The sequence below is a fragment of the Carettochelys insculpta genome, chromosome 9 (genome assembly GCF_033958435.1).
Source record: "Carettochelys insculpta isolate YL-2023 chromosome 9, ASM3395843v1, whole genome shotgun sequence".
Taxonomy (NCBI): Eukaryota; Metazoa; Chordata; order Testudines; family Carettochelyidae; genus Carettochelys; species Carettochelys insculpta.
Window position 1 is genome coordinate 32,899,703 of NC_134145.1, and position 72,089 is coordinate 32,971,791.

Sequence of the window (72,089 nt, forward strand, 5' to 3'; positions counted from 1 at the left end):
ACAAAAATAAGAATAAACAACCCTGTTTGGTTCAAGCATAGTACACTCAGAAAAGTTTCCAAGAGTGTTAGAAAATTTTGTGGCAACATTTAAAAGAAGCATTCAAATTACTAAAGATGGATTGCTGCCTACTGGGAAAGCTTTAATTGCGCCTTCAGACCCTCTTAAAAGTCTCCCTCCCAAACTGTTTCCATCCCTATTCGCCCCAACCTACCTGCATGACCTCAGTCTCTCCATCATGTGCAATTGACATCCATAATCATGTGCAGCAGTCTGCAACCAAAATAGTGAGAAGTCACTTTTTCAAATTCAGTTACAAAATCAGTTCTTCAAGAGCTGCAGTGCATGTGAATATGAGACAATCCTAATAAATAATGTCTTTTTGTAACCCCTATTTTAAGAACAGTGCATGCACATTGATTTGTACTGGTTAGAAAGTTTAAGTTATTTTCAACCCTGCAAGTGAGGAGGCGGAAAACGCTGCACCTGGGGATAGGAAGGAAGGACCAATGTTTGCATCAATCCTCCATGCCCCTTCCCCCTGCATTCCCCTCCCGCCATTCCCAGGCTGTACCATTCTTGGCCCACAAACCTGCTGCCCATCTCCAGGCTTTACCCACCTAAGTCCCCAAATCCACCCCCCATCCCCAGGCTTAACCTCTCTCAGCCCCAAACCTGCCCCCACATCCCCAGGTTTAACCCCTCTCAGCCCCAAACCCACCCCCTGCAACCCCAGGCTTAACCCCTGTCAGCCTCAAACCCACCCCACCATCCCCAGAATTAACCTGCCTCAGCCCAGGAGGTCCTCCAGCTGCACACACAGCCACTGCTCCTTGGCAGCACCCATATCCTTCTCAGCAGGGCAGACTCAGCTGCCCATTCCCCCAGCTGTCCTGCGGGTTTAGCACTCCCCACACCTGCAGTATGGGCGGTTCCCTGCCCTGGCGCACTGAAATAATGGAACTAAATTTAATTGTTTTAACAGCTGGATCCCTCCCACTTCCCTGCTGGCCATTAAATCAATTACATTTAGTTCCATTATTCCAGTGGCAGCAGGGCAGGGAGCCACAAGAGGAATCAGTAGCGGCAGCACCCGGAACCACAACTGATTTCTTAAAAAGCTGCAGGTTGCTGATCCCTGATCATATGTAACCACAAAAGATTGCAAGAGTGGAGTCAGAAATAAATCCTTGCTGATTTTGACTGGGGGGTAGGGTTGGGGGAGTTGTTTTGGTGAGTGGCAGCCCACAGGAGGGATTATGGATACTTAGGATGACCATATTTGCCTATGCTGAACACAGGACACTTGGGAAAATTGCTCATAGTAAAGTGAGTTCAATGGCAATCAAAACTGTGCAATACAAATATACAACATAACGAGTTGAGTGGGGACTCACTAAAAAGAAATACTGCATTGTTATATCATTAATAAGAGATAAAAAAGTAAAAGTATATAGTTACAATTAAGTGGTTACTGCTTTTCAGAAGTGCGTGCCTTGTCCTCATCTTCTTGTACTCAACAGTGTAATGCTTTTTGTGGACTGTATTTGCCACATAAAGCAACTCGTGAAGGATCCACTTATTTTTAAGCAACTTTTCATAAAACAGCACAATCTAGGTCAAAATTCACTCTCACAAACAAAATAGTCTTCATTTTAAAAACACGCACACATAATTTCCCAGCTGACCTAACTGCATTCATTACTAAAAAAACATGTTCATCAGGTTCTGTGGTGCCTGGCAAACACAAAACAAACTCAACCGCCTTTGCTAGATCAGAGTATTCTACTGTTTTATTGTCCATCTCTAGAACCATTCTGCCACCTTTCAGAAATAGGTGTTTTCTGGGTCTTTGCCCATGAAAGCTTATGCTCCAAAAATCTGTTAGTCTATAAGGTGCCACAGTACTTCTTGTTGTTTTTACAGATAAAGACTAACACAGCTACCCCTCTGATACCAGTCAGCAGTGTGACAGGATTATTACTGGTTTTGTATTTATCCATTCATCCAAAACTATCAAACTTAGGTTCAGAATTCTTGTGTGGCAAACAATAAGACTGCTTTGTGTATTATCCAATGCCAGCATGCTGAAGGCGGTACCCTACCAGCAGCAGGGCAGAAGTCAGGGTGACAATACCATACCCATATCACCCTCACTTCTGTACTGCTGCCTGCATAGTTGGGTGGCCAGAGTGGTGGCTTCCGTCTAAGAGCCCAGCTCTCTTACTAGACAATGAAATGCTGTACTTTTTCATAGACACAAAACTGTAATTTTGCACAGACTGCCTGTGCAAGAACAACCTACAGTTCTAGCTTTTGGACAGAAGCTCTTGGCAATACAGGGAGATGACTGCTTCTTGTATCTGTCAGCGTCAGATAAATTTGTCAATTATCATTCAAGGAAAATCTGTCCAGAAGATGTCCAGCTTGAGTGCAGTCAGGAGGCTTCACCAGTTAAACTGGTATATTATAGTCCTAAGACATGGTCCATTGTCAGTGTTGCTTCTTTTAGATCTGTTGGTAACCATGAGACATTGTTGCCCCACCTTTAGACTCTGCAATGGTGGAGACAATGACATTTCAGTAGCTTCATTCTTTCCTCTTGTTTTGGGCAATTGCTCACCTGCCTCAAGGGTTCTTTTAAGCAAGTTGCATATGGTATTGGCTTGTCACCTTTCATATTCATCATTCAGGTGAGGCGACTGAAGCAGTCTAGCAGTCTGGATGGCAGAGCATTCAACATGCTGTCTTTTTCATCAGATCTGAATGGTGCAATTTCTATTGCTCTGAGTCCCCAGCTGTCATAATCATGAGGCTTAGCCAGCAGCCTGGAAGTAAAAGGGTTAACCTCCTTAGCCAGGTGGGGTTGGCCTATAGGAATGTAGGTAAAAATTAAATTTTGGCTCCTCCCTCTTCTGTTCTCTGTCTTTTTTCTTCTTCTTCTTCTTTCCAGCCATGAGGGAGAGAGACACAAAATATCTCTCTCCAAAAACAGGCCCTCCAATCTTCTGTAAGTAGGGTAAAGTTTAAATAAATCCGTTAGGCTTTATTGTTTTATGGTTTGGGAAGTGGAATCTGATGTCTGTGCACTTGTTAAAAATGTTCTTTTACTCTCCTTGTGAATAAGTTCTAGGCCCATGGTAAAAACTCCCCATGTGTTTTACTTTGTAACTCCTCCATCTAGTCATAAGGCTCGCAACACAAATATTGTTGTAATAATAAAAGTTCTTTCTTTTTCTTTTCATTAACCTGGTATTGGTTAATGTTTGTGTCCTGGTTTTTACTTTTGGGGCTAAAATTTCCCAAGTAGTCTCTCCCTGGTTTCCTTATTATTACTTGAGTGGTGGCAGCAAATTTTATCCCCAAAATCTAAGGTTTTTAGAATTTTTGGGGGAAAGTTTATACCAAAACCTGGTAAATAAGGTTTTGGAGGTACTTTTGCTGGCCCCCACTTCTGCATTTATCTTGCTAAAGTGGGGAAAAAAACATGACATAAAAAGCCATAACACCAGCAATGATAGATAGATTTGAAGGAGCTGGCTGAAGCTCAGTGGTTAAAGTAGATTGAAACAGAAGATGGAGCTCTGACTGCACCAAATAAGGAGAAGGGGGAGCTGTGGAGCCCTGTTAAGATATTTCTACACAGCAACTAGTTACCTCTGTCTGGCCCATGTCAGCCAACTTGGACTCAAGGGACTTGGACTTGCAAGGCTGTTTCCTTGTTGTGTGTAAATTTCAGGGCTTGGGCTGAAGCCCAGGCTCTGGGATCCTGTGACGTGTGAGGGTCCCATAGCTCAGGGTCTAACCTGAGCCCAGATGTCTACACAGCAATGAAACAACCTTGTAGCCTGACCCCCATGAGCCTAAGACAGCTGGCTTGGGACAACAGTGAGCTTGCCTTTGCTGTGTAGACATACCACTTTGTACCCTACCCTGAGTTAGGAGGATCCTCTGTTTACTTTTAGCACAGGAGGAATAATTGTGCTTCTCTCTCTGTCCCCTTTCTAACTCCTGGATTCCATACAGATAAGTCAGAGGTAAAGCTGGTGGTTAGGCAGCTATTGAAAAGATGTGGTGGGAGTGGTCTATGTTATCTCTGTCGAACTATATGGAAGATAAATACATTAATGTAACTAACTTATTATAAACAAAGCAAAAAAAAAAAAAAAGGTGAACTTTCAGGAACTATTCTAAATGACTAGCGGTCCTGGCTAAGTACAGAGAGTTTCATACACAGGAGACAGAAAGCGAAAAAAAATACTGACACATTTGTGAGAAGGAGATGAAAGGGACATCATATATGGCAGCTCTGACAGACAAAAAGAAGGGGGTGACAGCATGATAGGAGACAATGCCAGATGTATATGGAGACATGCAGAGTTATCAAGGGTCTTGGAGGTGGGTACCAGGAGTTTAAATTTGATGCAAAGGAGAAGGGGAATAAGTGGAGAGATTTTAAGAGGATGAGATGGCTGAGATCAATGAAGAAGGGAGATAATTTCAGCATTTGAATTCAGGAGGCACCCAGAGGGGAAAAATGTGAGTGTCAGGGATGATGGAGAGGAATAGGTTACAGAAAGCAAGATGGAAGATAATCAGGGTACAAGGAGAGTTTTATGTGTTGGGACAGAAAGGAATGGTCAGAGCTTTAGAATAGGGTGGAAGAAGAAACAGTAATGTTTGGCTGCAGCCTTGCAGTGGAAGGAATTCAAGATGACCCCCCCCCAGGTTATGAGACTAAGTAGCAAGGCAAAAGGTAACCTTAATGTCAATAATAGAGAAAAAAGGAGCATGGACAGGATTTGAGTGAGAAAATAAGGAACTTAATTTTGGTCATGGTAATTTAAATTGTTTTTAAGCCATCCAGGAAGGGGTATCAGAGACATAGGCTAAGATTTTGAATTGGATATAAGGAAAGAAGTTTGGAATAGAGCAGTAGATTTGCAAATCATCATTTAGAGATGAAGTATTTTTTTGACAAATATTACTTTTGAAAAATAATCTGTTGTGTGATATTACACCCCTCAGAAACAAACATAGGTGGGTTATTTTAATAAGCAACATGATTCTAAAATACAGTAAACTCTTTCATATCATTCATTCTATCATCCAGAACTCTCAAATAACCAGCATTTTAACCAAAAGTAAATTTTAGTTAACGTTTTTCATAAGTTTAGAATAGTGAAAGTAAATGCAAATAAATGCAGCAAATACAGTGTAAGTTTACAGTGTATAATAGTATTGTTCTGGGTAAACTACTCTGCATACATTTTTGTTTTTTTCATAATATCTAATCTTGTTTTTCTTTAGTGTTATGCATTGCTTGGTATACCTCTCAATTATACAAAATATTTGAATATCTGGCAACCTCCCAGTCTATTAAATTGAAGCACTTAAATATTGGGACAAACCTAGTTTACACACACCTGTTCAACACCATTAACTTCTATGGGTTACATAGAAGAAACAATGTTAACAAGAACATTAGAAGCTTCAATCACTGCACAAACTTGTAACAAAGTTAATGTTCTCAAAATGGAATATTAAAGAAACAATCTTTTATTTTGCTTTCTAGGGAATGGGAGACTTATGTATACTAAAGTTTTGGAAAGCTAATTCTTAGCAAGATCAATGTTTTTGATTACAAGTTTGTGGAAAAGATGATGGGTGATATTTATGAATAAAAACCATCTAAGGGACATGTTCTTATTTAGGGCTTGTGTACATGGGGAATGCACAGAAAAATTAGTTTGAAATAGCTAGAATGTGAATTTAAAGCATAGTAGCAATTTTGTATTAATGTCCCATGTGGACACCCTTATTGTGCACCCTGATCTCTTTTATGGTTTAAATTAATCCACTTCTAATATGTGTGGAATAAAAGCCACACACAGAGATAGTGTGGAATAGCTATTCAGTTAACTGCTATTCCACACTGAACTTCTACCTTGTATAAAAGAGTCTTTACAAGAGTACAATCCATTGATTTCAGGAAATGTAAATGAGTGCACAAGTTGACCCAAAGGGAACAGTTAAAACTGAGGAACATTTTCACTTCAGCATGTTGTTCTTAGGTAATCAATAATGTCTAGTTTTTGTAGTAACTCAATCAGTGCAGAAATACATTAGCACCATAACAGCAACGAAGGGTCCTGTGGCACCTTACAGGCTAACAGAAAAGTTTTGAGCATGAGCTTTCGTGAGCACAGACTCACTTCATCAGATGCTGGTCTTGGAAATCTGCAGGGCCAGGTACAAATAAGCCAGAGCAAGGGTGGGGATAACAAGGTTAGCTCAGTCAGTGAGCTAACCTTGTTATCCCCACCCTTGCTCTGGCTTATTTGTACCTGGCCCTGCAGATTTCCAAGACCAGCATCTGATGAAGTGAGTCTGTGCTCACGAAAGCTCATGCTCAAAACTTTTCTGTTAGCCTGTAAGGTGCCACAGGACCCTTCATTGCTGTTACAGATCCAGACTAACACGGCTACCCCTCCGATACATTAGCACCATAATAACAGATATTTTGGAGCCTAAGCTTTCGTGGGCAAAGACCCGCTTGCCACAAAAGCTTATGCTCCAAAATATCTGTTAGGCTATAAGGTTCCACAGGACTTCTTATTTTTGAGGATACAGACTTAACTGAGCTACCCCTCTGATACTTGTTAGCACCATATTGTATGTTGCAACTGCAGTGTGCTCAGTGTTCTGATGGCAGTACCTTCTAGCAAGATGAGGTACCCTCAGCACAGCAGTTACCTATCTTTTTTCAAGGTTTACCAGCATTCTTACAGAGCAAAGAGTGGCAACTTGGGCTAGTGAATGGGCCTCATAAGTGGCCTCCTTCATCTCAGTGGGCTGCATGAATGTTGTATCCAAGCCAGTCTCCCAGGACAGGTAGTTTTACTAGCTGTACTTATGTACCTAGAATTCGCCAGGTGTGCAGATTGAACTGTAGCAGTGCTTTGGATGTAGAGGGAGTGCATTGCTCTCACAACCTTGTGTGCAAATAGCACAAACCTTACTTCACTTGCCCTTTAGTAATACCAATAGGAAAAAACTGCAGATAAAAACCAGTTGAATCTGGCAAGCTGCGTGCAGGGGCAACAGCGAACAAAATATCTTGCAAGCCACACAAAGAACTCCAATGGGACCATCCTTCTGAAACGATGCGCGAGGCCAGGGCTGCGGGCACGTAGGCCCAAGTGACCAAGAAAGAGTCAGAGATCACACCAGAACTCTAGCCTATTGGACGCCGAGGAGTGGGCGGACCTCAGAACTCTAGCACCAGGAGCTGGCCACACCCCTGGAGCGCTGATTCCCCGCCCCTTACTCCACCCGTTGGCCAATGGAAGCACTGTTTTCTAGAATAGTTTGCTATTGGTCCAACCTTCCCCCTCTAACGAACGCTAGGATTGGTCCCTGTGAGGCTGTCTGCAAAAGGCGGCATCAGGCAAAAGCCGCACTTTTTGCGCCCCCAGGACCGGCTGCCGCCATCGCCGCTGCTCTACCTGTGAGTGAGAGAGTCACACCCCCGTAACCCGGTCGGGTTCTCCGGGGGCTTCCCGCTACGGGCTGTCGCTGGATGGCCCTTCGTGGCCCCTCGTCCGCCGCCGAGGTGAGCGCGGTTGGGGGAGGTCCCCCTCAGGCTCTCCCGCCGGTGCTGCTGCCTCTGCCGGCCTTGAAGCTGCGGCTGGCGGAGGGAGCTGGGGCTTGTGTGCGGGACCGCGCGGCAGCGGGGCTTGGCCGGGCGCTCTGCCGGCCCTGGGCTCGGCTTCCGAGCACTGACCTCGGCGGCTCCGGGCTCGCTGCGGGGCTGAAGGTACGGCCCGGCCCGGCCCGAGGATCCGGTCGGTGTCATGGGCACCTAGTCTGCGGCTCAGTGGGGGCGAAACGCCGGAAGGAGCGAGGGCAGTGTTAGGAGTGGGCGCCCGGGCTCAGCCCTCACTGTTGAAATGTATAAGCCGCTCCCCCTCGCCACACAGCACAGGCTCTGTTCCCGCCCTGCTCCCAGAAGTCTCTTCCCTGCTGCCAAACTGACCAGTGCAGGGCCTGTACCCGTCCGCCACATTACCTTGCACTTGGGTCACTAGGTCAAAGCAGAGGCGACCCCACACCGTCAAGCATTGTGGGGTTTCTTGTTGTACACCCCGAGAGGGTAATTTCCTTTGGGCCAGAGGGCTAGCCCGGGTTAGCGCATTGGTCTGCTAAGCCCAGGTTGGTGAGCTCAGTTCTTGAGGGGTCTATGGAGGAATCGGGAGCAAATAGATTTTTAAAACAACAAAAATGAGGGATGGTGCTAAGTCCTGCCATGAGAGCAGGCGATGGATTCCATGACCTCTTAAAGTCTCTTTCAGTTCTAGGGGATGGGTATATCACCATATTGGTTTAAGTATGTGCTTATTATCCAAACTTTTTTCAATACTAGTTCTGGTAAAATAGCCTCACTTTGTTGTTCTAAACATACATGAGCATTAAGAAAAGAGGGGCTAAATAGGCTCTTCCCCTTTATTAAATATTGTCAAAAAAAATCAGAAAAATTGACTTTTTTTTTTTAAGAAGAAAGGACACTAAATTCTCTGCATATCTGTTGGACATCATTTTGCTCACTCATTTGAGAAATAGTTTGCACATCATGTTCAAACTAAATGACAAAGTTTAAGGTAGCTTATGCTCAGTTTTTAATATTTATGTATTCAGTCCACAGTTTAAATGCAATGAAAAGGGTGTATTTGATCAGGAGTCTTGCTGCAAGGGAGCTACCTTGTAAAGTTAACCTGCTTTGACAACTCCCAGATGTGTGGTTTGTTTTTTTGTGTGTGTGTGTGTGTCCAGGAGTACTGACATACTGTTGCTCAAACAATAATTAGTTAGGTCTGACTTCTACTCTTTGTACTGTGAAAAAAGGCTTATTTGCTTATTTCCCTTATGGGGAGGAGGGCATCTGGTGCCAGCATGCTGTGCCTGTCACCAAGCACTGTCTTGCAGCTCAGCCAATGAGAGGCTGTGAGGATGGTGTACAGACTGGGGGGCAGAGCACAGAAACCTGTCTTCCCCCAAGGGGGACACTGTACAGAGACACACACTGACCCCATCAGCCAGACGATTTGAGTGGGATATACATATCTCTCAGAGCTGGAAGGGACCTCAAGAGTTCATCAAGTCCAGTCCCCTGCCCTCTCAGCAGGACCAACCACTGTCCCTGACAATTTTTTTTTTTAATCTATTTGCCCCAGAACCTTAAATGACCGCCTCAAGCATGGAGTTCACAACCCTGGGTTTAGCATGCCAATGCTAAATCATGTCACTGGAACTGTAGCAGGCAGGGAGGCTGGCCAAGGATCCCCCTGGCACATGAGGGGCCATATCCATATATTTGGAGGGATAACTCAGTGGTTTGACCATTGGCCTGCTAAACCCAGGGGTTTGAGCTCAATCCTTGAGGGGGACATTTAGGGACTTGGGGCCCAAAAAAAGAAAAGAGGGATGGTGCTTGGCCCTCCCAAGAGGGCAGGGGCCTGGACTTGACTTCCTAAGGTCCCTTCCAGCTCTGATATGTGTATCTCTCTATATTCTGGATCCAGCCTGTGGGCTGTATTTTTGCCCCTCCCCTCCTGAGCCTAGTAGCATTCTTTGGTGTATTAGTAACTCTATGTCTGTCTTCCCTTATCCAATAGTCTGACTGTCATTTTACTTCACCAAATAGGCCTACCAGTTTCTTAGTTGTGTATTATAATTTGCCACAGCCTTTCAGTCTTCACAAATCTAGAAGGAGAGATATTGAAAGTTTTTTGTTTCTCCTTTTTAGGGATAAAGAATTTTTATTTTTATCACCCATTTCCTTCTGTATTTTTGCTCTGTTATGTTCGTTCCCCCTCAAGTTTTTGTTGATGAATGTGTTACATGTTCTCTGTTTGTTGATCCCAGAGTACATATGGGTTTTTTTGTTGCTTTTTTTTATATGTGTATTTGTGTTTTCCCTGTAAGGCCAAATCTACACTAGCTAATAAGTTTGAATTAAGATACACAACTCCAGCTACGTTAAGCGTATAGCTGGAGTCGTCATACCTTGATTCAAACTCAACATCATCCTCACAGCAAAAGGTCCCATCAGCTTCCTTTACTCTTCGTGACTGCAAGACGTAGTGGAGTAAATGGGAACACCCTCAACGTTCAATTTAGCGCGTCCCTACTAGGTGTGCTGAACTGAGCCCTGGAAGGTTGACCTTCAGACAATCGCTCCGCTGGCAAGTATAAACATGCCCTAAGGAAGGATTTGGGGATAAGATGATTGTGTGGTAGTGGGGGGGCAGGGGGGGAACAATCTAGGAATGGAAGGGACTAATTAGCTTATTCATGTTTGGTTCCCCCCTTGTTCCTGATGAGGATTTGATTTGTGTTTGTGACCTCCTCTCTGGGGATGTGGGAAGGCTTTCACTGTCAGTTAGTAAAAAGGGACCCAAACCAAATGTCTTCTCTACATCTTGTTACATAGGGAGGGACAATGGGAGCAAGCAAGGCTAAGACATTTTCCCCTAGATTGTGTTAGTCTTTGTCCTCACAGCTCTTGTATTTTACTTTTAGTTCTGTGATGGAAGCATCCGTAAAGGCTCATCAGGATGAACAGCCCCCGCTGCATGCTGAAAATTTCTGCAGGAAACATGAAAAGAACAGCAAGTTGCAAGGTATATATGTTACAGCAGAGGCCACTGATTAAATTTGTGTTCCTGTATTTCTTTTCCCAATCCTGTTCACTTGAAACTCTGTTGTTGTTGGATAAGATCTGATTTAACAAAGGCTACATTTAATAAGATACATGATGGAATGCATTAACAAGAAAGCTTAGTGTTCAGGCCCTTTGAATTGATCATTCTAGGCTTGTTTCTGAACAGTATGTAGCTGTGGCATTCCCATAGGATCAGTGAATTGTAAAAACAGTACTATGAAATTTAATTTTCAAATAATTATAAAATTATGTCCTAACCTATGTTTTTTTTGGCGAATATATTTATGAAGACTTCCATATTGATAGCCCTTAAATCAAAATAATCTAGGTAAATACCAGGGACACAGTGCTGCTTCTCCAGTGTACCACAGAATGTGTCTCAGCCTTGCCTTTTAGATACATTTAGGCAAAACCCACAGAGTGACCACACTAAAAATATATTCTGTCGACGTATTGTCGACAGAACTTGGCACATTTGCTGACAGCCTTCTGCCTCTCCCACACAAGGCAGAATGCCTTTCTTGACAGAATCTGTCAACAAAAAAGCTGTGTGGCTGCTCCGGGCAGTCCTCTGACAGACCGGGCTTCTGGGTCACCAGGCAGCCTTGTCTGCTGTGTTTCCAGTTGGCGATTCTGTTGAGAGAGCGGTTAGGCAGTCTGGCCCCTCTCTTTCAACCGAGTGGATTGACAGAGCGATCTGTTTTCATATGTGGCCACAGTCTGTTAGAGGAAGTTTTTGTTAGTGATCTGTTGACAGAAGTTGCTGTCAGAAGAGATCTTCCAACATAGACACAGCTTTAGAGGTGAGAAAGCATGTGAATTCTCAAGTTTTAGCTTCTCTGTTGAGCATATCACTTATGGTGGTATGTTTGGAGTTGGTGAACATTAATCAAAATAAGCTGAGATTGTAAGGAGGGTACAGGGCTACTGATCCTAGCGACTTTAAAAATACTTTATCTGAGACCAATTTTTTATTTGAAGACATAGCCTTCCAGTCCATGCTAAGAATACTTTCTGCCAGAGTTTGGGCCATTTTTTTTTCCCTCTCTAAGCTATGGACTTCTGTGAAGCAATCCTGTGACCAGATTTGTCCTTCAATACTCTTTTAACAAAGATGTGAAAGAGAAGAATCTTGACTAGCACAGAAAAAAAGCGCTCAGAAAAAAAAGGTAGAATAGCTTCAGCTGGACCAGGATATGAGCAACATTGTACTAAAAGCTGTTTTATTTTAATAGAACGTGCACACCTCTTACAGAGACAGCTGAATGGGATATGATAAAAGTCTATAAAATCATACATGGTGTGGAGAAATGAGTATGAAGGGTTAAGTAACACTTTCTTATAACACAAGAACATTAGGTATCACCCAATGCTATTTATAGGCATCAGGTTTAAAACAAGCATAAGGAAGTATTTCCTCATACAGTGCACAGTCACCTGGTAAATCTTGATGCCAGGGGATGTTGTGAAAGCCAAAAGAAAAGCTGGCTTCAAAAAGACTTAAATGCATGGAGAACAGGTTCATCAGCGAGGTTTAGGTTGGACATTAGGAAAAAGTTTGTCAGGGTGTTCATACACCCGAATAAATTGTCTAGGGAGGTTGTGGAATCTCCATCTCCGGAGATATTTAAGAACAGGTTAGATAAATGTCTACCGGAGATGGTCTAGACAGTACTTGGTCCTGCCATGAGGGGCAGGGGGCTGGACTTGATGACCTCTCAAGGTCCCTTCCAGTCCTAGCATTCTATGGTTCTATGAGTGGCTACTAGCCAGAAATGATAGTTATGCAACCCCTTTTTTCTGGTGTCTCAACCTCTTCCTGCCAGGAGCTGGGAGTGGATGATGGGTTAGATTACTTGCTCATTATCCCGCTGTGTTCATTCCCTCTGAAGTATCTGGTATTAGCTGCTGTCAGAAGACAAGATTCTGGGCTAGAAGGATTACTGGTCTCACCCTGTATGACCAATCTTATACTCTTATGTTTTTGGAAGTCAGAAAATATCTGACAACTCCTATTCTCACTTGCAAGGCTCAGTGTTATGGCTACTGCCCTTCTAATAAATTACTGTATCAGGCCTTCCTCAGAACACAGTAATGTAACTAATTGGCCTGAGAGCTATGTCACTGAGTGATACAAGGATTTTACTTATATACCCTGAAGTTGTTACACTTCTGTCCTTGAATGGCAATTATATGGTCTCATCTCTTGTTCTTTGGCAGGTTAGATAAAATCAATTTTTTTAAAACCCACCTGATTTTATTTAAAAACAAATTTATTTAAATTTTGAAAGGGTCAACAACCTACATTAGGACCTAAGCTGCTTATAGTTTATCAGACATTTAAATTAAGTACAAAAATATTTAGCCATGCATGTTTGCTGCCAAATTTTAAATGTCAGAGCACTGAACTGGGGGAAGTCACTAAGCAGCTGGAACTAAGCAGTTGAATTGCTAAACCAACTTTTGACAGCACTGTCTTCCTCTGCAGGTGCAGAAATAATTAATATTTTCTTCATTTCAGTTATTCAGATAGTTTAGTTCAATGACTGGTTTGTTCAATACTTCCTTTGTTTAATAAAAAAGTTTTAAATGCAAAAACATATGTTGTTGCTTTTTTCTTGCCTACAACACATTCACTTTATTTTAAATAATAAGTGCTGTTCTGTGCATTTTAACTGAATGACAATTAAAATGCACAGAATGGCTTAAGTCCTGACAGGGGTTGTCCATTTCAAATTTAGGGGAGGAAGGTCTGATTCAGATTTCTTCCCCTCCCACACTTTGAAACTTCATCCCCACCCCTGTACAAATCATCCATGTGCCCAATGAATTTTGTTACATGCACCAATATGGAGGCAATGCATTGTATACAGTATCCATATTACAACAAGAAGTCCTGTGGCACCTTATAGACTAACAGATATCAGATGTGTGACTCATGCATCTGATGAAGTGTGTCTTTGCTCACGAAAGCTTTTGCTCCAAAATATCTGTTAGTCTATAAGGTGCCACAGGACTTCTTGTTGTTTTTGAAGATACAGACTAACACGTCTACCTCCTTGATACTAGTATCCTAATTGGTCCACGTAACAAAATTCATTCTGCACACAGACTTATAAGACTGCAGGGAACACTGCTTCTGACATTTGTTTTCAAATTCTTGAAAGGATTCAAGACATTTAAGTTTTCTGTTAAATATTGCAGCAGTAAAATTTGTTCATTGTGGCTATTGTGTGGGCTTGAGAATATGAATGTTAGTATTGCCTATTGCAGTCTTTCTGGTATTATGAGTGTTTATAAATTGATTTTTCATTGTTCAGAGTTATCATGAGTGCTTACTATGCTTCTTTATATATCTAAAAATAGTTTAAATGTTCTGTTTTTATGCTTGAATTTAGTTTGGAAATGATTATTCCATAATCCCATTTTTGACACATCAGGCTGTTTGTCTATGTGTCTAAATATGGAGTTTAACACTAGCATTACAGAAGGTGATAAAGGGCAACACTGATTGACCCCAAGCATTGTAAAATATATTTCAACTTTAAATGTAACTAGTCTTGTATATATTTTAATGTTTTGTGTTCTAAGTCTTAACAGTATTTTAACAGCAACAATTTTTGTTGTTGCATAAGTTTTTAGAACATTTAATAAGACAGTAAGTATAACAAATTAGAATTTTTGTGAATTTGAAAAATAGTGTGCTCTTTCAGAAGGTCTTTCAGTTCTGTAACAAATACTTTTCTAAAATACCAAGGGCTACTCCTTTGAGTGAAATTCTTTAGTTTTCCAGTAAGAATGTCGTATCCTTGCTATGCCATCTAGTGACTGGAGTATAAAATACAACAATTTAAATATCAGCAAAGCTTTTTGGTTCTTTTTTTTTTTTTTTTTAAACAGCTGTCCAACGATGTTTGAATTTACCTTTCTAATAATTTTTGTGAAGCCCTTCTGTCTTTCATTCTTTGAAGTTTACCTTTTACATACCCATTTCTCAGTAGCTAGTGTAGATTGGTAATCTCTGAACTGTAATCTGAGATCCTGTTAATTTTGAGGTCTGGCTACACTGAGTGGCAGTAATTTTGAGAGTTTTGTTCAAAACATTGTACCAACATGTAAATTATAGAGCACCATAAAGCAGGAAATAGTGTTTGCATTCAGTTGGCATTCAATTAGTCAGGAGGGGCAGAGTTTAACTTCCCTCTCAATCAAGGTGTTTCTATGAAGAAGATTAGAGCCACCAAATTTAATCAACAGAGTCCTGGATCATGAGTTTCAATCCAAAAAAGTTAACTTTGAAGATTCTCAAACTGTACATTCTTCACTTTTTGCTGTACAGTATTTTATGGGACTGCCTGAAGAGCCTTGTACCATGCTAATTAGAATAGTCTTTGACTCTCTTGCAGTCTTGGGCTCCAAATCTGTGAGCATGCTCCTATTAAACTTCATAAACAAGAGTGTTATCCAAGTTTACTTGTAGAAGCATAACCTATTTTGTCTTGTACTACTTTTTGTGTAATTCACTGTCATTTATCTGACTTGAAGTCCATGATGCATCCTGAAGTGTAACTAGTAAATTAAGACCAAGCAAAACATATTCTGTATTTCTTTATTTCCTCAACAGGAATAAAAAAAGATATTGAAGAACTTTATGAAGCTGTTCCCCAGCTTGTAAATGTGTTCAAAATTAAGGAAAAAATTGGAGAAGGTAAATGTGTGTTTATGTGCTTAAAATTCTTGTTTCTTGGGTACATCAAAATTAACTTCAAGAGGAAAAAAAAAAGCTAGATAATGAAGTCCAGTACTAGCCAATTCCAGTATGACTGACATTTGATGGATTGCTTTTTAGTATTATTACAGGTAAATGGGAGATCAGATACTTAATTACAAGTGCAAATGATGTAAAGGAGGGTTTTCACAAAGAGTTTCCTGCCAAATTATTGAAATCTCTTGCTGCAGTAGTCTATTAAACATTTTGATTGAGACTATACACTTTAAAGCACAATATATGTGCTGGCGGCTCCTGTAGCTCTTGGAGTAAATTTAGCCAAGTGTGGCTAAGATTTAATCCACCTAGATTTGTCTCTAAGGAATACATTCTAAATGTACAATTATACTTGTTAAACATTTAATTACCAGATTTTCCAATATGAAACCCTATGGGTGGGACTAAGAAGATGATGCAGGATTATTGTGAAGAAATTAGCACACAGTAAAACTTGCAGATTTTGATTTTTTTTTTTCAATGGGATTTAGGCCCCAGTTCTATGATCGTGCATGCTTAACTTTACTGTGAATTCACCCATTGAAATCAATGTGATTTCTCATGGCAATATAATTAAGCATGTGTGTAAATATTTGCAGGATGGGAGTTTATGCACTTTGAAAATTTTGCCTACAGGATTGTAGGTGAAAGTTTTTAACTAAAGTTAATATTTTGACCTTTCTTATATTTGAAAGAACTTAAAACCAAATCTACTTTATATAATTTTTAACATCTATTTAAGAAGGCAAAGGTCTTGCTCTTATTAATAGGTTTTGGTGTTACTCCTTTAGGGCAGGGGTCAGTAACCAAAATAGCAAGAACAGCCTTCTTTCAATTCAGTAAAAAACTCAGTTATTCAAGACCTGCAATTTACAAGAATATTCAACAGTCCTTAATAAATAACATCAAACCATACTTTTTGTAACCCATATTTTAAGAAGAGTGTGCACATGATACTTTGTAATGTGATACATGTTTACTGCAGGATGTTAACTGTTTATCAAAAATAATCAGGAGGTTTTTTTTTTTTTTTTTAAACTTTGCAATCATAGCATCAGGAGCCACAAACAAGTCCTTAAAGAGCTGCATGCAGCTCTGGAGCTCAGGTTGCAGATCTCTGCTTTAGGGTACGTCTAGACAGCATAGTTATTTTGAAATAAGTTGTTGTTCAAAATAACTATCCTAGCATCTACACAAGGCAACCACTATTTTGAAATGATTTCGAAATAACCCCTAGAGGGTCCAATGGCTGTTTTTCGAAATAAGCCCTAGTGTGTGTAGATGCTGTGTTTTGAAATAGCTAAGCGCTGTTTTGAATGTAGCAGCATTATTTCAAAATAAGTTTTCCAGAATAGCTGCTATGTAGACATGCCCTATTAGTTCAAGTGGAGTGGCCTGTGGTCTTGTGGCTGATGGTATTGAATTTGATCCCTGCTTGGAACTGCTATCTGATATGCAACCACAGACTTTTTATGCTTGCCTAATTGTCTGACATTAATTTTTCAATTATATTTTGTGGTCTTATTTTATGTTGTACTTCACAATTTCTGGACTCTCATAGTGAATTTTCTTTCTTTCAATAAACAAACCTTCAAGTGGCTGTCTCAACTAAAACCACTTTTTAAGGGTTTTCTTGACCCTTTAGCTTTGACTTTAAAGCATATTGTTTTGTGTCACAACCTTAATTTGATCCAAATAGATTCTCTTTCACCACAAGTACAGCAGTTAGGCCAATAATATGAAATACGTATGTAACATAGCTAGTTCAAAAGGTGTTAAACAATCTTCATACTTTCTTACAGGTACTTTTAGTTCAGTTTATCTGGCCACAGCCCAGCTACAAGGAGGACGTGAGGAAAAAATGGCTTTAAAACACCTAATTCCAACTAGTCATCCTCTACGAATTGCTGCTGAACTTCAGTGTCTTACAATAGCAGGGTAGGTAAACAAAAAGACTACTTTTTAAGGGAAAGGAGTTAAAGCTGTTGTAACTGAATTTAAGTGTGTAGGTTTTATGCTTTGTTTCTAATTCTTATCTGTGGCACTTCTTGTATGTTGCTGGAGTTCTGACCACAAGAAAATAAAAATCAATAACTCATTTCAAGGACATAACCACAGATGGATCATGGTAACGATTATACTCATAGTGCTTTATGCTAGTCTCTGTTTGCAGCTGACTTTGCATTTGCTACTAAAAAGTTTGAATGACAGAATGTGAACTAATGGTCTGAAGTTGCAGTGGGGGAGGTCTAGGATGGATATTCGGAAAAAGTATTTCACTAAGAGGGTGATGAAGCACTGGAATAGATTACTTAGAGAAGTGGTGGAATCTCCATCCTTTAGAGTTTTTCAAGTCCCAGCTTCACAAAACCCTGTCTGGGATGATTTAGTTGGTATTGGTCCTGATTTGAGCCGGGGGTTGGAGTTGATGACCTCCTGAGGCCTCTGTCAACGCTATGATTCTCTGTGCAGTCAGGTGTGTTTTAGGTAGGAAGTATCTGGGATAGTGTCATCCCTAGTACCTCTACTGATACTAAATTCTCTTCACTGGTTTATGAATGGAGGTTCATTGCTGATATTTGGTGGTTCCAAGACAGATGGTTGGAATAGTTCTTTCTTGACACTTTAAACCAATTTCCCATGGGAGCTGGCTCAAGCCCTAAAAGTGCCCATAAAACACCAATGGTCTGCAGAGCTCTTTGTTGCAAATCACAGAATGAAACACTCTGAAAAGTAATGGGGGTACTGTGTTCAGAGTTCATGCTGGTAGTTTGTATGGCAGTTCATTAGCCATTAGGTTGCTGGCACTGTTAATGGACAAAGCATTGCTGAAGCTTTTTGTTGGAACAAAGTGAAATAACCTATTTTCTGTTTGTTGTTTCAAGATAGTATTTTATTTTTTCCTTTAGGGGGCAGGATAACGTGATGGGAGTTAAATACTGCTTTAGAAAAAATGATCATGTAGTTATTGTTATGCCATATCTGGAACATGAATCCTTTTTGGTGAGTCCCAGCCTATTTATATAAGCAGTAAAATATTCAGTTACAAACAGTTCCACAATTACAATAATAATCAAATAATCTTTCAGGACATTTTGAACTCTCTCTCTTTCAAAGAAGTACGTGAATACATGTTTAATCTGTTTAAAGCATTGAAGCGCATTCATCACTTTGGAATTGTTCACCGTGATGTCAAGCCTAGTAATTTCCTGTACAACAGGCAACTGAAAGAGTAAGTCTACACAGATGACTAGTACGATCTCATTCGGGAATGTGTGCTTTGGCAGAGCCTAGTAAAATAAGTTTTAGGGTTTTTACTTTATATATAATTTTACTGCTTAAGCATACTGTGTATGTGTCTATTAACTAGGTTTTAGGGACTTGGTCAGGGTGGGAAAGAAAAGAAACAACATAGTAAGCATGAATAAAGTGTAGATCCCAGAATGATAAATACTTTTTAAAAAATTGTTGCATGTTGAAAGATTAACCCAAATAAAATCACTGTCCATTGTTTAATGTAATTGATAATCCTGACCTTTTTGTGTTTTTAAATAAGTTTTCAAAGAATGCATGTATTACCCTGGCTTGGGTTTTGCGGTGTACCTCAGATATGCATAGCAAGAAAGTTGATGGTTGTTTTGGGGTTTGTTTTCTGTTTGTCTTGTACAAGGTGGCAGCTTTTCTACAGATCAGCTGTTTCTAAAACTAGGTCAGGTTCTATTAATTCCTTCATGCGCAAATAACTAAACTTAAGGTAGCAAATGTGATACTGTCCACCATTTGTGAGGAGTTAATAGTTCCCTTCCTGTTAGTGAGCAGCAATAGTCTCATGGCTTACTAAATACTTTCTGCAATCCATACAAAAGTAAGATAAAATTTTGTAGTAAAAACTGTCTGCATCAATCTACATATCTGCAACTTTTGTAGAAGTAATTTTCCTAACTGTCCAAAGATTAATTCCTACCACATTTATTTACTGGGCTAGATTCATTTTTTAAAAATTACTTTGTTTCTGAAGAATGTGAGTCAGTTGTTACATGCATGAAACCAAACAGTGACTCAAGACTTTTCCATGGTAAGCAGTAAGCACTTGTGGAACCAAAGACTTCAATCAAAAACCTGTAGTTCTTTATGTACTGGGATTGGCACCTACCTTGCACGAGGGCCCCCTCAGGTTGGGTGTATCTGCGATCTTTAAACTAATCCAGCCCTGCTATGGGGCCATAACTCCATGTCTTCCTCCTTGGAGATGCTGCCTTCCTGTAATTTGCCCCACACTCAGTCCCCACAGTCAGCCAGGTGCTCCTTTATTGCTCCCCCAGTTCCTGTGCCTACTAACTATTGTGCTGTGTCAGCTAGGCATGCAGTCCTTTTTTCTCCAGTTCTGAGCAGCAACTGCCCTGTCTGGCTTTGTAGCTCCTATTTATAGGGCCCTCCTGGGCCCTGATTGGCTACTTCCTCTGCAGCCACTCTAGCCTACTTGGAAGACATTTCCACCGCTCCATTCCTGGGATAAGTAGAGAAGTATGGCAGGAACATAAGGCCTCCAGTAGGGTGCATCTGGGCCGAGTCTACCACATCACACCCCTCCCCTGATAGAATTGGAGTGGTAGTTTTGCAGAAGATATTTTCTTGTTTTTTATCTTCTTTTGCTTCACATAAGAAGGATGTTTCCTATCCTAGACTATCTGGATAACTATTATAGTCTCTTGGTGCCCTGGTCTATCAGGGTCCATTTTTTTTTTGGGCCTTGTCTCCTTGGCTGTGGCTACACTACCCCTCCCTTTCAGAAGGGGCATGTATATTATGTCAATTTGAAAATGCAAATGAGATGCTGATATGAATATTCAGCACCTCATTTACATAACGACAGCCACCCAGCCCACCAAAAGTACTGATGTTGAACTAGAAATAGTGGTGTAGCTGGGTTCCTTCAAGAGTGCCCCAACTTCGAAAGCACCCTTCTTTCCTGCAAGAGTGGCGCTTTCAAAGAAGAGCGGTGCTTTCAATGCTGGGGCATTCTTTCAAGGGAACCCCAGCCACATGGCTATTTTTAGTTAGAAACCAGCACATTTGATGGGCTGGGTGGGTGTCATTATGCAAATGAGGTGCTGAATATTTACATCAGTGCTTATTTGCACTTCCAAATGGCTGTAATTTACATGCCTCTTCTGAAAGGGAGGGATTATGTAGCCACAGCCCTTGAGAAGTCTGTCTTTGTCCCTTTTCAGTTAGTGCCTCTTCCCTCAAACCTCACTGTCTGCAGAGTTTCTAGACAGGCGTTGCCATAATATCCAGAGTCTCCTCTCCCAGATTTCTCTTACTTGGAGAGTGTGTGTTTGTGGTCTCTTGACTCATTTTCACCTCCTGAAATTTGGGGTCTCTGTATACTGAGGTTCTGAGCTTCATAATTCTACACCATATAGAATAAGCACTTTTTTCCCTCCACAGTGAATTGGAGCTCTTTGGTTAGCTGCTCATTTTTCATCTTGCCTCCAGTTGTTTCACTAGGACCTCCTCTCTTAGGAGGGAGTTCATAAAGACTGCATGTGCTATTTTCTCCCTGTCCTTGGGTCTTGGTCTCTATTCCAGCCCTTCCCTTTCACCTCTCTCAGCTGAGGCAAACCTGTCTGGGCCTGTGTGCTTGTTAGCACACTGGGTGTTTGTCAGAGTTCCCACAGTACTCTGCTGGATACTGACCTCTGGGATCCCTGCAGTACTCTGTGTGGCCCAGGTCGCTGTGTGGATCTGTGCTGTATCCCACTGTGCTCTCAGATCCTTCTCCCTCTAGGCCTGGGCCAATGCTTCCTGTAATGCCAATTACTCTTCCCTCTGGCCCTTGAATTTCACCTATATCTCATCAAGTTCCTGTTCTACCCAGACCGTCTAACTAATAACTTTCTCTCTGGGGATGTGAGACTCATTGTACTGTTGTTGGCGCTTTTGCAGTGGGTCCCATGCATCTGGGTTAGTGTGGTCTTGCCTCTGGGCTATTTTCTGAGGTCTCCTTATCATGGGTCCTAGCTTTTTTTTTTTTTTTTTTTTCCCCAGTTGGACCCATACTCTCTCTGAATTGCTGTTCTCATCCTTCCCAAATGAGTTTGGAGTAGTCCACTCTCTCCCTGGGATTATGGGCTATGGCAAGTCCTTGAGCACACTCCGAGTCGCGCTTTACAGCCTCTGCCTCCATTACACCTTGTGCCATGGCATAGACTGGGATTCCATGGAAGATGGGTACTGGGAGTGTCTGTCTAAGCCAGTTGCCGTCACCGGGTCTTCCTGAGCCAAAGTGCACCAAAACCCTGAGACTACCAGACCTCTAACTACAGTTCCTTCCAGATTGGTTGTTACAACTCATGGTGGAATGACCCTGACCTTCTAAGTCAAGTATCAATGATTAGTTCCACTGTAACAAGTTTAGGGGATTACAGTTCATTACTGGGTATTGTCTGTACACCTTGGCAATCTGCCCTAGCTCTTCCAAAATGGATGCCTTCAGGGTAGGAACTCATTGCTTACCACCAGGAAAGCTGTTTATGCCTCACCCATCAGGAATGCTGCTATGTAGGGTGCCCAAGTCAACTCTTTCCAGTCTATTGCCACTCAAAGGTCCAGAGAAAGGCCTCAGGGTTTTTGTCTGATCCAAGCTTTGTCATGCCTGAAGCCAGCCGAACACCAGTGCATCACTGGGTTCTCTGTGTCCACTCCTGCTGGTTGGAATGAATATCTTGTCATTGTTACTGTGCTGCAAACTGCTCAGTTGCCTCTGCAGGTTCTCCGTTAATTGCATCATCAGGGTCTGGGTCTAGTGCTGCTTCTATATAGTTATTCCCTGCTACTGCTAACCTGCCACCAACAGGTAGATCATCTCCTCCATAATTGTGCCCATTGTTAATCAGGAGTCACTATGAAAAATCCCACTTCTAGTACTAAACGTAACTGCGCTGGCATCTACCTCCTCACAAGCATCCCCTCTGGTTGAGTGTGTTGGAAGTTTCCAGGTCCCTGCTCCTATACTTAACTGTTGCGCTACAGTTCCCTCAGTCAGCCAAGCACGTGGTCCTTTCTTCTCAAGCGTCAAGCAGCAACTGTCTTGTGTCTGGCTCTGTGGCTTTTTTATAGGACCCTTCTGGGTCCTGGTTGGCTGCTTAGAGGACTGCTCCTTTTGTGCAATAAGGCTGTGTCTACACTAGCCCAAAACTTCGAAATGGCCATGCAAATGGCCTCTTAAAATTTTACTAATGAAGCACTGAAATACATATTCAGCGCCTCATTAGCATGCCGGCAGCTGTGGAAATTGCCGCGGCTCGTCCAGACAGGTCTCCTTTTTGAAAGGATCCAGGCAACTTCGAAATCCCCAACAGCAGACAGGAATAAGGGAATTTTGAAGTTGCCAGGGTACTTTCAAAAAGGAGCCCCGTCTGGACGAGCCACGCGATTTTGAAGTGCCATGGCTGCCAGCATGCTAATGAGGCACTGAATATGTATTTCAGCACTTCATTAGTAAACTTTGAATGGACATTTGTATAGTCATTTTGAAGTTTTGGGCTCATGTAGACATAGCCAAGTGTGGGAGCACCCTGAGTCGTCTTCCATTAGGGGGCCTCTGGGCCTAGTCTGCCCATAGCCTCCCCAGAGTGAAAAATCTAGGTGGGAGGAAAGACCTTGCTTATGGGTCAAAACAGGCTACCTTCTACAGAACTACCACTGGGGAAGGGTGTGTGAGGTTATTAGTTATAGTTTATTGTACCCTGATCTACCAGAGTCCTTTCATCTTGGGCCTTAATAATAAGGTCAAATTAACTCGTCTGCCTCCACTATTTTTAGACCTACCTCAGTCACTGGAGTGATTAACTAGGGAAATGGACCCTAAAAGTGAGACTGCGAGGTGAGGAGGATGTAAACTTTTCTTTGGTAGCAGCCAGAAAGGTGACAGAAGAATAAAGTAGCAAAAAAGACACTCCACTCAGATCATCCTGAAGACTGAAGAAAAGTTAGTGGAGCAGCAGAGACCCACCCAATCCCAGTAGCCAGTGAGATAATAAGGAGTAAAAAGAATGTTTAGTCTAATTTCTAGCAGAGTGTAGGATAGATTGTGCCTTTAAAATGTATCAGAGGCTGGTATGGAAAACAGAAGCAAGTACTCAGATTCCAGCACTGTCCCCTTTTTAGTAGCTTGGTGGGTTTACAAGACTTCTTGCTCAAACATTGCCCCTAGCCAATGGTGTCCTCTCTCTTTCATAAGTCTGGGACTGTTCGGTTTAATCCACCTGGCTACTAAATGCTGAGTACAGTTTTCAAAACCAGTGGTCAGGTGTGAAGGCATACTTAACAGAGTGTGGGTGTGTGTGAAAGATTTCGAGGGAAAATGACAAAATACAGACAGGGAAATAAAGGCAAGCTAAGGGTATAGCATTAAAAGGGAATTTGACACCAAAAACATCTCAGGGAAACAATACATGAAAAAGAAAAAGCAAGAACAGAATAAGTAACAAAACAGTAATAAGCAGGGCTTATTGATTAGTATTCAGTGATTATTTTTCATTTTTTCACTAATTTGTCAAATTGTATTGATTAACTTATTTATATTTAACCAGTCCTAAGAATGAGATACACTTTAAAAATATTTGGTAGAAAATTGATTGTTAAAGTTGCAGCATATAAATGTTCTTTAAATTGCAGCGTACATGGTGGAACTACCATATTTCACTTGGTAAATAGTATTAAATCCTCTAAGAGGGAGGAGTTAAATTTTCAGAGCCTGTGTCTTATGTGTGAGTTGAATATCAGTGTACACCTTATCTTCTGTTCTAAGGAACTCTTTTTGTATAGTATACTCTTCAACTGTGTTTTCAAATTTTGTGTCTTTTAGGTATGCCCTAGTTGATTTTGGTTTGGCACAAGGAACTCGTGATACAAAAATAGAACTACTCAGAATTATCCAATCTGAAAGCCACCAGGAAAGTTGCTCACAAAATAAGCCTCACCTAACCTTGGGAAACAGGGTTTCAGTCAGTGTTACAGCATCTAGAGAGAGAGCTCAACAGTCAGCCTCAAAAACATCTGATAAATGGTGCTGCTCGCTTTCACAAATGCGGATTAAACAAGGAAAAGAAGGAAAGGTTGAGTCTTTCACCAATATTGCCACAGATTTATTTAATGTATTACTTCATCCAACAGGGGGAGATATACTAAAACAAAATTTGTCCTTCTACAGTTCCAAATCCTACTGTGTATGCACTTGCGTAACACATTGGAAAAGTTATGTCAGAGTCAAACCGTTCTTGAAAATGGAAATAGTTTCTATATAACTTTGTTGGCCTTGAACATTACTCTACATTTTCTGTCTACTATATCTAACAATGAAAATAGTGGATTGTTATATAATGTATGCAGTATAAAATTCAGTAATATTTGGCAAGCCCCTGAATCTCTTTATGTAAAAAGGAGTTAACTTTTCAGCAATATACGCTGTGGCTTCCCTGGTGTAATTATTGTAATTACCCTCTCTTCAATTCTTCCCCCAGAAAGCGTCTCATTTTAGTTAACACGTCAAAATACAGCTGCTGTACATGTGAACTTCAGGGTGTCTTGGTGTATTCCTGGAGTGTGGTGTGTTTTGTAAACATGTGTATGCTTTTGTCTAGACTATATTGTCTTCCCCTAGAGTCAGTTGGTGCCTGAAAATTACTTGCATGTAACTGTTTTTTTTACCTCCTGTCACATCATACTTTTAAATACTGTCTGATTTTACAGCTGGCAGTGTTAGATAGAATTCTTACTGTCCTTTTTTGTTGTAGGAGGGGTCTGTGCACCCTTCTGTCCTGCGTTCTGTCTTTGGAGAGAGAAATTTTAATATCCATAGCACCGCATGCCAGGAGGGCCCCACAGTAAAAGTAAGCAATACTGCTCATAGTTGTGGAATTTAACTGTGTTTCAATAGCAGAGATCCCTAACTTCTATCTGTGATTTGTTGGAGCACTAAAAATTATTGAACAAAATTGCTATTATAGCAAAATCTTACATTTGCTAAAGACCTAAGTGATTTTTTTCCCCCCAAACTTTTTGGATGTCACAGTTGTTACTATTGTGGTCTAGCTGTTGCCCAGCCTGATTGTTTACATCGTAATTAATCTTTTTCCAATCTGTGTGGTTTAGAAATTCATTCCAAAAAAATAGCTTTTGTATTCTGCAGTTGAGAAGGCCACAGGGGTAAAAAAAAAAAAAAAAAAAATTTATTACGGACATTTTACTATATTGTTTATAATTGTGGCATGATGTCTAGTGGAAAAACTAGACATTAGCAAGAAAAATCTTAACTATGAGCTAAACCAGAGCGTTTAGCTAGCAGTGCTATTTTCATGGGGCAGTTCAGGCTTTGAAATAATGTAGCCAAACACTAACATATAATTCCATTTAAAGTATTTTTCTATTCCCATTTTTGCATTGTCTCCATATTTTGAAAAACAACCCTCCCCCTGCCAAAAAAAACAAAAACAAAAAAACCCCTTGCCAAAAACTAATTTAGATTCTCAGTAAATGTAATAGATGGGTCTACACATGCCCCTCCTTTTGGAGGGCACATGTTAATGAGGAACTTTGGAAGATGCAAATGAGGCACTGAAATGAATATGCAGCACCTCCTTAGCATAATGGCAGCTGCACACATTTCAAAAGTGCTGCTTTTGGAAAGCATGCCGCCTGTGTAGATGGGGGGGCCTTTTGAAGGGACTCCCCTCACTTCAACAGCTCCTTCCTAAAACCAAATAGGAATGAAGGGGCTTTTGAAGTTGAGGGGTCCGTTTGACAGGCCACTGTCTACACAGACAGCGTGCATTCCAAAAGCACTACTTTCGAATTGTGTGTGACTGCTGTTATGCTAATGAGGTGCTGCATATTCATGTCAGCACCTCCTTAGTATCTTCCAAAGTGCCTCATTAACATGCTGAAAGGTGGGGGCATGTGTAGACCCTTCTAATGTTACTATAATTTCAAAGTACTTCTAAGTGTACTGTGGATACTAATTAGTAATAGTCTCTGAAAAATGTCTAATTTCCCAGGAAAATAAATAACTGTAGAAATCTTTTATCCTTTGCTAGTTTCATTAGCCATTTAGATGTCAGTAGACAGGACTGATGGTCTCCTGTTTTAAAACTGGTAATGTGTTTTTGTTAGTACTTTGAACGTGCTAATGAGGGTGGGGGAATAGTGAAGCAAAATGGGAACTAATGTTTAAATGTTTGATATATTTAGAGCATATACCATCTGTATTACAGCTCATAAAGCAATCAAAGGTGATGGATACTGCAACTAGAAAACTAGCAACAAAGAAGAAGGTTATTTCTACAAAAGCAGTGAACAGTGGTACAGCCAAGAAAGCTGTCAACAGTTGCCCAGCTGTCTTGACCTGTGACTGTTATGCAACAGATAGAGTTTGCAGTGTTTGCCTTTCAAGGTAATTTTGCTTTGATGTTGTAAAATCAACTTCTGTGCTGTCAAACAAGGTTAGAAACTTAGATTTTCTGGACAGTTGATTTAGTAAGTAATAGATAGCATTAGAACTATGCAAGTTACAAGCATTAGAACGCAGTGTATTTTAACTTGACAAATGTCATGGATTTCTTAGGATACTCACTTCTAGTACTAACTTTTTCTTATTTGCAGATAAGTGATTTTTATGTAGTTAATAGTTTGAAAGAATTTTCTCCCTTTATTTTAATCATACCTCTGTCTAGCCTACAGAAAATCCCTTGACTTGTCTGATGTAAGAAACAAACAAGCACTGGCAATCATGTAGCCCTTTAAAGACTAACAAAATAATAATATAACTTATTAGATGATAAATTATTTTGTTAGTCTTTAAAGTGCTACATGGCTGCTGATTTGTTTGGTTAGAATACAGACTAACATGGCTTCCTAGGTCTCTATTACTTGCGTGATGTAATTTTGTGTGTTGTAATTACACTCTCTTCAAATCTTTTCATCTCCCAATAAACCAGTAGCTCTGCTGCCCTTTATCATGTACCAATCAAAAACTTTGGAAGTCTGTCTATAATGACGGTTACTTTAAACTGAGGGAGGATTTTTAATTTCAGTACAGTAAAATAGCTTAATTCTTTTCATTAAAATTTTGAAATGGGTTTGTGACAGGCCTTATTTACACCTAAATGGGCTTCTCAACATACATATACTAACAGATTTACCCAGCTTACTCAATTAACCTTTTTTTAAATAAAGGGAAAATGTGGATTTTAAGTAAATTACTATTGTTTAAAATAGTGGTTTAAGTTTTTTTTTTTTTTTTTATTATTTAGGACTTCTTTAAAAAAAGGGATTGTTACAATTTTTCCATTTAATTTTTAGTAAAATTTTTAAAACAAATTCCAACTGAGTCTTTCAATATTTGTTCTGTTATCATTTATGAAAACTGTACTTGATTTGATATGTCTCTCTTCTGTTTGGGTTTTTGAGAAGCAAGCACATTCTAGGCACATCCCATTTTCCTGGCACAACTAAACCCTTATTTTGCTTCAAGTTATGATAGCCGAATTTGCTTCAAGTTATGTATACTGAATTTGGTGATCCTACCTCTTACCATTTAAGAGGAGTTCTTGACCAAACTCACTCTTAAGATGTTCCACAAAATTATAGTGGTATCCCATCCCAGTGGAAACACAGTTTTTAAGTGTAGGTTCAGTACTTTGCTGGGAAGGAATGCTTATAACAGACATCAAAAGACTTTACCATTTCAATATGATATCCCTTTTGCTTCAATTTTCACTAAACATATTAATGTTTACCAGACAGTCAACACAAATGTAATACAGGGCAAGGAACAGAAGCCAAAATAGGGTAAGAGCAGCTTAAATAATGGTTAAGTTAAATGTATTCAAGACAGCTGATACATTTCATTCTAGAGTAATTAAATAAATAGCTAAAGCAGTCTCAGAACCATTAGTGATTATTTCTGAGACCTCAGGGAGGATTGGCAGGATTATAGAAGAGGGAAAAAGGGAAAACAGCATATGTATCTTAAAAATGAAAACAAAGAGAACCCGGGAAATTATAGACCAATCAGCCGAACTTGGATCCATGGAGAGCAAATAAATCAACTTCTAACTGTCCAGAGCAGTGGTTCCCAACCTTTTCCAGACAGGAACCCATTTTGACAAAGTCAGGAAGACTTGGTGACCCAAGGCAATTCAGAACCGGCGCAGTGCGGGGGTGGGGAATGAAAGAGGAAGAAAAGTCGTAGTTAGCTAACTTTGCACCTCAGGCAAAAATATAAAATTGTGCCCTCTCTTGTTCGTTTGTTCATATTTCCTGTTTTCTATGAAAACTTAATAAAATAACACTACATCTACTATGGTTAATCAGAGTTATGGTGGTGGAAAGACACTCAACCAAACTGCTCCCCCCAGCTTAAACCCCACACGCAGGGGCTGGAGGGGACTGGGGAGTCACACTGAGTGGCTAGGAGTCACTCAGGGGCTGCACGGGATTAGGGCAGTCACTCAGCAATTAGAGGGGGCTAAGGGTGTCTCACTCAGAGGCAAGTGGGGGGAGGAGTCACTCACAAGCTAAAGGGAGCTAGGCGAGGCACAGGGACCACCATGGCTGGAAGTTGGCTGGGGTGTGGAGCTCCAGCCGGCAATATAGAGACAGGGAACCCCAACCAGTACAGGGGGGAACCCCCATCCCTGCAGCTGGAAGCTGGCTGGTGCAGAGCCAGATGTGGGAACCCTGGCTGGAGACCCAGAGCCCCCTACAGCCGGAAACCAGCTGGCCGGAAGTCAGTTGGGGCAGAGCCAGCTGCAAGAATCCCGGCCAGGGTTAGGGGGTCCCCCAACCCCTGCAGCTGGAAACTGGCCTGCAGGAACTCTGCTGAGGTCTTGGGGGGAATGCCATCTCCTGCAGAGGCTGGAAGCCAAGGAGCTGATCAGTTCTGCCCTACCTCCCCACCTTGGACTAGAGCCCCTGCCATCTGTTAATCCAATTAAGAAGTTGAGAACCACTTCAGGAGTGTGAATTGCTTCTTAATAGCCACCTGTGGAGCTGCCCTGCCCAGCCAGTGACCCTTTGTTTACTGAGAGTCCACAGGTATGGCTGCTGGTGACTCAATTGCCAGGAATGCAAACCACAATGAATGGGAGCTGCAAGCAGCCTTATCTAGAAATACTCAAAATGTCTGGAAGCTTGCCAGCAGCTGACCCTGGCAAACCACATCTGGCCTGCAGGCTGGTTATTGGCCACACGACTCTAGATGAAATAATTGCACAGCTGGTTGAAAGACTGTAGTCAGTAATTATCAATAACTTGGCATCAAACTGGGAGGGTATATGTAGTGCAGTCAGTCCTGGGTCTGGTACTAGTCAGTATTTTCATTGATGACTTGAATAATGGAGTGGAGAGTCCACTTATAAATTTGTCAAACACCAAACTCAGAGAATTGCAAGCACTTTGGAGGACAGGATTAGAATGCAAAAACAGCCATGATAAAAAGGAGAATTAATCTGAAGTCCACAAGATGACATTCAGTAGAGGCAAGTGCAAAGTACTTTACTTAGTAGGGAAAAATCAGAAGTAGGACTACACAATAAGGTCTAATTGGGTAAGTAATAATGCTTCTGAAAAAGATCTGGGAGTTAGAGTAGATCACAAATTGAATATGACTCAACAGCATGAATCATTTGTGAGAAAAGGTCCATGTAATTCTGGAGTGTATTAAAAGGAATCTTATTTGTGAAATGTGGAAAGTAAGTGTCCATGCTACTTTATACCTCAGGTGTAATAATGTGTCCAATTCTGGGTGCCACATTTTAAGAGACGTGGATGAATTTGAGGGAGTCCAGATAAGATTTAGAAAGTCTGGTCTGTGAGGAAAGGATAAAAGGTCTTGAGAAAAAAATGAGTTGGGGATATGCAAAGTCTTCAAATATGGTACTTACCAAGAGGCCTGTGATCGGTTGTTCTTCATGTCCATCAAAGTAGGACATGAAGTAATTGACTTATTCTAAAGCAAGGTAATTTAGGTTAGTAATATGTCAGGAATTTTAAATTGCTTGACGGCCTTAAAAAAAATCTTAGTGTAGAATTATTTCACTTCTTTATTCATCTATGAAAGCTTTACATCTTAAAACCAAACATTTGAAAAAATTATTCACTAGTTAGCCAAGCAGTCAAGACTTGAATGCAGGATTCCATATTTCTCTTGCAAGACTCATTGTCATGTTTTCCATTTATTGTAGAAATATCTACACACCCACAAAACACTACTGAGTACTCAGGTACTGGCACGGAAAATATAGAATCACATATTCAACTCTTGGCAAGTTAAATAAAAAAACTTTTGTCAAATTTGTTTTTTAACTTGTATGTGGAAACGTAACACTGCGTAAACCGTTTCAAAAATAGCAATACCCATTGGACATCCTTGGTCCAGCACACTCGCTACCTGAGTGGTCCTGAATAAGGGAGTTTGCTGGAGCAGGGAATTATGGCCCCTCTTCTGACAGACTCTGGGCTCTCCCAGGGTCCATCAGCAGATCGGGATCCCCTCTTGGTCACTGGCTCCCTATCCCAAGACCACTGGCCATACAACGCTGCCTGCAAGCCCTGGCTGCTGACCCCACTGGCCCTCCCTTCCTCCACCCTCCCCACATCCCACCCCACCAGTCAGTCTCTCTGGACCAGCAACATCCATGGTCTTACTGGAACATAGCTGTTGCCAGATCAGAGTGTCTTGGACCACAGACAGACAATCTGTACTACATCTGAAACGCATTTTTCATTTGAAATTTCAACATGAATCTAGTATTTGTAAGGCATTTTGGTAGCCCTTTAACATCCCGTTTTCTGCATGTTTGGTTGTTCATTGCTAAAAAGAAAACTAATCTTTCTCGCAGTTTAAGACAAAGGGGAAAGTTAGGTTTTATCTTTTAAGTAAAATTTTAAGAACCTTTATCAAGCATATGCTTTAATTGTCAGACTGGCCAAACAATTTGGCATTTCAGTTCAAATCCATCCCATATGTGGTGTTAACTTCCATTCATAAGAGCCATTCCCTGCCCACATCAGGAATGTGGGTTATTCCAACAATTCTTTGCATTAATGAGAAAGTTCTGCTTACTAGGTGTGGTTTCCAACCTACCATGAGATCTCTTACTTCCTGGTCTCATGCGACACTGCTTTAGCGATCATTTAATTCTGTTACTGACTAAAAATGGCATGTTTGATTATGGAGCATGAGAAGGTTGAAGATGAGAAAACAGACTCCTGCAAGCTAGAAAATGTAGGGCTACATAGGGATGCTCAAAATTTTAAGATGAATGAATTAATTTTTAAATGTTTTAACTTCACACTCCTTTGCAGATGTGGTCATTCAGAAGTAAAGTGGTCTTAAGCCAGTGGGGGCCAACCTTTTTTCTTCAGGAGTGGATCACATGGCAATTTTTACATGTTCCAGGGCTGAACACAAAATAGCCTCAACCCCACCCTTCCAGCCCCCAGGTTTAACCTCTCATGGCCCCAAACCCAGGATTAACTTTCCTTACACAGGAGTTCTGGGTGCTGCTGCACCCCACTACACCTTCACCGGGCCACCATCTCCTCAGTGAGACTGCACAGCTCACCCAAGCCCTCCTATTCCCTTTGTCACCTACAGTGCATGTGGGTCTCTGCACTGAAATAATGTGACTCAATTTAATTGGTTTAATTGGTTAATGGCTGGATCCCTCCTGCTGGCCATTAAACCAATTAAATTGAATTTTACTCTCAGTGTAGCCAGGCAGGGCACTGGAGGAAGAGTGAGTGGCAGCAGCTGCGGGAGCCACAAATGGCTTCTTAAAGAGCCACATGCGGCTCAGAGCCCTCCAGCCAGCTTTCGTTTGCAAGCAGGAGGAAAAAGTTCTGCAGCCTGGATTCTGGCCTGCAGGCCACATGTTGGACATCTCTGTCTTAAGGCATGTTCTTTAACTTCATACCTTTTAGTTAATGCATCTTAAATTTTTTGAGTGTCCCCAGGTATGGTAGCCCTTAATGACTCATGCTGCAACTGAATGCTTAAAGAATGCAAGTTATTTTGTACTGTTCTTCAACACATATACTAACTACTTGTATTCAATACATTTAATATGGCCAGTTTAAATTGTTAATATATTGACATCTCATAGAAGCATACATCAGAAATGGTTAAACATTTTTTGTGGTAAGCAGAAACATTTGATGTATTTTTCTTATTATGTTCTAAATGCACTTATTTTTGTTATTACAAGACGTCAGCAAGTTGCTCCAAGGGCAGGTACACCAGGATTCAGAGCACCAGAGGTGTTAACTAAGTGCCCTACTCAGACTACAGGTAGTATGCATCAGACTGAAATTTGCACATATTACTTTCTCTATGAATGTATTTAATATTGTTCAAACATTTCCTTTTTTTAATTAAAGTGTTCATTACTCATAATGAAGAGCAAGTTATGAATTTTTTAAAAATCTTTGAAATGTGAATGTATCTTAATTTACGGCTTAGTGCAGCAGTTCAGTAGTGGTTTTTAAAAAGACAAAACTTTCAGCTTTTTCCAACTTTTTGGCTTTGTGTCAATTTAAATGTTCTGACGTGCCTTTCCCACCCCACCTTGGTTTTTTATTTCAGATGATTTAAGAGAAATTCCATCAAATAGTGTTTGATTTCAGAGTAAGCATAATTAACACAGTATGTTTACAAACATTCTTCAAAGACAACAAGAAAAGCTGATGTAAATTACTTGATCTGTGCAGGCATCCAGAAATCAGTGGATGTGAGATGAATGGCCTTCATTAATATCTGAGTAATGGAGACTGCTTCTGAATAGGTTCCTCTGATCCCCAAAACTAACTCCTGGATATAAAAAGTCCCACTAAAATGGGGTCAGGACCCACTGCTCTGCGGTTCTGCTTTACCTTCCATAAAGTGAGACTAGTATTTACCTGTGTTGCAAGGATCTGAGGCTAATTTAATTGATTATAATTTTGAAAATGTCAGATCATGCAGAAATGCAAAGGACCACTTTGTAGCTGTGCCCATAATTACACCTGTTAAACTTTTTAATGAAGAAATAGCTAAACTACTAGTCTGAGAATTTCAGGTAACTTAATGCTTATTCAGAGCACTGTAGAGGCTGTGTTGTAAATAATGAAATAATTTTAACTTAGAGCTATGTAATTCATGATACAAAAAAAACTTCAAATTTTTCCTCCACTTACAAATCTGAATTACCTGGCCTTTTTAAAAAAAAAAAAAAAAAAAAAAAAAAAAAGCTGTTATTTTTCCTCTCTAAAACAACCAGAGGACTCTTCAACTCCTCTTTTTTTTCTTTCCCCACCATCCTTCAGACAAATAGATTAGCCACAAAATAATAGCAGACAGATACTGTCATAAATCTAATGCTAAAAGTTTCCATCATGTTTGGGGTCCTTTCCCTGACACACATTTTGTACTCTTTATAAAGCTATGAAAATGATGAGCAATTCTTAACTGCTACATTTCTTAAGAGGGTTACTTTGTCAGGTGATTTCACATTAGAAGTGAAATCTTCAGTATGACAAATCCGTTTGGCATTGCCAAATCATTATCCACTGCTCTAGAAAATTACTTCAGTTATTTAATTATTTGAAGTTAGTACTGGCTGTATATTTTAACCTTCCTTTTCCTTAGGCAAATGTTTAGATAATCTCTAGATTACTAGTACAATTTTAGTTAATGGCTGTTGGCAACATTGTAAACAACCAGCCTAATTTCCCCCCACCTCAAAAAGCATAGTACCAGTGACAACTAAGACATCATATTGTATCTACGTTCTTGAAACTAGCATCAGACTAAGGCCTTCATCCTGCAAAAACTGAGGTACGTTTCTAACTTTAAAGAGTGGTTCCATAAGAGTCATGAGAACTGTTCATATGGGCTCAGAACTAAAACTACATCTGTCCCGTGATGTCGAACTTCCAATTTACGAATGTTCAGTACAATGAACCATATAAATTTTTACCTATTTTTGAATTTACAAACACTATTTTCACTACAACAAAGAATCAGCCTTCATCCAAGTATCCAAGGTACAGGCAGTGCTCTGCCAGTAGCTCCGTTTTCAATTTACAAATCTTCACCTTAGTTTATCGAACGAATTATGTTCGTGCATTATGTTTGTAAATCAAGGGATAGGTGTACTTAACTTCAATTTTAACTATATATAGATTACATTTCAACAAAGATAATAATTACAGGTTGAACTGTTTTAATCTGGCGCATTCTGGTCCAGCACCATACCTAGTCCGGCATGATTTTAGTTAGCCAGCTGTCAGGTAGCCTCTGATGGGTGTGGCCATGTTTCCCACAGTCCAGGCTCTGTGTTCTGTGCTGTTGTTTAGCTCTAATTTACCTCAGTCTTCTAAGAGCCCAGTAAGTAGTGGAAGTGTTAGTAATACTGGTAAACAATATTTACCTCCCGTGGTTTGGCAAAATCTCTGATTTGACAGCAGTCAGGTCACTGGGGGTGCGGGACAAGAGCAGTTCAACTTGTAATTCATTATTTCTTTTGAGACTTTGCTGGTCAGGAGGGATATTTTAGACTCCAGTTGATAAAGTTGTGTGTGCTTTTCCACTAAAGCTTGTTCTCATTTGCAGCAATTGACATGTGGTCTGCAGGAATCATATTCCTTTCCTTGCTCAGTGGACGCTATCCATTTTACAAAGCAAGTGATGATTTGACTGCTTTGGCACAAATCATAACTGTTCGTGGATCCAGAGAAATTATCCAGGCTGCTAAAACATTTGGTATGCAAAATTTTAATTACAGAAAAAAATTGTATAGTCAATCTGTACACATCACTTTAAAGTTCTCTGTACATAACAGTATGCCCAAATTCACTATAACCAACACATTTTATTATGACTAAGTAAATTGCTATTGGCTAGCGCAGAATAACTTGTAATAAAATACTACTAGCAGAACATCACTTTAGGAAAGCAAATCTTTTCTGGTTAATTGTTAAATTTACATTTATGTAGCGATTTTCATCCTAAAGAATTCTCAAACTGCTTACAAGCTATATACTGCCCTTTAGTGTTCTGCAGTAATTATGGGAATGGCATATAGCAATTATGTAATGGCTCCTATAGGAATTTGATTAGAACATTTTGAGGTACCATCTTTATTCCTACAGCAAATGCTCTGGAATTTAAATTAGTGTGGCCCAACATATAGATATTGTGACTATTAGCTTGTTTTAAAAACCTTCAGAAATAGGTGATTAAAAAGATTCCCGTGCAGACAAAGGGTTTCTTTTTTTAATACAGTAAACCCTCGAAGCACGATTTCAATTTGCACTTAACTCACATTAACATGAGTTAAGTGCAAATGGAAGTCAGCTTGCATCCCCCCAAGTGCCAGTTCCCCCAGCTGGGAGAGCCCAGCAGGCATATAGCTGCTTGCAGCCTGGTTTCTCCCAGCTGGAAGAAACCATGCCACAAGCAGCTGTGTGCCCCCCAGCTGGGAGAAGCCATGGACCTTGTGGCTGCTCCTCCTGGTCCCGTCCGTCCCCCCCGCCCCAACTTCACTAGCTGCCCGCTGTCCCCAACCAGGGGAATTACAAGGATCTCCCCAACCTCCCATAATTTACGCAAAATTTGATTTATGCAGAGGCTGCCCAGGACATAACTTCTGCATAAATCGAGGGATTATTGTATAATTAAATATTCCCCTTCACAGTTTTAAACAAAAGGGCTACATCTACACGAGGCACATCTGTCTACAGAAATTACTGTCAGAGATTTCCAACAAAACTTCTGTCAATAGATGTTGTCTACACATAAAAGCAGATTGACCTTTTGATCCACTCTGTCAACAGAAGGGCCTCCTGCAGCGTCTACACAGTTTTTTTGGCATGGGAATTTTCTGAGTCACTATAGGGGCTCGTTTGCATGCTTGGCTTAATCTAATTCTTGACCTCCCCCCGTTTCTACCCCTCTACTCTCTGACTTGCTCACCTTGATCCTTTTTTTGATTTGTCCTCCTTGATTACTGTTTTTGGTTCTCTGTGCCTTAAATATTGAGTCTGTTCTAGTATTGCTATGGTCTGAAGAAGTGGGTCTGTCCCCCAAAAACGCACCTAATAAATTATTGTTAGTCTTTAAAGTGCTACTTGACTGCTTTTTTGTTTTGATAGTATATAGACTAGCACGGCTTCCTCTCTGTTACTTTTTTGCAACAGTTTCTCTCCACAAAATACATTTTGTGTGTAGACACACGCTGCAAGTTTTGTCTACAAAACTCTAGTGTACACACACCCATGCATGTAGCATTTAGTATCTGAAAGTGAAACTAACATTCATTTTCCATTCTTCAAACTGAGAGAATTGTTTTTCAAAATTTGCAAAAAAGGTTAATTGGGTTTTTAATGCTCCCGCCCCCCCCCAAATAATATAAAGGTAGTGATTGCAAAACAGACAAATTAGCAAAAATATGTTAAAAATCAACAGCATGTCTGATAAGAATTGGTTAGAAGTTTAGTTTAACTCTTTTGTGCATGTTGGGATCAAGCAAAAAAGTTTTTCAAAGACCCAGAGTGGGTCAGTTTCTGGTTTGCATCTTTTGAGGATGTGCATCTCTGGATGATCTGGAATGTAGCTACTGATGTTCTGTCTCGGTTTTTAGTAAGAGTACTTCCAGCTCACTACCTGCAACTCCAGAATGCCACTCAGATCTTTTCTATGGGCCAGTTAGGCCTGGCCTTAGAGCTAGGCGAGCAATGCCATAGCCTTGGGCACCATGCCTTCAGGGCCATGAGCTCCAATAGACTACAGCATCCACTGGCTAGGCCCCACTTTCAGCATGCTGACTTGGGCCCTGCTCATAGAGCTGGCCCAGCAAGCCCAGCTGTGCAGCCTGCTGTAAAATGGTGACATAAGAGCCTCCTGACTGCCAAACCCGTAAGAAAAGGAGTAAACATAGAAAAATTGCAAAAAATTGTAGGAGAGTAAAATGTTTAATGTTCCTAGTTTATCTGAAGTTATATGGAAAGCTACTTATTTGCCACTTCACAAATAACACGCAAAAAACCAAAGTTTGATCTTTATAGTTCTTTTCTTCAAACGTACTTCACATAGTATGTTAACCAAAATACAGGGTATGCAGTATGTTGTGGAAACAGAATAGTTGGGTTTTGCACTTTAAGAAGGGATTTATCCACTTTATATATGGGGAATATTGCTTAGCCTCCCCAGAATTACAGCACTTACTCTTGAGTACAGAATGAACTGAGAATTTAACTAATTGGCTTAGTTTGTTGCAACTAATTCCCTCCCCCAGTAGTCTTAATACTGGAATAATATATACGTCAAACTACCTTATATTTAAACCTATTTCATTGAGGTGACTTTTTGTAGGGTTAATGGTAACTTTCTCCCCCTTTTTTTTTCCCTGAAAATTGGGTGTATTAGAATTTCACATAGTGCTATCCTCTTTCAAAATGGCTACAAGCTCTCCTTGTTCTCAGTAGGGTCATGGCCTCAGGATTCTTGGCTTGACTTTCTGAAACCATGGGAAGTGGTGATCATTTCTGTTTTTAAAAGAGGATTTTTGAAAGAATACACCTGACCCAAGGACAGCTATGGCCTTTGAGAGGTCTCAAAATCCTGAAATTATTTGGAATTATATATCATGTGTATACATCAGTGCTTACTATTAACAGTATTTTCCTCATAGGTAAATCAATACTGTGTACTAAAGAAGTTCCAGCGCAGGATTTAAGACTACTCTGTGAAAGACTGAGAGGAACAAATAGCAGCTGTACTAAAGCAACAAGCAATGTACATACCAACTCTTCACATGAACCTGCTTTGACAACTGACACAGAAACCAAAGTAGAGTTTCCTCCCCAGTCACATTTGGAAAACAGTTGTTATGAAGGTGACAATGCCTTGGATATCAAGACAAGAGAAGAGGCAGATTTGAAAGGATGGGACAGAGTTCCTGATGAGGCTTATGACCTCCTTGATAAACTACTAGATCTAAACCCAGCTACAAGAATAACTGCTAAAGAAGCTTTGCTGCATGATTTTTTTAAAGATCTCAGACAGGGAAAAGACACCTGATTCCATTACTTTGTTGATGTTTGCCTCACAAATATTATATACTTGCTCACTTTGACTTTATTTCTCTTTGTGGCATGTGGTGATCTGCTTTTCTCATGTTGTGTGGAAGAGTTTTAAAAAACAACCAGAAGGCTGGCTTAATGGAAAAGTGATATATGGAGTATTTTACCTTTTAAATCACAAGTCCAGACCCATTTAGTGATGGAAACATGTCATCTTCTGATGGCTGATCAGTGGCTTATGTGAAGTTCGTTTCTGATTGCAGTCTAACTGAAGGAGACAAATGAGCCTATTACCAAAACCTTTCCTTGCTGACATTCAGGTGCCAAAAATTGAACAAACATGACAAGTGACATACTTTTACCCCCCAGATTATTTCTAAAGGTTATTGGTGTGGTGTTATGGGAAAGATAGCTGTCTGTGCGATGTGTGTTCTGTGGGGAAAAGGACTTTGATGAGGGCTGTCAATAAAAAAAGTTTCACAAGCACTAAGTTAAGTCTTACTAAAAGATTTTAAAAAATCAACTAACTTTTTTCTATAAAATACTGTGTATAATCAGTATGGTTAGAAGAAGAAATGTTATAGGTGACACTTGGGTAATGTATAACATTCAGTATTCTGCCCACAGGCTTTTTTTTTTAAAAAACTTGTGATCCACTTACCTTCTAGGTTGTTTTCCTTTTTGTATTGGACAGCCTAGGTACATTGCTACTGGCCATAGTTATACTATCCAAGACAATACTTTGTTTTTATATAAACTGCTAATCTAGGAGTCAGACATTGGTTTGTTTTTTGTTTTTTTTTTTAAATAAAAACACTGTGTGGCCACCATAAGGGCAGATGTTCCAAGAAAAATACCTTCCCCATTCCAGTAGGACAGTGATTATTAGCACAACTGCTTATATTATTCACAGTCTGTACTCTCTCAACTAAAGTAACATGGGTAACTGTCAAAGCACACCTCACTGGTGAGCTCATGTGGCATGTCAGTATAACTGTTTTGGAAACTTATTTTTGCAAATTATCCATTAAATAAAAGTTGTGCTTTTATAACTACTATAATATTTAGTGATAATAGTTTAAAATTGCCAAAATATTGGTAAGGGTCTCTATACAGCAAATTATATGTTAAAATGCAGATATTTCTTGCTTTCTTGCATAAATCCCTCAGTGATGGAAAACAGTTCAACTGGCTTCACCGTAAAAGGCTGCTATATTCAGGGGTTTGTTAGTGTTTGAAGTCTAGAGCAAGTTTTTCTAGAAAGTTAAAAGGTGTTATTAGGTTGCCGATAAAGTGCCATTATCTCAGACAAATTTGCTAAAGTACAGTTTACTGATTTTTGTAAATGTTGTCTTTTTTTAAAAAGAAAAAGTTGGATTAGGTTTGATATCTTTGGTCGGTGTTTAATTTGACAAGTGAAGTAGGAGGTAAGATTTATAAAATATCTACTGCCTTTCAAAGGTTGTGGCCATACTTGGCCAAAACTTCGAAATGGCCATTTTGAAGATAACTAATGAGGTGCTGAATTGAATATTCAGTGCCTCATTAGCATTACAACACTTCTGTCTGCGTTGCTTTGAAAGCGCTGCTTTCAAAGGCGCGCTGCTTTCAAAGGCACGCTGCTTAGTGCAGCTATGCGGGGGTCCTTTTCGAAAGGACCCTGCACATTTTGAAATCCCCTTATTCCCTTCATCTGAGGGGAATAAGGGGATTCTGAAATGCGCGGGTCCTTTTGAAAAGGACCCCTGGGTAGCCATGCCAAGCTGCAGGCGTTTGAAAGCGGCGCTTATGAAGCGCCATGGCTGGAAGTGTGCTAATGGAGTGCTGAATATTCAATTCAGTGCCTCATTAGTAATCTTCAAAATGGCCATTAGCATAGCTATTTCAAAGATTTGTGCCAGTGTAGACACAGCCAAAATGTTACTCTTTGTATGTAGAACAGTAGTTCGGAGATTGTGGGGTTCCCCCCGCCAACTAGGTGAAAAATGAATCGATCAATGCGGCATTGGTGGGATGATTGGACACTGAAGCCAACTTGAGAGACATGAATCACCAAAACCATTTATTTGATTTAGCTGTGCAAGTGCATAACCTAACTTGCAAGGTCAAGAGGGAAATATTTATAGTGTACACCTCTGACATTCCATTGACACTTGGAGACTTAGTTTACAATTTTGTAGAAGATGACTGATGAACAAGTAATGTGCAGTTCCTGTACATTAGCAGATTAAACTGTTGGCATCAAGAGTTGTCAACAATGGGTCTGACGTTTGCAACTGAAAAGGGTTTAACCTCTTACAGGAGGAAGGGGAAAACAGAACTTTTTAGATGTTTAAGTAGAAGTATCACACGTGATTTGTGGATCTGAAAAGATTTTTCCCATTTATAGTAAAAGAAATGTTACCAGGAGGGGTAACCCAACTGTTGACAACCATTATTTGTTGGGTTTTCAAGCTCTCCCTGTCTCAAAAAAGCAATTTAAGGACTTGATTTCTTGATGATCCAAGCTGTGTTTATATATCTTGGAGCCCCAGTCATGGAACAGGGCTGCACTGCTGTTCACTGTAAAGACACCTAACAAGAAGATGGTCCCTCCCACTCTTGGGGGAAAAAAAATCATAGTGAGGAAATATCCTCTGGCCTCTTTTCTGCATACGTACAGGCCTATGGAAAAGATTTTGTGGAGAAGAGGAAAAGGTTTCAGTTCTACAGTGTAAATCTAAATACCCTCAAGTTGTAGACAAATGTCAGGTGAATCTTCTGTGGCTACAAAGTGATGTAAAGTTGAGCGAGAACCCTTTCCCGAAGTGATATAGCTTTTAGCATCCTGCATTGTATTTTGGCTAAATGGTCAAAATCACAGTTGTGGCTGTATTGGATAATACAGTGTTTTCCTAAGTTAACGTATACAGTTGCCATTATATTGTACAGGTCTAATTATGCAAAAATCTAATACAAGGCATAGTGCTTGCGGGGTTGGGGCCTAAGTAACAACGGTCCCCTGAATTCTGAAGATGTAGGGGGCTTGTATTTAAAATGGTTAGAGTAAAGCCATAAAATTAATAGATGTCACAGAACTCTCAATATTTTCATTATGCAAAGTGAAGTTGGTCTATTTTCAGCAGTTTAGCAAAGAGAATCATGCTTTCCATTGAAAGTTTAATACAGTGTCCTCCTATATAAATTTATTGAACTGCTAATGGAGTTGCTACTATAAAAGGTTTGGAGTAATACTCTTTGAAAAGATTACTGCTCCTAATATTTTTATGAAAAGTTTTCCTGTATAAGATGGCGATTATATGTAAATGCCCTAACCACAGCTGTGGAGGAAAAGTAATTATCAAATTTATAAAGATCACGAATTGAATAAGAGTTACTAAATGATGGTAATCTCATACTGTTTCTGGCATCTGCTGTTAGAGAAAAATGTTTGCAGATGTCAGATATTGATTGCAGAAAATCTTGAAACCCACAAAACCCTGGGGGCCAGGTTTTAGTAATTTCTGCTGTTTTGTGTAATTTCAGCACAGCACATCACTGAGAAATTGTTTATCTAAAGGAACTCTGGCCAAATTTGGCAAGCAGTGCTGTCTGCCAGCGTCTGCAGATGTATTGCTTCCTCCTACATTCACTCGTGCTGTCTGTGGTCTTATTAGAACACTGACACCAAGCAAAAGTGTGTCAGCTATTGATGGCAAATTCTCTAAATTGCTTTAGTGGGTTTTTAAGCTACTTCCTGATAGTTCTTAGCCATAGCTTGGAACACCCTTCTGTACCATGTGGTGAGAGGATTAAACAAAATGGAACTACTCATTAATATATTGTTAATATTACTTTGTCAAAGGGTTAGATTTTGAGAGAAGTTCCACAATTGACAGCGCTAAGTCCATTGTTCGTTATGTTTACAAACAAGCTAGGCAAGAGTTTAAATTTGTTACTCTGTTAGCCAGTCAGTGAGTGATTTAGAACTGGAAGATAAAGTGAAAATGAATATATAAATATATCTAGTACTTAAAAATATTAGGAAGGACCTATGAAACACCTTATAAAGGAGGGCAAAGGGAAGGAAAAAAAAATCAATAAAATGAAATTCAGGAACAATAAATACAAGGACATGCACGTAGTGAAGAAAGGCAAACTAAGGCTTAAGTATGGGAAGAAAATGTTACTGCTACAGAGAACTGGAGTAATGATTTGCAACTATTATTTTAATGACTGCCATACATCTTTCTCTCCTATTCCCAAGCATAGTTTCTGATAATCTGCCCCCTCCCTTGCACCATAGATGAAACCCCCAGATCCCCTTTCAGAACATCACTGATTTGGGTGACATGTAAAAGAACTAGAGTCTGCAATACAATACTGTTGCAATAAAAGCTATTTTATACCGAGTTGTCACAACATAAGTTTTGTAAGAACAAATGAGTAGAGACTTCTGCAGCCTATGTACAGGAGTTGAGACCACAGATGGAATAATGACTTAGACAATACTATGAATAGGATACAAAATTGAACGGACATCCTCCTAATTGTAATAATAGTTTCAAAATGGGGCATAGCTACAGTGAAGTTGCAGAATTGCTATCTGCAGAGAGATTCAAAGCGATATTAGAAAAGTAACTAACTATAAAGAATTTTCTTCCTCGAGTGTCCACAGATCGGATCTTCCAAGCAGTTTCTGGCCACGTGCGCGATCCGGTCCCCCCCAGTTCCTCTTAACCGCCGTCGGCTGCAGACGGAATCCAACTAGGCTACGGCCAAGTTAGCGTATTCAGTGGTTTTAACCGGTTTTTCTTTAAAGTTTTCAAGTTCTTAGGCTACTGTTAAGTTAGCCAGTTGTTGTTATTTTCAAAAACAAAAAAAACAAGCGGGACGGCATTCAGTCCAGTCCGAGTAACAAGCGGAACACCGGAGGCCAGGAGCCTAGGGCCATTAGCCCTCCTGCCATGGCAGGCCATCGGAGAGGGGGAAAAACAGCACAGAGAAGGTGCTAAGTACCCATTAACAACTGAAAGACTCACCAACAATGTCCTCTTCAGGATTCAAGAAATGTGAGTCCTGCCGAGAGGCAATGCCAGCGTCTGATGGGCACAGTCTCTGCATAAGGTGCCTGGGGGAGTCCCATGTCACGCAGAAATGCTCCTTCTGTGCAAAATTAACAGCCAGAGCAAGGAAGGACAGGGAGATGCGGCTTAAAATGCTGCTCTTCGACAAGGCCCTCCAGCCAGACGTGCCGGAGCGGCCGCAGCAGGAGGGACCCTCCGGGGCCCATAAAAGGAAAGCCGCCTCCCTCACCCCATCAGCGCAAAAACGGAGGACAGCCTCCCCAGCCCGATCCCTGCCAGCAGCAACGGCGAGCAGGCCAGGAGAAGAGCGCAGCCCCCAGCCGCAGCAACAGCTGATTGGCGGCGGCACGGAGAGCCACGTGGAGGCGGCTCAGCCTCCGATAATCAAACAGCCGCCCCGCACCGCAGGCAGGGCGGTAGCTAAACAAGCGCCGGTACCGGCGGCACCGCAAGCAGCGGCACTGACCCCCGGGGAACCGGCGGTGCAGAGCGCGCAGGCACGCAGCCTGCAGGCACCGGAGGACACCGCCCGTGCGGCACCGCCCATGAGCGTGCCGAGCATGGTGCGGACAGGGCCGAGATCCCCTACACGTCAGGGGGCGGAGTTACCTCCTCAAGGGAGGGGGAAGGCTGCACACAAAACGAGGCACTGCAACCCCTCTCCAGACAGGGCTGCAGAGTTGCTTTCTCTCAGCCCTCCGCTTATGCTGCAGACTCCATCCAGAAGTCAGGGGTCCCCCCTAGCCTACCCGGAGCCCCCGTCTCCATTTTTACAACCAGCCTCGCCCTGGCTGGGACCACCTTCACCCTTCCTGGGGTTTGAGCTGCTGGAATACTATCACAAATCGCTCTCTCCAGTGTCCCAGATCTCTCGACGATCTCGCTCCCCCAGACGCAGAAGGTATGCACCAAGGGAGTGGTCTAGGTCACCTTCCCAAGAACAGTGTCTATACTGCCATGGTCGCCCCTATCACGCGGGGCATAGACACCACCGGCAATCTACCAGGGAAAGATCCCCACAGACGGTCCCGTATCCCCAAGGGCAATCGCGAACGGGGACAGAGACTCAAGTATCTCAGGGGAACTGGTTATGGAACCCCGAGATTTTTCCTTGCAAGCTTCCAGCGAGAGGATGTACCATCACCAACAGGAACCGGAAGGGTCAAGAGAGGCGTACCCTAGTGGTTCCTCGCTCTCCTCCCTGGACGAGGCTATGGCCCCGGGGGACGTCCATCCTCCGGACAATCTCAAACAGTTTCAAGAGCTGTTTAAGAGGGTGGCCTTCACGCGAGGCATCCAGACAGCAGAGGTGCAAGAGAAACACCATAAGCTCCTCAAAAATCTGAGACCTCCGGCCTCCTCCAAAATAGCAATACCGCTTGATGAAGCAATCTTGGAGTCCACCACTATGATATGGCAGACCCCTGCGACTATCCACAAGAGAGCGGATAAGAAATACTTCGTGCCGGCGAAGGGCATGGAGTTCCTGTTCAGCCACCCACAACCAAATTCCTTGGTGGTGGAGTCGTCGCAACAAAGATCAAAGACATCTCAATTCAAGACGGGGAACAGACAAAGATGCCAAGAAGCTAGAGCTGTTCGGCAGAAAGGTCTACTCCTCCTCCGCTCTACTGTTGCGAATGGCAAATTACACAGCGCATTTAGTGAACCATAATTTCGACAACTACACTAGGTTAACCTCCCTCATGGACTCGCTTCCAGAGGACAAGAAACCGGTGCTCAAGGCCATCGTGCAAGAAGGCTACACGGCCTCAAGGACAGGAGTTCAGATCGCCCTGGATGTTGCGGACACAGCAGCACGCTCCACAGCTACGGCAGTGGTGATGCGAAGGGAGTCCTGGCTCCAGACTTCGGGTATACCGAGGGATCTGCAGGCAAAGATAGTTGATCTTCCCTTCGACTCGCAGAAGCTGTTTGCTGAATTAACTGACTCGGTCCTTCATTCAAGAGCCACACTTAGGACCCTGGGGATTTACACCCCTCCATACAGAAAGAAAAAGTACTACCCTCAACAAAGACAGTACCAGTACCAGCAACAGCGTCCCCAGTACAACAGGGATTACGAGGAAGGGCGACATCAACAGCACCAGCAGTACAGAACTCCCAGGCGACGTTCCCAACAGAGCCGTGCGTCCTCGGGGCAGGGCCAAAGGCCACAAGTTTGACACACAGATTCAGGGCTGCGCCATCACTACCATCGCACAAGGTCATCCGAAGCGGCTATTCCACCATCGCCTCTGACCATTCTACGACCAGTGGCAAAGGATCACCACAGACAAATGAGTGCTGGAGATCATAGCCACGGGGTACGCCATCCCCTTCCAGTCGCTCCCACCGCCACAACCTCCACCCAGGCCCCACCTCCAGGAGGCCTCCCACGTAGCGAGGCTCAAGCAGGAGGTAGACCATCTCATGCTCATAGGGGCAGTGGAAAGAGTGCTGAAGCAACTGCAAGGAAAAGGGTTCTACTCGAGGTACTTCCTCACGGAGAAAAAGGCTGGAGGCCCATCTTAGATCTGCGAGGCCTCAACCGGTACCTGCGCAAGCAACGCTTTCGGATGATCACAATCGCCTCCATCCTTACGGCACTAGACGATGGAGATTGGTTCGCAGCCTCGATTTACAAGACGCGTATTTTCACATAACTATCCATCCGGCTCACCGGCGATTCCTCCGGTTCATGGTAGGCAAAGAACATTTTCAATACAAGGTCCTACCGTTTGGCCTTTCCTCGGCCCCCAGAGTCTTCACCAAGACCTTGGCAGTGGTGTCAGCCTACCTGCACAGACAGGGGGTATTTATATTCCCGTATCTGGACGACTGCCTACTCAAAGCGGCCTCGAAGGAGGAGGTACTACGCATGATACGCGTCACAGCAGGCACGTTCTCTTCGCTCGGCCTGGTTATCAATCTGGCAAAATCAAAGATAGACCCCACACAGGATATAGAGTTCATAGGGGCACGCATAAATTCTATTACAGCGAGAGTGTATCTACCAGAGACTCGCTTTCGGGCCATCGGCTCCCTCATGCAGGTCATCACTGTCAGCCCTACGGTGCTGGTCCTGACGTGCTTACAGCTGCTGGGCCACATGGCAGCGGCGACGTTCGTAGTACAGAACGCCAGGTTACACATGCGCAGCATGCAGCACTGGCTGGCGAGCGTATACAAACCGGCAGCACACACCGTTCATAGGGTGGTGTCGCCCACAGCAGAGGTGCGCAAATCCCTGCAATGGTGGGTAAACCCCAAGAACTTGCTAACAGGGGTACCCTTCCACCAACCACAAATATCGGTTTTTCTTACTACAGATGCCTCCCTCATAGGGTGGGGAGCACACATGGGCGAAGACGTGACTCAAGGGCTGTGGTCCTCCACGGAGCAGTCACTGCACATAAATATACTGGAGCTCAGAGCAGTGTTCAACGCCTGCAGACACTTTCGAGACCATATACAAGGCAAAGTTGTCGGGATCAGTACAGACAATACCTCCACCATGTTTTATATAAATCGGCAAGGAGGAGCTCGGTCCCGTGCCTTATGTGCAGAAGCAGTCCGGTTATGGAACTGGTGCATCGCCAACAATATAATCTTGAAAGCCTCGTACTTACCAGGCGCTCACAATGTGAAGGCAGACCAGCTGAGCAGGCGTTTTGCACTCACGCACGAGTGGCAGATCCGTCCCGATCTGCTACGACCGATTTTCCACGCATGGGGTTTTCCCCAGATAGACCTGTTTGCCACTCAACACAACAAGAAGTGCCCACGATTCTGCTCCAGGGCAGGACTGGGACGGGGGTCCCTGGGGGACGCGTTCGCGATCTCGTGGAGGGGCCCCCTGCTTTATGCTTTTCCTCCCACAGTGCTGATCCACAAAGTCTTGCAGAAAGCCAGGAGGGAAGGAGCCTGAACGATCCTGATAGTCCCAACGTGGGATCGACAGCAATGGTTCCCCCCTATGATGCCCCTTCCGGTGGCGCCAGATCTGCTCATGCAAGCCCAGGGGTCCACAGTGCATCCACACCCCCAAGGCCTGCGACTACAAGCGTGGTTAATCCATGGCTCAGCTCCCTAGAGAGCACATGTACGGAGGAAGTGCAGCAAGTCCTAGAAAGTAGCAGGAGGACTTCCACCAGGAAGACATACAAGCAGAAATGGACTCGCTTCACGGCATGGTGTTCTACCAAACAGCTAGCCCCCCTTTCAGTGCCTATACCTGTGATATTAGAGTATTTACTGGACCTCAAGAGAGGAGGACTCTCACTATCCTCGTTAAAGGTCCACCTTGCCGCCATTTCAGCGTTCAGACACGAAGAGGAAGGGCACACTGTGTTCGCCCATCCCATGGTTACCAGGTTCCTCAAAGGGTTGGTAAACCTATACCCCCTCGGAAACCGCTTCCACCTTCGTGGAACTTGGACCTGGTGCTTAATGTGCTAACGGGACCACCGTTCGAGCCCTTGGCCACGGTTTCCCTCCGCCTCCTTACGATAAAGACGACCTTTCTTCTCGCAATCACGTCAGCTCGCAGGGTGAGCAAGCTTGCGGCAGTTATGGCAACGCCACCCTGTACTGTTTTTTCCAAGGAGGCGGTAACCATACGGCTGCATCCAGCCTTTGTTCCCAAAGTTTCTTCTGAGTTTCACATTAACGAACCTATTGTTTTACCCTCGTTTTATCCAAAGCCTCATAACTCTAACAAAGGGGTGCGCCTACACCTCCTGGACGTGAGGAGGGCGCTAGCCTTCTATATAGACAGGACCAAGTCCTTCCGGAAAACGGATAGACTCCTAGTCTCTCTTGCTCCCAAATCGAAAGGAGAAGGTCTCTCTTCACAGAGGATCTTGAAGCACATTGTATCCTGCATAAAAATGTGCTACGAACTCAAAGACTCCTTTACTGGCCACTCCCAGGGCTCATTCCACTAGGGCGGTGGCGGCATCAACAGCCTTTTTCAAGGGCGTTGCGCTAAAAGACATTTGCAGAGCGGTGACCTGGTCATCCTATGACACCTTCGCCAAACATTACGCCCTTCACAGGGTATTCCAAGAGGATACCCGTCTCTCGACAGTGGTCCTCTCGGGGACAAGCTGCACATAATCTGATTACCCACCTCCTATCTTGGGTTACTGCTGGGTAGTCACCTATTGTGGAGCACCCACGGGGACACTCGAAGAAGAAAGAGAGGTTACTCACCGTAGTAACGGTGGTTCTTCGAGATGTGTCCCCGTGGGTGCTCCACTACCCGCCCATCCTCCCCGCTTCGGATCTCTGTTTAGTGTTTTGCAGGAGCATCCGAGGCGGTTGGTCAAGGAACTGGCGGGGACCGGATCGCGCACGTGGCCAGGAGCGCGCAAGGGAGCGGTGTGCACTGGCGCATGCGCGGTCCGGCAGAAACTGCTTGGAAGATCCGATCTGCGGCGCCGGGCGAGCCCAACACCTATTGTGGAGCACCCACGGGGACACATCTCGAAGAACCACCGTTACTACGGTGAGTAACCTGTCTTTATATATGATCAGTAGCAGCAATGCAAATGAAAAACTAAAATATTAATCCTATCAAATATGTTTGGGTGGCAGAGTGAGTGGAGGAGTAAGAAGGAAATGAAGGGATCACGGTTAGCTTAGTTAAGATAAATCAAGATGCACTGGAATTCTTCTGATATTTGGAACTAAGTCACAAAATTGCAAAGTGCTTCTGTACCAGAGGGAAATACCATTTTCCCATATCTTCACAGTACCCTCACAACTGGAGTAAATGTTCTTGCTTTGTTGCCAGCACAGTTCTGCTGGACAGGGACAGGAAAGGAGGGAGATATAATTCAGAGATGTGGATGCCATATGCACCTCAGCTGAGGCAGCTATATCTGTGATGTAATGTGGCAGGGTGGATTCCTTTTTGCCCTTTCTGTATACCTCTCCAATACCCAAACCAGCTCCTTGGTTGGATTTTGGCTTCTAGAGCAATAATTTATTTCCTTCAGCAGCCCTTCTAATATATGTAAAAGGTAGTCTAGGCTCCATGATTGTACCCTGCTTAGTCTCTCGAAGTTTTATACTTCATTGAATTTTTGTGTCATGTTCATAATTGCTGTACTTCTTTTTTTTTTTTAAAAAGGCCGGGGGAGAGACCCTTTTCTGAAAGAACTTGTGGAGCGTCTACACACAATGCAGTTGTTTGATCTGAAATCAACGCAGCACTTTTTCTGGCAGCCCTCTCTCTCCCCCAGATGAGGAAGAGTGCCTTTTTCCTAAAGAGTCCTTCAGAAAAAAATATAGATGCCCGAGTGGCTCTTTTTAAAAGAGCAGTCCTCATGGCACTGGATTTTTCAATCCCCGGCCTGCTCTTTTGAAAGAGCAGGGGCTGTGTGGACATGCTTTTTCAAAACAAGATTTTTGAAGAACTTTTCAAAAGATTGCTGTAGCATAGACAACCAATATTTCCAATGATTTTTATTAATTATTTTCATTAGCCATTACATTGACACTCAGTAGAAGTACAAGAAGTACTAGATGAATGCGCAATGCCTCTTACATGCCAAAAATGTTATAAAGATAAACCACATTCTAATCAAGAGAGATCATGTATACCTTAAAGCGTCATTTAAGTTGGCATGAGTTCCTGATGATCCATTGGTACAAGTAACCATAAGATAAGAGGGATTTATTTATTCCGAATTTACTTTGCCCATTTGGTAGCACCTTGTGTTTTAAGCAATTTTTGTATTCCCCTTGTTGAGTCTCCTTTCTCATCCAGTGACAGTCTGGAAGATGTTGTTTTAGTGGAATGAAAATTTGGGGGACATGGACAATGTTTTTATGGTTTCTAGTATGTCAGTGATAGAACCAGACAATGATCAATCTGTAGAATGGTAGTAAGACTACAATTCCCTGAGACATTACTAAATGTTCTCTACAATATATTTCAAGTGTTCCGTATGTGTATGTGAGACAGAGTGCGGTTCAGAAGATAGGCTGTTCTATTAATGTAATTACAGTATGTTCTCTGATTTCAAATTCGCTTTGTATTTTTTCCCAGAAAGTAGTACATTCGCTGAATCAGTGGCTCATGCTCATTTGTACTGCTGCATTCCTGCATGGTCAGTTGAAAGGGTAGTAAATGTTTAAATTGGCAGCCTGAGCACTGTGGGTGGAAATAAGAAAATCTGTCTTTTTGATCATATGAACGCTAAGCCTGACATGTAATTTTGTTATTCCTAGAGACTCTAGTGCCATAGAGGTGACACAGGTCCAATAAATTAATGCTTTTGCATCAGATTTGATTGTAATTAACCTTTCAGCAAACTGGTTTTAAAAGAAACTACAGGAGGATACCTAATATGTGCAGGAAACTAAATTTGAGAGCTAAACATGCAACAGCCCTATCTATTCTGAGCATGTTTTGTTCCAAAATTGTAAACCAGTTGGAGCAGAAACCAGGTCAATTTATTAGCTCTGAAGAGCAAGTGTATTTTGATGGTCTGAATACAAAGGTCATATATAGAGGTCCCTACCTTTTTAAATGAATTAAAAAAAATAGGTCATGAAATAAACCCTTTCCCATGAAATCTGATGTTTCCTTGTTCCTAGGAGTGCCTCCTAAAGGGGGCTTGCTAGTTCCGTCTGGGCAGGGGAAGGACGGGACTTGTTCTTCCCCTGCAAACTGCTCTGGGTGGTGGGAGGGGAGGACCTTGCAGCTGAGTGTGGAGCTCTGAAGACAGCATAAAAGGGAGGGTGGCAATCCGAAGACCTCCCTACAACAGGTTTGTGACTTCTCCACCTCCAATCTCCTTTTGGTTTGGGACTTCATTATTAGAATACTGTGAAACTTTGGGTTTAAATAGCTGAAAATGTGGAATTTACCAATTTTCACATCCTATGGCAGTTAAATTGGCCATAATGAACTGTGAATTTGGCAGGGCTCTAGTCATATGCCATGAAATGCATTTTACATGTACGTACCCTTAATAGTTACTTCTGCCCCCTGTTTAGGCTCACAGTGAGCCTCAAGAAGACAGAGGTTACGTTTCAATTGATTTGGAAAGAGCCCAGCACTCCCAGAATCTCTGCTGCTGGTACTGTCCTTAAGACTGTTGACAAGTTCTGTTACATTAGAGATGTACTGGCTTCTAGCATTAATGTGGATCCAGCACTGCCTTTGGAAAATTCACCAAATGGTACAACCATGGTGTTAAACACTGTACCAAGGTAGCAGTTATTTGTCCTGAATTATCCTGCTGCATGGCTCAGAGTTGTGGACAATATATCACCACCATATTATGAAACTATCAGTTCCATTATGCGCGGAGGAAGATTGCCCACTTGAATTGGTGGGACAAAATTCTTAAGGCAGAGGGTCTCAAGCTGTGTGGTGTCATGGGCATGGAAGCAATGGTCATGTACAAAGAGTTTCACCAGATTGGTCTTATTCTGAGGATGGATGACATACGGATACCGAAGAGACTTTTCTATGGCCAGCTTGCTCATGGAAAGCACTCTTGAGCTACGTCTACATGTGAACACTACATCGAAGTAGCTTATTTTGATGTAGCGACATTGAAATAGGCTATTTCGATGAATGATGTCTACACGTCCTCCAGGGCTGGCAATGTCGATGTTCAACGTCTACGTTGCACAGCACCACATCGAAATAGGCGCTGCGAGGGAACGTCTACACACCAAAGTAGCACACATCGAAATAAGGGTGCCAGGAACAACTGCAGACAGGGTCACAGGGTGGACTAGCGCTTCCGGGGCAACAGCTAGCCGCTCACTTAAAGGGCCCTTCCCAGACACACGCAGCCTGCACAGCACGTGGTCTGCAGAGGCATAGGCATGCACACGTCAAGCGACGCAGTCATGGACCCCCAGCAGCAGCAGCCGCCAGAGGTCCACACAGCTGCCCCTTCAGGAGCGGTGCTCGCCCTGCTGGATGCCATGCAGGAGGCAGCTGAGCACATCCTTGCCACAGAGGAGGAGCTGCCCGCAGGGGAGGAGGGCTCAACCCCCAACCCTGCAGCACCCCGCTGCCCCCCCCCCCCCCCCCGCCGCACATGCCGCCGGCTGTGGAGCAACCCCACCAGCACCGACTGGTGGGAGCGGCTGGTGCTCGGAGAGTGGGACGATGACCGCTGGCTCCAGAACTTTCGGATGAGCTGGCAGACATTTTTGGAGCTATGCCAGTGGCTCACCCCCGCACTGAGGCACCAGGACACCGCCATGCGGCGTGCCCTGAGCGTTGAGAAACGGGTCGGCATCACTGTCTGGAAGCTGGCCACTCCAGACAGCTACCGATCCGTGGGCCAGCAGTTTGGCGTCAGCAAGGCCACCGTCAGGGCTGTCCTCACGGAGGTAAGAGGACCCATGGGGGGAGGGGGAGGCAGCCCTGGCAGGAGAGGGGAGGGGAGGGGAGGGGGTCCCTGGCAGGAGAGGGCCACGCACACCCTGCACACCCCTCATTGGTGCTCTCCCATGTGCTTCCCCTGCAGGTCATCCACGCCATCAACACCCTGCTCCTCCACAGGCTCGTGAGGCTTGGGGACCCAGATGCCGCCATCGTGGGCTTTGCCACCCTGGGCTTCCCCAATTGCTTCGGGGCTCTGGATGGTACTCACATCCCCATCCGCGCCCCGGAACACAGTGGAGGACGCTACATAAACAGGAAGGGCTACCACTCAGTGGTCCTCCAGGCCTTGGTGGACAGCCGGGGCAGTTTCTAGGACATTATGTGGGCTGGGCTGGCCTGGCAGCACCCACGACGCCCGGGTATTCCGGAACTCGGGCCTGTGCCGCCGGCTGGAGGCGGGGACCTACATCCCCCAGCGGGAGATCCCTGTGGGGGACACCACCATGCCCCTCTGCGTCATCGCAGATGCGGCATACCCCGTCCGGCCCTGGCTCATGCACCCGTACACGGGCCATCTGTCTGCCAGCCAGGAGCCCTTCAACCAGCGCCTGAACCACGTGCGCCAGGTGGTGGAGCGCACATTTGGCCGCCTCAAAGGGCGCTGGAGGTGTCTCCTCACCCGCCTTGATGCGGGCCCCACCAACATCCCCCAGATTGTGGGTGGGTGCAGCGCCCTACATAACCTGGTGGAAAGCAAGGGGGAGGGCCTTCTTTCAGGGCGGGGCTGTGGAGGCCAGCAGGGCTGATGTGCAGCCACCCGCTGCCCCCAGTCGCGAGGTGGACCCCGAAGGGACCTGGATCCGGGAGGCCCTGCGGGCCCAGTTCGATGAGGCCGTGGGGTGAACGCTGGCAGGCCCCCCACTGCACCCCCCCCATCCCCCACAACACTCCCTGCCCCTATGCCCACACCACAGAGCACCCAAGAGCACACCCCCCGACTTTTCTTGTAAAAATAAAAGCAGACAGTTGTTTGTCAACTCAAACATCTTTACTGGAACTCTTAGTATTATTATTATTACTATGAACAAGACAAACTATGTACAGGGGAAATCTAACTGATAAATATATATACACATTATAAAAATCAGGATAACATGAAAGGGGAAGACAAGGAAGGGGAGAACTATTTACATGGGGGGGCGGTAAGGATCAGCATAGTAATGGGTCACAAATACAAACTATTTACAACAAAATAACAATAAACTGGGGGGAATATATACAAAGGGGGAGGGGAGGGGAGGGGAGGGAGGGGGGGCCACGTCCTGGGCCTCACGCCCTGGGCCCCACACCCCTACAGTCCAGCGCTGGGGCTGGGCGGCCAGGATCCCCGCCTTGGCCGCAGCCCTGGCCGGGGCTGGCTGGGGGCCGGGCGGACCGGGAGATACGGCTGACGAGTGTCAGCTGGCCCCAGGTCCCCCTCGGCGGAATGGCCCTCGGTGGTGGGTGGCAGTGCGACAGCGGACAGTGCAGCGGCTGGAGCAATGGGTGGAGCAGCAGGTGGAGCAGGCAGGGTGGGCGCTGTGGCGGCCGGCGTGGCCTGGGGGGGCCAGGGAGTCCATGATGCGGTTGAGGGTCCGCATGGAGGCCCCCCATGCCTCCTGGCGCCAGGCCAGTGCCCGCTCCTGCAGGTGGAGGCGGCGTTCCTCCACCCACAGCCGCTGCTTGGCAACCTCCAGCTGCCAACGGTGGAGGGCCAGCAGCTGGGGGTCTGTCGCCGTCGGCTGGTGGTGCTGCATCTGCCGTCTTCCCCGCTGTGGGGCCGGTCCGTGCTCCGCCAAGGGGCTGGCCTGGAGTGATGGCCCCGGAGGGCTTTCCGGGACCACTGACGCCTCGCCGGTGCTCTCCTGTGTTCCGCAGCTGCACTATTGGAAGGACCGGAGGGGGGGAAGAAGAGTGGAGACAGCCATTAGTGTGGGCCCCGAGCCGTGGCCCTTGTCCCCCCACCTCTTTGCTGCAGGTTCCCCGTCCCCGGGAGATGCTGCTGTGATGGGGTTCTGGGGTCCCCCTGCACTGCACCCCATCCGCTGGCAGGAGTGACTCTCACTCAGCAGGTACAACAGGAGGTTTATTAGGCAACAGATGCCCAGTTTCTCACAGAAGCGACAGTACAGCAGTCAGAGACAGTCCTTCCAACCCGTCCTGGGGAGAAGACCCCGAGGGGTGCCCTTCTGGGGTGTAGCTTTCCCCCTTCTCAGGCTGGCTGCCTTCTAGCTCTCCCTTCCCCTAGCCTCTAACTGCCGCCCCCGATACAAACCCAGTTTGGCTCCTCCCTCCTTTTTGTTCAGGGCAGAGGTGTAACCTGCCAGTTGTAGCCCCAGGGTCATCCTGAGCCGCTGGGAGCTATTCAGCTTGTTTCTCATATCTAGCCTCAGTCTCGCATTTGCACTCCCCCGCCCAACTCCATCACATGCTGCTGCTGCTGCTGGGTGTCCCACCCCCTCCCCCCGGGGGACCCTAGAGGTTCCGCTCCCCCCAGCCCCGGGGATGGGGCATGGCACTGTCGTGCGGGGGAGGGGGGGGGGGGCAGGGGCTGATGCACTCTTCTGAGGGACATGTCACTGCTGTCCTTAGGGCCATGGTCATCTGGGCATGTGGAGGGCCCTGGCCATATCTATTACCCCCGCCCCTCAACCCCAGGGGTGTGCACCGGGGCGGGTACATACCTGACGGTCCACTCCCATGGTCGGGGGACACTCGGGGGGGGGGGGCAGATGCCCAGCTGGAGCTCCTGGATGGGAGGATGATGTGGAGGCTGGCATCACTGGAGGAGGAGTCCCTCTCCTCCTCCGGTGCCCCGGCGGTGGGCTCCTGGGGGGGCCCCCGGGGTGTGGGGCTTGCCTCCAGGGCCTGCTGGGGCTCCTCGGCCGAGGTATCAAGAGTGGCCGGAGGGGAGGAGGTGTGCTGGGGGCCCAGGATGGCCCTGAGCTCCCTGTGAAAGGGGCAAGTGACGGGGGCGGCGCCAGATCGGCCGGCCACATCCCGGGCCCAGGCGTAACCCTGCCGCAGCTCCTTCACTTTACTCCAGACATGATCCGGAGCGCGGGCAGGGTGACCCCGGGCAGCCAGGCCCTCGGCCAGCCGAGTGAACACATCCGCATTCCGCCTCTTGCTCTCCATTACCTGGAGCACCTCCTCCTCACTCCAGAGCCCCAGCAGGTCCCAAAGCTCGGCCTCCATCCAGGAGGGGCCCCGCTGCCGCTTCCCCGGCTGGCTGCTGGGCTGGGAGCCCTGGCTCCCCTTGGGGGGGGGTCCCCTGGGGGGGCTGCAAGGTGGCCAGCAAGGTGGGTGGGGGGGTGGGTGGCTGCGGGGGAGCGTGCAGGCTAGCCACGTGTTACTGCTGCTGCCTGCACGCTCTCTCAGCTTCCTGCACAGGAAGGGAGGGGGTGGGGACCTTTGAGGGGCTGCTCCACGTGGCCACCATTGAGCTCAGGGGCTGGAGAGAGCGTCTCTCAACCCCTCAGCTGATGGCCGCCATGGAGGACCCCGCAATTTCGATGTTGCGGGACGCGCAACGACTACACGTTCCCTACTTCGACGTTGAACGTTGAAGTAGGGTGCTATTCCCATCCCCTCATGGGGTTAGCAACTTCGACGTCTAACCGCCTAATGTCGATGTTAACTTCGAAATAGCACCCAACACGTGTAGCCGTGACGGGCACTATTTCGAAGTTGGTGCTGCTACTTTGAAGTAGGGTGCACGTGTAGATGCAGCTTCGGTGATCAGTGTAGTGCTATGAAGACAGCTGAAAGTATGAAGTCAGTGATCTGGAATTCTAGTTCAGCACAGTAGCCCCCTGACTGTACTGCAAGAATGCAACCCCCGCGTGAGTAAAGTTTCTCACACAACTGGGGGAGAGCCAGGAAACTGACAAGGGTATCATCCCTGGTCAGTTTCCTGGGTCCAGCCAGTGGCAGTGATCTGGGGACCAGGCAGCAGCCTGGCTCCCCTCTTCTTGTAGAGCCAGGAAACTGACCAGCATAGCTGCCCTGGTCAGTTTCACAGAAGCCCAATAAGTCTGACAGCTCCCCTGCCCAGATCTCAGTACAGTTAAAAGACCCCGATAGAATGGATTCTGGAAACAACAGATGCGGTCAGCCAGCGGCTCCCCAACGCCCCAGATAAATGTCAGAGACTCACCAGAGCCACCACTGGGGCTTGAGGAGCTGACAGTGTGGCTGGGGACACAGGAGATAGGGGAGGGGGGGAGGTGGGCTGTGGCGGGACAGTGGAGCTTTCTTCCCCTAGCCCCATGTGCCTGCAGCATGTTGGCACCTAGCTGCTGCTGCCTGCAATGGCACTGAGTGGCGGCCATGGTGTCGGAGTCTGCTGCCCACTGGCAGGCTGGGAGTGATCACTCTATACCTTCGCCAGGCAGCTCGGAGCTGGGTGCTGGAGGAGCTGCAGCGCTGAGAGCTGTGGGAAGTGGAAGGAGCTAGGCCAGCATTCGGTTCCTGTCCTGGTAATTGGGAGAGGGAGATGGAGGTGTGAGGGGAAGAATGGGGCAGGAGGTGGGGAAGGGAAGAGGGGGCAGAAGACAGGAGTGTGATGGGCTGGGAAGGTCAGTGCATCATCGTACAGTATAAGTATTTGGATATAACAGACACCCGCTTCCCCCATTAGTCCATTAAATCCAGGGTTTACTATTCAGTAAACTTTCATATCTGGCATTCTATTATCCAGAACTCTCAAATAAATGGCATTTTTACCACAAGTAAATTTTAGTTACATGTTCCATAAGTACAGCACAGTGAAAGTAAATACAGCAAATACAGTATAAAAGTTTACAGTGTACAATACTACAGTTGTTTGTAAAGTATTCTACATACATTTGTTTCCAACAAACCCCCATTGGGCTGTCTGCACCCTCACCCTCTGCCCTGACTCTGCTGCCGCCCCCCCCACCACCCCAACCCTACCCCTTCCACTCAGTCTCCCCCACACCTCCACCCCCACCTCCTGGCCGCAGCCCACCCCCCAAACCTACCACCAGTTCTAAGCCTCCCCCATCAACTCCTCAGCCCCCCTCCCACACTCCACCCCTGCCCTAAGCCAGCCCCACCCCAAAACCCCTGAGGACATCTACATGTGCATCCCCTACGCAGACCCCCTCGCACACTGTGCTCCACATCCCCACTACCCTGTCCCCTTCCAGCACTCCCCTCTCCATCTTGAGCCCTCCATGCCCAAAGCCCTGCCCTCGTGTCTCCACTCCCGTCCCTCACCCTCAGCCCCCTGCTCTTATCCCCCACCTTATGCCCTCACCATCCCTGCTTTGACCTCCACAACTCTCCCAGCCCTGAGCTCACTCATGGGCCACCCACCCCTTACCGCCAGCCCTCCCACACCCCAACACTCGCCTGCTCCCTCTAATTAGTCTAGCAAAAGGCAGAAAGACTGCAAATGTTGTCTACCTGCAAGCCCTAGGTCATTTTTGACTCACTCAGACTTTGATTAATACAAACTTCTTTTCCCCTTCATTTTCCAAAAAAGAAACTTTTGCACAAACCACATATGTTTCCCTTTTATTTTCCAAACAGAAAAAAAATAAAAATAAAGAGCCCTTACCTCACTTACGTCGCTGAGCAATGCTGGGTCAGTTTGCTAGTACACGTATATGTGAGAGAGAGTGCGAGTGAGATCTTGCCATGCACTGTACGTAATACTTGTGCAATTAGGAGACAATGGAGCGGACCAGCCACTGGCATGAAGAGAAGGAAATAATTCTTCCCTGTGGAGATATCTCCAGCAAGAAAACCAACTATATTTCCCCACAACCCCAGGAGGGGATCTAGTGACCTATAGAGTCATGAGTCAATGTGCCACATGTGGGGTGGGGTTTGAGAAATTCTCACTTTTTTAGTAGCTAGAGAGCCTTGAGCATGCCCAACAGATGCTCAGAGCTGGCAAATAAAGAGAGGTAGGGAATAGTTTAACGATGACATTTAAGATGGAACCATGGGTAGGTTCCGTGTCAGGGGAGTCCATAGTCTTCATGAACATGACGTAACTGGAATGTGCTTTCTGTGAGATAGCCTCAGAAAAGTCATAATCTACTGAATAGGCTTATCCCATTTGTAGGCATGTGTCCATTTTGTAGCTCGTTAGGAATATTGAACTGCGTATCTGTAATTGCATATTCGCTGCTTTGAGTCACTCCCACCGATTACACTTAAGGGCCGTGATGGCGCATTGGCAAGAGACAATCTAGCTTAACTTTCCTGCACCCATGTAGGTCAGCCCAGGAAGTATGCAGATGGAACCCAGCAGCGGTAACAGGGTCACGTGCTTGACACTGGACTTCATCATGGCTTCCGTACTTTCCCAGGAGAAGCTGGGAGAGGGTGTAACATAGAATAAAGGATTCCCACCTTAGGCAAATCCTATTTAAGGGTGGGGACCAGTGTTCCCCCTAATGCTTATGTCCATGCCAGGCGTGGTCTTTGTTGCGTGTACCAATATGGAGCTGGTGTGCAACACATCACCGCTCTACTCGTGTTCAAAACAAAACTCATTCTGCATATGAACAATCTGCGCTGGGGGTGGGGCGGGGCTGTGTGAATTGGAATGTGGGAGTGGTTTAGGGGGCAATGAGAGGGGTGAAGGGGGTTGGGGGATGAGGCATTTGGGTGCAGTAGGGAAGTCCAGGCTGGGACAAAGGGCTTTGAGGTACAGGAGGTTGGGGGTGTGGGGTCTGAGCAGGAGTTAGGGAACAGCATGAGGCTCAGGGATAGGCTGTGGGGTCTATGAGGGAGTTAAGGTGGTAGAGCAACGCAGGGGCGTGGGCTGCTTACTGGGGCAGCTCCCATTTGGTGGTGGCGGTGGGGAGAGCAGATGGCTTCACTCCATCCAGCACTCACCTGGAGGCACCACCCTCCGCACCTCCTATTGGCTGCGATTCCCAGCCAATGGGAGCTGTGGGCAGAGAGCATCCAGATGTGGACTGAGCTTCCCTGCACTCATGGCAATGAGGATCCAGTTGGGGTCGGGGGAGGAATGGAGCCATCCCCTTCCCTCTCCAGGAAGGGCTGGACCAGAACACAGGGACTTCACAGGCTGCAGCCCAGGGCCCTGGGAAAAGGGGACTCCCCTTAGCCTGGGGTCCTGGGCTACAGCCCCTAAAGCTGCTTTTTTTTAAATCTGGCCCTGCTGCTGGGACTGGAGGTACAACTCCCCCCCCAGCTGTGGCAGCGCTCTGCTAGGGCTGGAGGAACACATCCCTGCATGTGGCTGGTTAGACAGCTGCATGGACGTGCAGCTTAGATGGAACCCTGCTGGTGGGGAGCAAGGTAATCCAAGTCCTCAGTTTTCCCCAGATGCCCAACTCAAGATGCCTTCTGGAAACAGTGGCTGAAATGGGGGAAGGGACTGGGCCGGGTTGGAAGATTTAGAACAATCTTCAGATTAGACACCTTCTAATGTGAGATTTAACATGTAACTAGCTTTAGTGCATGATGCTAAGTGTGTGTTCGGTTTTATTTTGCTTAGTAACCTACCTAGTTCTGTGTTCTCTTAAGACCACTGAAATTCCACCTTTTATACTTAACAAAATCACTTTTGTTTATTAATAAACCCAGTGTAAATAATTGTTATGGGGTAAGAGAGGGCAAAGAGCCTGCAGAGCTCTCTCTCTCTCTCTCTCTCTCTCTCTTTCTCTCTCTGCTGAAAAAAGGAGAATTTTATAAACTTATGCTCTATAGATTTCTGTACAGTATAAAATGGATTTACTTGAGGTTCAGTTCCCAGAGGAGCTGCATACTGAAGTGCAGGGAAAAGACCTCTCTCTGCGCTGCTTACAGTGCATGTCTGCAGCATTAACAGTACGGCCTGTGTCTGTGCTGAAGCAGGCTGGAGAGTTGGGCTCAGCAGAAGAGGAATACCCAGGAGCACAGACTGTCAGGAAAAGCAGGCCTACAGGGTCTTAGTCAAGGTGGGGCCTAACCCATCACAGGTTCATCCTGCTTCCTGGAGGGAGAGTCTTAATGGTGAAAATTTGATGAGCCACCAGTGGAGTTGCAGTATCTCAGTCCTATAAAAGGCACGTTCAGTGAGGGAAGGTGAGAATGAGGGGTTTCCTCGTTATATAGCCAAGTGAGTGACAGCTCCTCTGTAAAGTTTGCTCCTGGTGTAGCCATGTGAACTAGGACCCTAGATATTTGAAATTCATTCTGGCTCTAAAATACAGTGTAGCCAGAAGGAGTAGTTTAAGGTAGGCTGGCTCAGAGCAACAGTGAGAGCAGGATAGGCCTCGGCAGGAAAGCGTGGGGGGGAGCATTGCAATCATATCATCAGAGAACTGGAAGGGACCTTGAGAGATCATCAAGTTCCGAGTGGACCAGAAGCAGAATGAATCATGGAAGAAATCCAGAAGAAGGGGTCATTTACTACTGTAGTATAAAGCAGCCTGAATTGATTGCAAGTTTTCAGTCACAGGTCTCTGAGCTGATTGTCTGAATTTTGAGATAACTGAAGTATTTGGTGAGTGGGTCAGCATAGCTAAGTACAGGTTGAACTCCTCTCCTCTGGCACTGTCAGGACCTGATCAGCACCAGATGAGAGAATTTGCTGGATGATGAGGGGGGGGTCAGTATTGTTTATCATGTTGTTAACACTTCCACTGCTCACTGGGCTCTTAGAAGACATTTAGAAGTAAATTGCAGCCAAACAGCGGCACAGAACAGAGAGAGAGCCACAACCGGTGGCTGTAAACAAATCTTATGGGACCATAGAAAACTCAGCCCCGCCCCCGGATAAGTGGTCATCTGACTGACTAAAATCATGCTAGATTACAGATGTTGCTGTAGGAGAGGTTGAGCCTGTACCCTGACCAGTTTATTGAAAAACTGGTCAAAGAAAAAAAAAAAAAACCACACCCCCCTCTTCGGCATTTCTTGGTTATCCTACGAATGTTTAACTCACTTTCCAAAGCAAAACATAGCAGAAAAGATCCTGAAGTCCCCCAAACTGCAGCATGCTGGGCGACTGCTCACTTCAAAAGGAGCCTGCTGGAAACAAGTTTTGATAATTAAAACTAAGCATCTGTTTAAGTGCTTTGCACTGGGGTCTGCATTGGCTCTGCAACTGTGCAGATTCACACGGCAGATGAACTGGAGGTTGCTGAGTAAAATTAAGGGCATTCCCACAGGTGATGTGAACACCTGTGCACTGATAGCAGGTTTGTTGTGCACATATGTGGTGTGATCACTTTTCCCCCCAATGAAGAGACTACCATGTTTCTGTAGTTTCACAGGTATAGCAGAAGTCCTAAGCAATTAGGTGTCAGGAATATAGTGTATCTACAGTACCCATTAAGTAAATATATGCTTTAAAAATACTTGAGTTGATCTCTTGCCTATTGCTTGCAACATAGTATTTTCTAGATCGCAATTTATGTGTTCGTTCAATAAGGCTGAAGTCACTTTAAAAGCTAAGTATTTTTTTTTTTTTTTTATAAAAGTTTTTCTCTCTTTCCCCCATCCTTGGCAAAAAAAAAAAGCTGCACTAAACTAAACTTAACCCCGCTCCCTAATTTTAACTAAATGAAGTGCACACAGTCACAGCCTGGCAACTGTAAGCCAAAGTTTCAGACCTACTACTGCAGAGATAAATTTGCAACAGACTGGTGTTCATTATGGACAAACCATCACAACAACGTAATATCAAAGTAATTCTGTGCATATATATTGAGAATAGAGGATGTATGATGCAATTTGCCAAGGTTTGCACATAAACAGGTTGTGCGCCTATATTCTCTGTAGAAAACAGTACAACAAGAACAGCTGGCAAATGCTCACACAGGATGTGGTGAAAGACTGTATTGGCAAGAGAAAGTGTGTGAAGTCCCCTTGGCATAGTCACTGCACCAACATGCAGAGCTCTGCCTAGCTTAGCCTGGAGCTAGCAGGCACAAAGTGTCTTACACCAGTCCTCTGAACCCAGTTCCTAGAGTACAGTATAGTAATATATTTGCTAATAAAAGCTATGAAGGGACTAGAAATAAAACATATTTTTACTCGCTTTAGGGGCATACGGAGCTGATCTCTATGACTGTACCACACAGAAAAACCAGTGTGGGTCTAATTGCATCTTGAGAAAGTTTCCCTTTTGCCCGATGACCATTTACAGCAACCGGGATAATGATCCATATAAGTAGTGCCCATTTATCTGTGCCTCTCTCTTAAGGTGAAATAAATCTACTGCCTACATGTCCATATAAGGAATTGGCTGTAAAACAAGCACTGAATTTGCTGAAAGAGATAAATGCTGAGCATAATTACCCAACCCTCCAGCTGCACAGGACATGCTCATCATGCATCAATAGGAGAGACCAGAAAAGGGTTCTCTGCCTGTTTAAAAACCAAACAACTATGCTCATTCACTCTGATCTCTTCCCTTGTCTCCTCTTCCTGTCCCTGGAAGCATGACATTTAAAATTCATGCTTATTTGTTCCCCCTTTAAGAATCCCCTTAGAGAAAGGATGTACTAGGAAATAACTACATAACATGCTTATTATCTAGGGGAAATTGTGCTGAGAAGATTTTCCTAAAATCACACTCAGATTCATAAAATTCTACCCAGCCAGTGGCCTTTAACACACATTGCAGCTTTTATACTTGCAGTTTTAAGGCTCACAGTGAGAGAAGGAAAAGACTATGAATATGGTGTAATACAGTTAGAGCCATCCCTTGGGTAAGGTGAACAAGGTGACCGCTATTGGCCCACCACTTGGGGTGATGGGGGGCTGTGCTTCAATGGCAGGTGTCAGATGGGCTGAGATCAGCTGCTGTCTGCCTTGAGCAAAGCAGGCAACAAGCAGAAGGCAGCATGGCATGTCTGGCTCTGACTTGCCCTAGTGGCTCCTACCATTTGGCATAGCTGAGAGAGGCTCAGCAGTCCTATGGCAGGGGTTTCTGGCTGCTGCACAAACTGCTTGGTTCTTCTGTGGCACCTCCTCCATGGGCCCTTGGGGGCCTGGGGCAGTGCTAGCAGGAGGGAGCTGAATGTGGATCCCCTCTCCGTGCATCCACCTGGCCCTGACATTGGGCCCAGCCAGTGGGGTATCCTAGCTCAGGCTGGGTAGGAGGCAGCACCAGCATTCAGCAGACAGGAACATTCACCAATGGTAACACCTTGCTCCAGGTAAGCCTCCTTGGTCCATGCCGTACATTTTTGTTAGTTTCTTAATATCTAATCTTATTTTCTTTAGTGTTATGCATTGCTAGGCACATCTATAATATTTGCATATCCAGCAACCTCCCCAGTCCCAGGGCTGCCGGATATGAAAGTTTACTGTGTAGTGATAGCTTTCAGGTAAACTTTTAAAAATGGGGTTGTTTGTGCTTTCAGTCATAAGAAAGTTTAAAGACAGGAAATAGTCAGAATTACCATAGAATTAACCATATCCTGTGCATTTTTCAAAACATCCAATTGTAAGTTTTTATAAAAAAAACTAGAGTAACATTGCTCCAGTTACTGTGCTAGATTTTCATACTAAGTGTGAAAGAACAAAGGCATGTCTGACAATCATAAAGCTTCCACAATTTTTCAAAAAGCTGTTGATAACTCTTAAACCTTTTCTGCTGTTATGTTGGTGTCAGCTTTCTGCAAGCCTCGTTTGTTATCAGAAATCAAATAGCGAGTTTTGTAGGAAGGAATCCATTACATATTCAATAGACCATGCTACAAAATTAGTTTTTTATAATTCTGTAGAAGATTTCAGCAGGAACCTCTGGTATCACAGAATCTATGCTGCCCTTTTCAAAATCGGATTTTCCATTTGTTTTGGTAATAATAAACCTACTGCTAATTTGTGCAAAATACTCATTCTTATCTCTGGAAGCTCTCTGAAGGAAGGGGAATAATGGATAGTGACATGGCGACTGAGAAATCTGCTGTTGTGACCTGCATGGCATGTGCCATGTTTGTCTCTCTCCCAGATGATAGGAAAATTTTCCTATGTCCCAAGTGCAAGCTGGTTGCCATTTTGGGAGAAGGTTAGAGGACATGAGGCACAAATATGAACCTGAGGTCCATCAGAGGTGAAGACTTTCTGAATAGTACTGCAGGAACAGCAGGCTGTTAAAAATAAGGAAGAGAACTGGAAGCATATTACCTCCAGGAGAAGAAAAGCAGTTCAGGTATCTTCAACTTCAGGGGAGATAAGCAACCGCTTTCAGCCTCTCTGAATAGGTGATATGGTGGAGATAGCTGGGGCAGATACCTCACAGGGAATGGATTAGAAGATAACCCCATGGGCTGTAAGGTATGGGATGCGCAGTCCTAGGTTGGGGGAATCTATGACCACCACCCCTAAGAGAAGAAGACAGGTGATGGTGGTCGGGGACTCCCTCCTGTGGGGAACAGAGTCATCCATCTGCCATCTGGACCTAGAATCCCAGCAAGTTTGCTGCTTGCCAGGAGCTAGAATCTGGAATGTTACAGTCTCTTCCAAAAAATCACCAAACCCACAGACTATTACACCTTCCTACTTCTCCATGTAGGAGCTAATAATACAGCCAAGAGTGACCTTGACAAGATCACTGCGGATTACATAACCCTAGGAAGAAAGGTCAAAGGGTGTTCTCATCCACCTTCCCTGTGGAAGGAAGGGGTCCAAGTAGGGATTGTCAAATTGCTAAGGTAAATGCATGGTTGTATAGGTCATGTAGCAGAGAAGAATTTGGTTTCTTTGATCGTGGGATTCTGTTTCAGGAACGAGGATGGCTAGGAAGAGATGGGATCCACCTAATGAAGAGAGGAAAGAGCACCTTTGCAGGCAGGCTTGCAAACCTAGCGAGGAGGGCTTTAAACTAGGTTCATTGGGGGACAGTGACAAGCCCTTAGGTAAGTGGAGAAGGAGTAGGGTACAACAAAATAGGATTCCTAGGTGAGGAGGATAAAGTGGGCCCATGAGCCACTTCTCTATGGTGATTGTACACAAATGCAACAAGCCTGGGAAACAAACAGGAGGAACTAGATGCCCTGGCACAGTCGAAGAAGTATGAAGTGATTGGAATGACGGAGACTCGGTGGGAAGACTCGCACAACTGGAGCATGGTTGTGGAAGGGTATAAACTGTTTAGGAAGGAGAGGCAGGTGAGAAAAGGAGGAGGAGTTGTGCTCAATGTGAAGGAGCATTTTGATTGCTCAGAAGTCCAGTATAAAGAGGGAGAAAAGCCAATTGAGCATCTTTGGATTAAGCTTAGAGGCAGAAGCAACAGAAGTGATGTTGGAGTCGGTGTCTGATGTAGACCACCAGATCAGGGAGATGAGGTAGATGAAGATTTCTTCAGACAGGTAAGAAAAGCTTCCAAATCGCAGGCCCTGGTTCTCATGGGAGATTTTAACCAACCAGAGCATTTGTTGGGAGACCAATACATCAGCACACAGACAGACAATCTAGGAAGTTTTTGGAGAACGTCATGGACAACTTCCTGGTACAAGTGCTGATGGAACCAACCAGAGGCCATGCACAACATGACTTGCTGCTCACAAACAGGGAAAAACTAGTAGGAGAAATAGAAGTGGGTGGCAACCTGGGGTGCAGTGATCATGAGATGGTAGATTTCAGGATCCTTGCAAGAAGAAGAATGGTGAGCAGTAACATACAGACCTGTGATGTCAAAAGAGCAAACTTCAACTCCTTGAGGTACTGATGGGCAGAATCCCCTGGGAAACAAAGATGAAGAGGAAAGGAGTTCAGGAGAACTGGCAATATTTTAAAAGAAGCCTTGCTGAAGGCACAGGAACAAAATCCCACTGCATAGTAAGAAACATAAATATGATAGGCAACCAGCTTGGCTTAACTGGGAAATCCTTGGTCAGCTTAAACTCAAAGAGGATGCATATAAGAAGTGGAAACTTGGACAGATGACTAAGGAGGAGTATAAATATATGGCTGGAAAATGCCAGGTAGTAATCAGGACAGCAAAGGCAAGGGATGTTCAGGATAACAAGAAGGGTTTCTCCAGGTATGTTAACAATAAGAGGGTTATCAGGGAAGGTGTGGGGTCGTTACTGGATAAGAGAGGTAACGTAGCGACAGATGATGTAAGAAAAGTTGAAGTACTCTCCAATGCTTTTTTTGCTCAGTCTTCACGGGCCAGGACAGCTTCCACACTATGGTGTTAAACAATGCCGTATGGGAGGGTGGAGGGCAGCCCTCAGTGGGGAAGCAACGAGTTAAGACCTACTTAGAAGAACTAGATGTACACAAATCCATGGGTCTGGATATAATGCACCCAAGGGTACAGAGGGAATTGGCAGAAGTCATTGCCAAATCTTTGGCCATTACCTTTGAAGGCTCTTGGAGATCGGGAGAGATCCCAGATGACTGGAAAAAAGGCAAATGTAGTGCCCATCTTTAAAAAAGGAAAGAAGGACAATCCAGGGAACTATAGACTGGTCAGCCTTACCTCAGTACCTGGGAAAATAATAGACGGGATCCTCAAGGAATCCATTTTGGACCACTTGGAAGAGGGGAAAGTGATCAAAAGTAGTCCACATGGATTCACCAAGGACAAGTCCTGTTTGACCAATCTGATTCACTTCCATGATAAGGTAACTGGCTCTGTGGACATGGGGAAGTCAGTGAATGTGATATACCTTGACTTCAGCAAAGGTTTTGACACAGTCTCCCACAACATTCTTGCTCATAAGTTAAGGGGATATGGATTGGATACATGGACTATAAGATGGATAGAAAGGTGGCTTTATGGCTGGGCCCAACGGGTTGTGGTCAATGTCTGAATGGTGGTCAGTTTCAAGTTGAGTGCCCCAAGGCTCGGTTGCTGGGGCTGGTGTTGTTCAACATCTTTATTAATGAGCTGGATGAGGGACTGGACTGGACCCTCAGCAAGTTTGAAGATGGCCCCATGGCAGGGGGAGAGGTAGATATGTTGGAGGGTAGAGATAGGATCCAGAGTAGCCTGGATAAATTGGAGGATTGGGCCAAAAGAAATCCGATGTGGTTCAACAAGGAGAAGTGTAGAGTCCTGCACCTGGGATGGAACAATCCCAATCATGGTTACAGGCTGGGGACCGACTGGCTAAGCAGCAGTATGACAGAAAGGGATCTAGGGATTAGAGTGGATGAAAGGCTGGATATGAGTAAACAGTGTGCCCTTGTAGCCAAGAAGGCCAATTGTATATTGGGGTACATTAGAAGGAGCATTTTGAGCAGATCTACGGAGGTGGTTGTTCCCCTCTAAATCTGCACTGGTCAGGCCACATCTGGAGTACTGTCTTCAGTTTTGTGCCCCCAGTATAGAAAGGATGTGGATGTGCTGGCACAGGCTCAGTGGAGGGCAACAAAAATGATTAAGGGTCTGGAGCACATGACCTGTGAGGAGAGGTTGAAGGATTTGGGCTTGTTTAGTTTGCAGATGAGAAGACTGAGGTGTGATTTAATGGCAGCCTTCATCTTCCTGAAGGGGTGCTCTAAAAGAGATGGAGAGAAACTGTTCTCAGTGGTGACAGACAGCAGAACAAGGGGTAATGGTCTGAAGTTATAGAAGGAGAGGAGTAGGTTGGATATTAGGAAAAACTACTTCACCAGGAGGGTGGTGAAGCACTGGAATGTGTTGCCTAGGGAGGTGGTGGAATCTCCATCCCTAGAAGTTTTTAAGTCCTGGCTTGACATAGTCATGGCTGGGATGACTTAGTTGGGGCTGATGTTTCTTGGAGCAGGGGGCTGGACTCGATGACCTCTTGAGGTCCCTTCCAGCTCTGCAATTCTATGATACTATGATCTTAGAAAGGGCACAGTTAGGACAATAGAATTCTTCAGTGCCTAGTTAACTGCCTCTTCACAGTACAAGTGGGTTATTCATTTCTTGTAGGATGCAATCAGTTGCCTCACACTATATATTTCTGTTATGTAATTTAGAAACCATAACAAACCTGTTGATGAAACACCCTTCATAGTAATTCCAACAAGCACTTAGGAAATCCAGTAAACTACAAATTCCAATCCACATATTCCTTTGTAACAAATTATACACCACTGAAATACTGCTTCATTACTCACCTACACAGCCTTCATGATACAATCTACCTGTTTAAAAGTTTTTTGTCCTGTGGTACCCACATTGTAGAACTGCAATAAAAACAAAACAAACACCACCACCGAAAAAACCCTTTACTAAGATTCTAATTTAAGATGCTGATCAAGGTATGTCATTTGAAAAAAAAAAATAAAGCCAACAAAAAACAGTCTTGTTCATCTTACAAGAATGCACTTTTCTGATGACAAAGAACCTCTGACTAAATTGTGAAATAACCAGCTCCCACAGCAGCATTAAATGCATTCCTTTTCTGTGAAGTATACAGGAACAGTTGATTTCTTCATGTGTTTAGAGGCAATCTGGATTTTCATTTAGCTAGTGCTGTGGCAGAGTGAAGCGAGAGCTACAGCATACTGGTAGATTAATTAGTGGGACTTATAGGCTGTGTCTACATTAGCTCCCTACTTTGAAGGGAGCATGATAAGTAGGGTGTCAGAAGATTATTAATGAAGTGTAGCAGTGCATATGCTAATTCTCATTAAGCTAATTCTCCCCCCACAGCAACTTGGAAGTGCTGGCTTGAGTGTAGACACAGCAATAGTGTTTTATACTTAATCCCAATTTTGTAATGGCATGTGAAATAAAAAAAAAAAATGACTTTTTCCTGAACAATGTAACACTGAGAAGCACATCTTAGCTATTAACAATTCAGCTGTTTAAACTGGGAAAAAACCCTGCAGTTTCTGTATATTGTTCTAGCATGTGTTTTAAATTTTTTCCCCACTATTGAATGTTTCCTTTTTAAATTGCAACACCATTTTTGAGCAGTGCATTGGTGTTAGGGAACAGATTTAGTTTTTGAATGTTTTAATATCATTACTTTTTCCAGTTATTGTCTATCAGATAAAATATGGCTATTGTATTACTGCTAAACTCTAATCTTGGGAGCAGGCTGTAGAATCAGACTCAGGTGGGGCTCCAGGAGAGCTTGTGCCTTAGGTGACATAATCCAGTTTAAAGATCTCTGGCTTGCAGGGAAATATGCTGTAACTTCTTATAAGCTGTGTCTACACGTGCACGCTACTTCGAAGTAGCGGCACTAACTTCGAAACAGCGCCCATCGCGGCTACACGCGTCGGGCGCTATTTCAAAGTTAACTTCAACGTTAGGCGGCGAGACATCGAAGTCGCTAACCTCATGAGGGGATCGGAATAGTGCCCTACTTCGATGTTCAACGTCGAAGTAGGGACCGTGTAGACGATCCACGTCCCGCAATGTCGAAATTGCTGGGTCCTCCATGGCGGCCATCAGCTGGTGGGTTGAGAGATGCTCTCTCTCCAGCCCCTGCGGGGCTCTATGGTCACCGTGGGCAGCAGCCCTTAGCCCAGGGCTTCTGGCTGCTGCTGCGGCAGCTGGGGATCCATGCTGCAGGCACAGGGTCTGCAACCAGTTGTCGGCTCTGTGTATCTTGTGTTGTTTAGTGCAACTGTGTCTGGGAGGGGCCCTTTAAGGGAGCGGCTTGCTGTTGAGTCCGCCCTGTGACCCTGTCTGCAGCTGTGCCTGGCACCCTTATTTCGATGTGTGCTACTTTGGCGTGTAGATGTACCCTCACAGTGCCTATTTCGATGTGGTGCCGCGCTACGTCGAAGTTGAACATCGACGTTGCCAGCCCTGGAGGACGTGTAGACGTTATTCATCGAAATAGCCTATTTCGATGTTGCTACATCGAAATAAGCTATTTCGATGTTGGCTTCACGTGTAGACGTAGCCATAGAGCGATATAGGCTGCTTGCCACCATGCACCAGCCAGCTCTACCATGTGGATGCAGAGAGGCAAGGGTATAATCTTTGTCCGTCTTTGGGGATGTCTTGGGCCCTGGGGATATTATGGAGCTCCCCAGAGTGTTGACATTGTGAGTGTCCCCAGCACTTCTGCAGGGGGTAGGAAGGACAAAAGACAAGCTCTCTTTGTACTTTTTCCACTGTGTGCCCTATAGAAGGGTCCAAGGATGAAACAGTCCTTAAGATTCATAAAGGGCACAATCCTGCTCAGATTTAAATCAATTTCTAATGGTTTCCACATGAACTAGATCAAGTCAAAATGGTTTTGACAAATCAAAAGTAATACAGTTAGAAATTAAATGACTACACGCTAGCATGCCAGCCTTAATTTATGCCATAAAACTAATTTAAGATGTTATCGGGTAGTCTGCAGCAGAGACTATTCTTAACTAAAATAAATAAGTGCAGCAGGGTCCAGCCTCTAATTTTCACCATTTCCCTCCAGCTAGTATTTATATAACTAAACTAGCGATCATCTCCTTCTTGGTCAGTCTTCAAGAAACAATGCTGCTATCTTGATAACTGTTCTTCTCTGCGAGAGAAAGAGAAGTATTAGCCCAGCTGTTAACGTAACTTAAATCCAGGCTGTCAAAAGAAAGTTGGCCACGCAATTTGAGCTTTGCTTCATTTAAATTTTTAAAAACTAGCCTTAGTGAGTTCAGAGTTACTGGTTAAACTAAATTTTCACTGCTTTGATTCACTTTAAACATATTATTGACTTCAGTCTCTGCTTGGACATTTTACACAAGATAGTTAACATTAATTGCTGTTGATATCATAGTGTTTTCTCTATATAATGACTGTCAAAGCCAAGTGCATTTCTGCTATACAGGTTGAATTGCTATAAATCTGGACTTCCCTCCTCTGGCAACATGCTCAATTTTGCAACTTCATTGTTTCCACACAGAAAAAAAAATTGTTTTTAATCAAACAAATCCACCATGTGGCGCCATAATGAGCCCAAGTGGGTCATCACAAGGTTTGAATCCTCTAGAGCTGCCAGACAAACCTCCAATACCTGAGTGAACAGAGCAACTGGGAGCAGTGGTATGTTGCTGTGCTCCACATTGATTTTTTTCTTCCCATTCTTCTCCAGTGTCTGATCACACTGTGCTGTTGGTTTACAGATACTTTCT

General features: G+C 44.1%; 1 protein-coding gene across 2 annotated transcripts; it reads left to right on the top strand.

The window, feature by feature from the left end:
- Positions 1 to 7,458: 7,458 nt before the first annotated feature.
- Positions 7,459 to 39,656, top strand: CDC7 (cell division cycle 7). 2 transcript variants are annotated; one of them, XM_075002766.1, is made up of 13 exons: positions 7,459 to 7,615; positions 10,096 to 10,244; positions 10,582 to 10,682; positions 15,348 to 15,431; positions 17,291 to 17,426; positions 18,398 to 18,491; positions 18,578 to 18,720; positions 24,361 to 24,610; positions 25,289 to 25,384; positions 26,765 to 26,943; positions 32,762 to 32,844; positions 35,146 to 35,295; positions 38,225 to 39,656. In XM_075002766.1, exons 3-13 carry the CDS (start codon positions 10,589 to 10,591, stop codon positions 38,611 to 38,613), a joined length of 1,698 nt encoding a protein of 565 aa, XP_074858867.1. In that variant the 5' UTR covers positions 7,459 to 7,615; positions 10,096 to 10,244; positions 10,582 to 10,588; the 3' UTR covers positions 38,614 to 39,656. The 2 variants fall into 2 exon arrangements, with proteins under 2 accessions (XP_074858867.1, XP_074858868.1); XM_075002767.1 differs by lacking the exon at positions 10,096 to 10,244.
- Positions 39,657 to 72,089: the final 32,433 nt, after the last annotated feature.

What these genes read in the sequence shown, in the direction of transcription:
- CDC7 (XM_075002766.1), top strand. Translation starts at nt 10,589, where the DNA reads ATGGAAGCATCCGTAAAGGCTCATCAGGATGAACAGCCCCCGCTGCAT. An exon ending in AAAGAACAGCAAGTTGCAAG is followed by an intron (nt 10,683 to 15,347) that starts GTATATATGTTA and finishes TTTCCTCAACAG; the next exon opens with GAATAAAAAAAGATATTGAA. An exon ending in CCAGGCTGCTAAAACATTTG is followed by an intron (nt 35,296 to 38,224) that starts GTATGCAAAATT and finishes TTTTCCTCATAG; the next exon opens with GTAAATCAATACTGTGTACT.